The sequence below is a fragment of the Sturnira hondurensis genome, unplaced genomic scaffold (genome assembly GCF_014824575.4).
Source record: "Sturnira hondurensis isolate 20B ecotype Veracruz unplaced genomic scaffold, ASM1482457v3 Scaffold0001509, whole genome shotgun sequence".
Lineage (NCBI taxonomy): Eukaryota > Metazoa > Chordata > Mammalia > Chiroptera > Phyllostomidae > Sturnira > Sturnira hondurensis.
Genome location: NW_028074140.1, coordinates 3,734,608 through 3,806,696, shown reverse-complemented (window position 1 = coordinate 3,806,696; position 72,089 = coordinate 3,734,608).

Below are 72,089 nucleotides of genomic sequence, written 5' to 3'. Positions count from 1 at the left end.
TCAGGGTAACAATGACTTTCAGTTTTTTCCCTTTTTCTCTGTCTTCAAAGTATACTAGAAAGAGAGGGGGGATTAGAAAACAGCATAGACACCATGACCTCACTCCCTGTGGGTGAAGTAAGATGAAACTTTATTTTGTTTTTAAACCAACCTGAGCTTTCAGCCCTGTCACTATCTTCTCCCCAAGTTTAAAGTGTAATCCATCCTGATAATTTAAACATTTATAGCATTTAGAGTAAGCATGTTATTCTCTAAGGAAGCCCCACCCACCCCTTCTGAGTCTCAAGACCTGTGTAGGTCCAGGAGTGCTACGCCTTGCAAAATAACCCAGCTCTCGATCTGTTCCCACTGGTCCACCAGAGAGCCTGTCCGCTCACCTTGGGCAGTGATGTTATGTCAGTCAGTGTCCTAACAGGATGACAGTTCAAGAAAGGTTATTAATGGAGGAAGAAAGGTGTGGGCAGGTGGTGAGGAGACAACAGGGGGTGGCTCTTCACTCAGAGATAGTGACAGAGTGGTGGTGATCACCGTTGTCTGAAAGATAGAAGATTCCTGAAATTCTGCTCTATGACCCTTCCTAGGGGCCAATTGGAGGTGGGCAGGCCAGGGAGGGGGAGACAGTGTCTCTTACCTTCCTTTCCCTCCTCTCAGAGGCTCTCGTGGGCCAAGGCCAAGAGGAAGCTAGAGAGCTCAGGAGACCTGGGGGGATCCCGGCACAGAGAGCAGGGTCGAGAAAAGCTGGGAGAGACTCTGGGAAAGGCAAACTGAGATGCCACGCACGGGCACGTTCCCTTTTCTCCTTTTAATCCACAGCACCTGGCCTTGGCGCTCAGCTGTTTGATTAAGAGGTTGTTTTTGGCATCTCATTGGCTCTTTTTCCTTATCTGTGTAGTAGCAATGCACCTGCCCGCTTCCAGTTCCCACAGGAAAGGAATGCTTTATATCTATTTGAGGTGCCCTAAAAGAACCTGACTTCAGAAATGATTTTCAAGCATAATTTAAACCAAAGCAATACGATACCTCTAAAAGCCTTGATTGAGTCCTAAATAAATTCACCTTCTGCAATTGCCACATGTCCTCATCTTCATGAACCAACTCCGGCACCCAAGAGTTTGCATTTCTCTTTGATCAGTAAGGAATTTACTTCTCTAATAACATGCTTGTTATTCCTTCTCTAAGGAATCTTCAGTAAGGAATTTACTTCTCTAATAACATGTTTGTCAACATCAGGCTGGTCCCAGAATGACCATCAAACAGAAGCAATGTGAACAGGGGGCAGTATCCAATGGTAGAAAAATACAGATGTGCCTGACAGGACATTAACTGCTCAGCACATTGGTATGACCGACTGTCCAATGTGCAGCAGTCGGACAGTCGGTCATACCAATGTGCAGCAAGGCTTTGTAGTCCCTGGGATGCTACTGCCTGGGTGCAATGATTGCTGTGTTCCTGCCTACTCTTTGGCAAAGGTGTTTGTTTTTGTGGCATTTGATGCAGTACTCAGGCTCGGTGTTAATTATGGGATCACCTCAAGTCCTGTGATTTAAGGCCTGAGCTCTGAACACTTCTAGTAATTCAGTTCCCGTAAGTCTCTGTTATTGGCTCCTGAATGTACTTGCTTAAGCTAATTAAAAATAAGCTGAAGAAAATTTATTTCTTAAAAAAATTAAACCTGATATACATGCTGAATATTGTCATGTTTATTTCTCAATCAATTCTACCTTTTACTGCTCACTTTGCAGCTTGAGAATTCCCATTTAAAGCAAATGTTTGGATTCTTGAAGAGACAGAATTAGGCTTTTTGAAAAATGTTTGGTTATAAAACAACTTTGAGAAAGTACTAAAAGAAAAAACAAAAAAAAAGCCATCTAGTTGCAGACCCATGCACTCTGTCTTTTCACAGCTAGGTTTCCAGGTCTGATGGAAAAAAAATTCTCAGGGCGTGTTCACTTGCTAGTGCCGCTAATCTGGGCCAACGGTCTGCAAATGGTTTCTTAGGACGCAGGCTCTACTGACCAGTGAAATACATCATTGCTCCTGAAAATATTGTGAATGGCCTCAGGTTACTGTTGATGGGTCGAGAGTGTCCCTGTCACATAGAGGAGGTGGCAAAAACTCTGAAAAACTTCAGCATTATCTCCTATCAGAGAATTGCTGAAGTCAGGATGGCAAGGAGCTCTTACCTCCTGGCCATTCTGATTATTCAAAGCCCTCATCTGAAATACTGTTCTTACAGGGACTCTTGGGTGAGTCCCAGGTTCAGTGGAAAAGAGGACAGGGTCTACTGGGTGATGCCTGTGGGGTGAGGCTGAGCTACTGCATCATCCCTTCACCTGGTACTTTTGCCCTCTCCTTTCTAGGCGCTGAGATAAACCCACATTTCTTAAAGTGTGAGCGTGTGTTTCACAGGTCATACATGCGCTGATTTTATTATAATGATTGGATAGATATAATGTGTCTATGTATATATAGAAAAATGTAACTTGGAGGAATTCTCAGAATTTGGCTAAGTAAAAGGAAAAGTCATTTAATTTAATGTTTATTTAAACAAGAATACCTAAGTTCATCATAAAAGATAAAAGTGGTAACTATGACAAAAATACTGCAGTTAGAAAATAAATTACTCTGGGTTGGAAAGAATATGCTAGGCTATCAAGATACAGAGATAAATACAGGTTTGTGCTTACCCCTGAGGAATCTGATTTTTTTTTCTCATTTCATTTCTACTCATACATGCGTATCAGCTATGCTTTTGAGATGAATCATCTTAATCAACTACTAGTATTCTTTGGCTCGGAATCCCTAAATGTTGTGGATCCCTGGGAAAAGAAGCAAGGTAACTTCTGCACCTCCTCCAGCGAGCGGCTGGCTCCGGGGATTGGTTGTCAGTCTCCAGAGAAGAGAGTCACAGCAGTTACCGTCCTAGGGCGCACTCACCAGGCCTTGGTGTTGTTGTTAATTTACACTGGGAATTCTAACTATTAACTAGTTTGAAATACTGAGTCAACCCATCAGGTACTCTCTCACTAGGGAAAGTAAATTAAGATCAGGTGCCTGCTTGGTGATTAATGAATCAAAACAAAAGGAACTAATTGGTTTTTCAGAGTTTGGTTCCAAGAGATCTTCTAGAATTCAATCGGCTGTTTGATTGGAAATTCTCTCTCTCTTTATATATACATAATGTTTTCTCTTATACCAACTGAAGTTTATCATATGGTGTTACGTACTCAGATTAATCTAAAAATAATTTTGCCTTTTTGGAAGGAAATATAACTACACATAGATTTAAAAAAAATAGCATTTTGTAATGGTAATGTGGAATACATTTTACCTCAATTTCAGAAGATCCTCAAAGCCCTAACTATCTGGAATGTTGTTACAAGAGGAAAGGTAGGTTGCCTTCAGGTAGAGTTTGGTAGGGAGATGGGCTGAGATGCCATTAATGAGGGCAGCGGGTGGAGGTGACCGAGGAGCAGAAATAGTGCCAGGGTAGTCATAAAGGCCTCACTGCAAAGGCCTCTCTTGACCCTTCCCTGATCTCTAGAGGCCAGGAATTGGGTGGGAGATAAGGATGCAATGGCCGACACCCCGGGGAGCAAGAAGCCAAAGGGAATAAACAAACAGAGTGGCAGGAAATCCCAATGAAGAAAGTTGGGGCCAAGATGTCAGTTGCTGGGGCTGGATAAAGATATTTAAGCACAAAAATAAATACTTGCCCCTTCCACATCCTGACAGGCTATGTATTCTTAAACATACAGACAAGAGTAATATGCAGAACAAGTAAAGGATGCTTCTTAAGTGATGACTATATCAACTTCTTTTTTAAAATTCAAAATATAAACTATTTTCAAAAAATATGTATGCTTAGTCTGACTTTGAGGTATTCGGGAATGCTAGTTCAGAAGTAGTTGGGATAATTCTGACTACTCAGAACTCAACTAATTCGGCTCTGTGAGGATAAAATCTGCCCACTGGTTGCATGCCCAACTGACAGAGTGTATGAGCACTGTCAGAACTAATAAACATTTGGAGATAGACTGATTAGCAGAATAAATGAATCCTGTATATGTTAAAGGGAACCTGCACCAACAACCCGGGGGTGGAGTGCAAAGAGGAGACATGCTGTTCACAACCAGGGCGAGGAGGTCAATAATGTGTCCTATTTTCTACAGCTTTTAATTTTGTAGGGTTCGTGCTTTTGGAATATTTACATAATATTCTGATATCAGTCTCTAATCACCTGGTTATCCTTTATTAAATGAATTCATATTAGCCTATGTCTGGTATTGACTGTCCCTTTTGGCTATTTTTCTTCACGGCTGCATGGCTGGCTCTGTGAGGAGAGCTGTGGTACAAGAAGCTGGCACAGAGGAAATAATCGCTATACATTTGTTGGATAGATGGATGATGGCCCCCTTGCCTTCTTCCTCTTCTTTCCTAATTGGAGCTCTCTAAATAAGGTGACCATCAAGTTTGTCATTGAAACCAGTATTTTTTTTTTAAGCATGAAAGAAGTTGCTAAGGATGATTATACCAGGGCAAAGGAAAAATATGAGATTGTCCCACCCAAATTGAAATATATAGTCACTCTACCTTGAAAGGTCTCTTCCATATTCCCCACCCCACCCCCCTGGAAATTTTTAAGAATTTAAAAAAATAGGCAAATCAGATTTTACATAGTAGATGTCAGAAATCTGACAGATTTCATTATTGCTTTTATACTAGTCAACAAATTGCCCATGATTCTTGCCTCTCCCCCCAAATTTCGACAAATTGTATATGTAGTTATTTCTGCTTTGTTTTGTTTTTGTTGTTTGTAAAGCTTTGTTGTTTTTAGGACTAGCTTCCTAGATGATTCAGAATTTCTTGATCCTAAACAGTTTTGCTCCCTGGTTCTCATTCTCTAATTGTCCCGATTGGTTATTGTAGTCTCCATGTCGCAGGTTCTCGTCTGAGTTAATTACTTGCTTCTCTATTCTGCCCCAAACCCTTTGGAGCTCCTGATGGCAACTTCCAGCCTCTTCCTGAGAAACAGTGCAGATAAGCCAGCCTATGTTTGGGCTGAAACTCTTACCCCCTCGGAAATGACAGGGAAGTTTTTCTGCCGCTCCCTCCTGCCGTGAATCCACACTTGGTCTGGATGTGGACTTGCAGACCACCACTTACCAGGTAAAGTGGCTTTCTTTGTAATTGCCACCTGTCATGCAGAAGAGCTTGTAAAAAATTCCACCAGCTTGTACAGTGTGGATTATTGGGGATTACAGTATTTTATTAAAATAAGGATCACAAAGGAGATAAAGACTGCAGTCTACTTCTCAGCACTGTTCAAGAACTCTAGATAGTCTGGGCAATCCGTTGGATACACAGTGGGTTTTTATTCCAGTTATTCTCTATGCATGCAGGGTAGACATGAGAGAGACATTATAAATGTGGGTAAAGAGTGTGAGGGTGCCAGGCAGTCTGAGTTTACAGAACAGTTATTTATAGGAGTTGTCTGGGAAAGACAGCTTCCAGATCTCGGTATCCTTGTGCCCAGTGGGAAGCAGTCATTGGTGCTACTTGTGTGAGGAATTTCCTGAGTCAGTGGGAGGTTGAGTGGTGAGCACTGCTTAAAAGCAAACTGTAGAGCCCTGGCCAGTGTGGCTCAGTTGGTTGCAGCCTCAGCCCATGGACAGAAAGGTCATGGGTTCAATTCCTGGTTGGGCATATACCTAGGTTGAGGGTTCAATGCCCAGATGGGGCACTTGCAAGAGGGAAACCAGTTAATGTTTCTCACATCAGTTTCTCATATCAATGTTTCTCTCTCTGTCTCCCTTTCTGTCTCTCTTGAGGCAATGAGGAAAAAATGTCCTCTAGTAAGGTTAAAAAAACAAAACAAACAAACTGTAGCTGGTGTGTTACGCATATTCTGCTTCCATCACGCCACACAGGGAAGCAGTCAGCATGACTACAACTCATCAGTTTCAAATAAACACACAGCCAAACCTAGATGATTTCAATCTGGAAAACACATTCAGGACAAGGCCTTCCTATTGTTTTACTAGAAAGGAAACTCCATTGCTTTTTTTATTCCTTTTTAACAGAGGTAGTAATAAAAAATAAAATGGAAATGAAAGATGATAGATAGCCTGTTAGGTGACTTACTCCATCTCAGAAAACAAGCCAGATAAATATAAATATTAATCAATGCTCTGAGCTTAGTTCAGGTGCTAAGTTATGGAATGTAATACATCCCACAGCTTAATTATTACATTTATGGAGAGAGTGGCCCAACATACCCCAGGCAATTGCATCAATGAAATTGTCTGCTAGAGTGGATTCAGCACAGGGTTGGGTTACTTTTCTGCCAGGCGAACAGCTTTGGCTTTATACCCGAGTCATGCTATTTTGAGCAACTTGACCCGGATCTTTGTTTTCAATGCACAGTTGAAAACACCTGCATTCAGTTCCCAAGCTGAACTTGAGTTTCGTTCTAGAGATGTGCCTGCTCACACCCCCCAAAAATGTCAATTAAACTGAGCCATGTGATGCTACATAAAATCAAGCTTGCTACAAAAATAAATTGGCTGAAACAAATTCTTTCATCAGAAATGTCACTGCTGAACGAGAAATGAAAGAGATATATTTTTTTCCTCCTGGGCAAAAGTAGTGGATCACAACAAATTTTTTCCTGGTATTAAATTTTATATATAATTTTTCTACAGAGAAAGCATTTGTTTAAAGCATATAAAGGAAGTAGATAAAAAGTTCTCTCATCTAACAATGAATCTTTAGAAAATAATTTACTAAGACTTTGTAGGAAAAAGCAAAAAAAAAAAAAAAAACTGCAAGGGAAATCATGCCAGAGAATTTCTTTTCTTCCTTTGGGTTGTCATATTATTAACCTATTGTCACTAATCATATTATATTCTCCTACTTTGTGAAATTAGATTTTTCAGGCTGGCTTCTAAGGATGGAAAACTAAACACTCACAGGGCATGAAGAACTTGAGGAAAATAAAGAAAATTCAAAGAACTCTGTCTTCAGCCTCTTTTAAAAATATTCTTTCTACACATATCCAAAGTGCATCAAAACATTTACTTCCCCCAAACAGAATTCTGACTGTCATTGCCAGGTTCAAAGTATTAAATCAACTAAGGAAACAAGCAAAATGTTATTCGGTACTGTCTTTTTTATTTTCTGCCTACAAATGTTCAATGAAATTTATTCTGAGACACATAAGATTTTAATTTTCATCCCTCTGACTCTCCTTTGATATGTATTTTCACACTGTGATTTCAGGAGACATAGTTAAAAGAAGACAATATCAAATGAACTGTAAGTGGCAACTTTTTAAAAAGAACCGCAGTGGCAATCTTGGCTGCCTGAGCTGTGTCTGCGTGACTTGCAAACATACAGATGCAAAAAGAATCCACTATCCAGATGGTCACTCTGGAATAACTTGAAATTTTGGGATATTTCGACTATACTGTGCTAACTGGCCAGTGTTTCTGAGTATACGACTGTTCATACTTTGTAGGCAAAACAGATGGATAATTTAAGGGCACCATTTGTTTTTTGTTTTTATCCAGATGTTCTTCCCTCAAGTTGGCAAAGCCCCTCCGCAGCTTTAACAGTTGATATTTAATACAAACTGCAGATCACATAGTTATAGTTGGTGATTTTCTCTGGAAAACTCCTGATTTTTAAAAACTTTTTGGTTATTTACCCATTATTATTCTGAATATGTAATTCATCTGACACTGGATAGCTTATTATGTACTGTCAATATGTTAATAGAGAAAGTAAGGTATACTACATACATGCATACACATATGTGCATATATACATATATATAATATATGTGCTTTTTATTTAATATCTGAAACTTATTCTGTTAACTGGCTTATGCATTAATAATTATAGATGGCTCTGGCATATAAATAAACAAGTATCTAAATCTATATATACATAACCTAAACTTTCAATCTTACACAATTTTAGTTCAAGTGTTCTTTCTGGAAATATACAAAAAAAAAAGGCCCACATACCTCAGGCTTATTTGAAACATGCTATTTGTAAGAAGAGAGAATCTTTATATAATTTAATAATTCTAAAGATTTATTGCTTGTGAGATTTTTTTCTTCTTCCACAGAAATGACATGTATCATTTACAGTAGGAATTTTAAGCTAAGTGTGTGTAGTCTTTTTATTTCTTCAGAAGCTTGAGCTTAAATATTATCGTGGCAATAAATATCTTGGCGTTAAGGACCCTCCATAAAATATAAGAGCTTTTAACACGAAATAAATAAACACATTGTTCTCTGGGATTAGGTCAGCATCTTTGAAATCTACTGTGTTAGAATGTTAATTGACTTTGACATAAGCATGGATATAATGCGCACCATGCCACTCAACTTACCAGCAGCAAAACTGATTACCAATTCTAATCGTTGTCTGCATGGTTACAGCACACTGAGATGGAGACAGTGAATATTTTAGTTTGTGATATTATCATGGTTGTTTAAGGTACTGACTACGTGTTTTGAAACCAATAGAAGTAATTGGTATGCATGTAAGAACTAGCAGGCTGAGTGCATCATTTATTTATAGATTCTTTTGATGTAACTCTGTGGGGGAAAAAGTTAATAAAACATGGTTCAAAGATAAATTTACACTCACCACTATAATATGACATAAAGCACAAATTATTGTACCAAAAATGCTGTTTTCTAGTGAAATGCATTCTTTATCCTTTCTTCACTTATTCATTGATGCAAGAAGAAAAGGGCTGGGAAGAGACAGGAGGTACACAGGAATTATTAATTCCTTTAAACTTTCCTGAAGCAACTTATGATTAAAATCCATGTGCCAACAGAGAAAAATCAAGAAATACAACAGAGTCCTACACCTTCCCATTTTCTGCCTTAGTAGTTATGGTCTCCCAGGACTGGTTCACTGACACATCCGAATTAAAAACTGAGAAGGACTAGAAAACATATTTAGGAAGTAACACAGTAGCTTCAAGTGGAAGGTCAGACAGAGAGGAAGGCACTTCTGTACACACACACCCCCCCGCAGTGAGGAGACCGACATGCTTAGTCTTTGTTCAAACAGGATAGCACATTTTACACCAACATGAATTAAATGTCTAATTATGGTCAGAGAACTGCTGACTTCACACTCGATATGCTTTAGGCAGAATCAAAGCTTACAAATTTACTACAAATGTGTAGAAAAATACAAAACTGGGGACAATAAAAACAAAAAAGGTATTCAGAGTAGTGATGTAGGCTAGACATGGACCCACAAGAAGAAAAGAGGATGCTATGCCTGGGCAATTACCTATGGACGAGGACTAACCTGTCTCCTTGTGCAGCTCTGTTGAAGTGTTCCTAATCACAGGAAGCCATGCAGAGGAATGGCTAGGGGATTACCTTGAAAGACAGAAGAGCTGGGTTTTGGCTTTTGACGTTTATAAGTAATTATGTAATCTTAGGCAGGCATTTTAATGCTTCCGGGCCTTATTTACTTTATCTTGGAGTAGATGGTTTCCTACTTTTAATTCTTAGTTCCATGATGCTTTCTCTCAAGAATGTTTTTAAAGTAGAACATTCTAGGTCCAAGAAGTAGAAAAGATTGGCCTGATTCTAGGATTTAGGATGATTTCATATACTTCTCCCAGCAACCTTGTGACATATTGTGTTATCATTTTCCAGATGAGGAAGTCAAGACTCAGTTGTCACATACGACTATAATGAACAGAGCCGGGATTGAAACTCAGGTAGTTGAACTCCAGAGCTTGGGTGCCTAACCCCAAACCACACTGCAATGAATGTCTGTGCTTAGCCCAGACTTTTCTGCTGAATATGATGACCCCTGGATTTTGTGACCAAGGAACTAGCACAGCCAGGTGGCTAAGATCAGTTCGAGAAGAGTTCATTTTCATATATACACTGTTTCTATCTTAGACCACTTATTAATCAGAGAGTCATCATGAGAAATCCTGACTTTGGTTCAGCTGAGTGGGGAAGCTGCTGAGGTACTCTCCTAGGTATTTTTATATCAACCCAGTAACTGGGCTTCAGTGTTTAAAGCCTCTTATCAATAGTATTTAATTTAATCAAATCCATACTTACTGAACAGTATGTCATAAACTCAAGCTTATGTTGAATTCCTATTAATGTGCATTTTTAAAATTTTTTTTATTTAATTATTGTTCAAGTACAGTTTTCTGTCTTTTACTCCCATTCCAGCCCACCCCCCCCAAGTGCTCCCCACCTCCCTCCCATTTCCACCCCCCTTAGTTGTTGTCCATGTGTCCTTCATACTAGTTCCTGTAAATCCTTCCCCTTTTCCCCCTGCAATTCTCTCCCCTCTCCCCTCTGGTCACTGTCCCCCTGTTCTCTATTTCAGTGTCTTTGGTTTTATTTTGCTTGCTTGTTTGTTTTGTTGTTTAGTTTCCTGTTAAAGGTGAGATCATATGGTATTTGTCTTTCACCACCTGGCTTTTTTCACTCAGCATAATGCTTTCCAGTTCCATCCATGCTGTTGCAAAGGGTAGGAGCTCCTTCATTCTTTCTGCTGCATAGAATACCATTGTGTATATGTACCATAATTTTTTGATCCTTTCATTTACTGACGGGCACTTAGGTTTCTTCCAGCTCTTGGCTATTGTAAATTGTGCTGCTATGAACTTTGGGGTACATAGGTTCTTTTGGATTGGTGTTTTAGGGTTCTTAGGATATGATCTTAATAGTGGAATTGCTGGGTCAAAAGGCAGGTCCATTTTTAGTTTTCTGAGAAAATTCCATACTGTTTTCCACAGTGGTTGTGCCAGTCTGCAATCCCACCAACAATGGATTAGGGTCCCCTCTTCTTCACAACCTCTCCAACACTTGTTGTTTGTTGCTTTGTTTATGACAGCCATTTTGACTGGTGCAAAGTGGTATCTCATTGTGGTTTTAATTTGCATCTCTCTGATAGCTAGTGATATCGAGCATCTTTTCATGTGTCTCTGGATCTTCTGTATGTCCTCCTTGGAGAAATGTCTGTTCAAGTCCTTTGCCCACTTTTTAACTGGGTTGCTTACCTTCTTAGAGTAGAGTTGTGTAAGTTCTTTGTATATTTTGGAAATTAAACCTTTGTCTGAGGTATCATTGGCAAATGTTTTCCTGTACAGTTGGTTCTCTTTTTATTTTAATACTGTTTTCTTTAGCCATGCAGAAGCTTTTAATTTGGATGAGATCCCATTTGTTTATCCTTTCCTTTATGTCCCTTGCTCTATGGAATATGTCAGCAAAAAAGTTGCTGCATGAAATATCTGAGATTTTCTTGCCAATGTTCTCCTCTAGGACTTTAATGGTGTCATGGCTTATATTTAAGTCTTTTACCCACCTTGAATTTATTTTTGTGTATGGTGTAAGTCAGTGCTCGAGTTTCATTTTTTTGCATGTAGCTGTCCAGTTCTTCCAATACCATTTGTTAAAGAGGCTGTTTTTACTCCATTTTATGTTGTTGCCCCCTTTGTCGAGTATTAATTGGCCATAGAGATTTGGGTTTATTTCTGGGCTCTCTGTTCTGTTCTATTAGCCTGTGCCTGTTTTCATGCCAGTACCAGGCTGTTTTGATTACAGTGGCCATGTAATACAGTTTGGTATCAGGTATTGTGATCCCTCCTACTATGTTCTTCTTTCTAAAAATTTCAGCTGCTATTCGGGGTCATTTATGGTTCCATATAAATTTTCAAAGTGTTTGTTCTATGTCTGTGAAGTATGTCATTAGTACTTTAACAGGTATTGCATTGAATCTGTAAATTGCTTTGGGTAGTATGGACATTTTGATGATGTTAATTCTTCCATTCCATGAACATGGTAGATATTTTCATTTGTTTGTGTCTTCCTTGATTTCTTTTTTCAGTGTTGTGTACTTTTCTGCATACAGGTCTTTTACCTCCTTGGTTAGGTTTATTCCCAGATATTTTATTTTTGTTTTTGCTATATTGAATGGGATTTTTTTCTTGATTTCTGCTTCTGCTGTTTCATTGTTGGTATACAGAAATGCCTTTGATTTCTGAATATTGACTTTGTATCCTGCTGTTTTGCCAAATTCATTTATTAGGTTGAGCAGTTTTTTGGTAGACGCTATAGGATTTTCCATGTACACTATCATGTCATCTGCAAACAGTGCCAGTTTTGTTTCCTCCTTTCCGATTTGGATGACTTTAATTTCCTTTTCTTGTCTGATTGCTGTGGCTAAAACTTCCAATACTGTATTGAATACAAGTGGTGAAATTGGACAACCTTGTCTTGTTCCTGATCTTAGTGGAAAAGTTCTTAGTTTTTGCCCATTGAGTATGATGTTGGTTTTAGGTCTCACATATATGTCATTTATTTTATTGAGGAATGCTCCTTCTATTCCCATTTTGCTGAGTGTTTCTATCATAAATGGGTGTTGTAACTTATCAAAAGCTTTTTCCGCATCTATTGATACAATCATGTGATTTTTCTCTTTGCTTTTGTTTATGTGATGTATTACATTTACTGATTTGAGAATATTGAACCATCTTTGCATCCCTGGGATAAATCCCACTTGGTCATGGTGAATGATCTTTTTAATGTATTGTTGGATGTGGTTTGTCAACATTTTGTTGAGGATTTTAGCATCTATGTTCATCAGTGATATTGGCCTGAAGTTTTCTTTCTTTGTTGTATCTTTATCTGGTTTGGGGATTAGGATGATGCTGGCTTCATGAAAAGAGTTTGGGATTCTTCCATCATTTTGGATTTTTTGGAATAGCCTGTGAAGAACAGGAGTTAGCTCTTGTTTAAATGCTTTGTAGAATTCTCCTGTGAAACCATCTGGTCCAGGGCTTTTGTGTTTTGAGAGATTTTTGATTACTGCTTCAATTTCATTTGCTGTTATTGTCTATTCAGGCTTTCTGTTTCTTCTTCATTGAGTTTTGGAAGATTATATTTTTCTAGAAGTTTGTCCATTTTACCTAAGTTTTCAAATTTCTTGGCATACAGTTCTTCTTAGTAATTTCTTACAATCCCTTCCATTTCTGTGGTATCAGTTGTAATCTCTCCTCTTTCATTTCTGATTGTGTTTATTTGGGTCATCTCTCTTCTTTTCTTAATGAGCCTATTTAAAAGCTTGTCTATTTTGCTTATCTTTTCAAAAAACCAACTCTCGGATTCATTGATCCTTAGAATTGTGCTTTTAGTCTCTATGTCATTTAATTCTGCTCTGATCTTGGTTATTTTCTTTCCTTCTACTTGCTCTGGGCTGTCTTTGTTGTTGTTCTTCGAGTTCTTGCAGGCATTGGGTTAGGTTGTTTGTTTGAAATGTTTCTATCTTTTTCAGGTAGGCCTGTATTGCTATGAACTTCCCTTTCAGGATTGCCTTTCCTGTGTCCCATAAATTTTGAGTTGTTGTGAGTTCATTTTCATTTGTTTCCAGAAACTTTTTGATTTCTTCCCTAATTTCATTCTTGATCAATTCCTTGTTTAATAGCATGCTATTCAATCTCCATGATTTTGAGTGTTTGGGGTGTTTTCTCTTGTAGTTAGTTCTCAGTTTTAGTCCCTCGTGATAGAAGAAAATGCTCAGGATGATTTTAATTTTCTTAAATTTGTTGAGGCCTGTTTCGTGTCCTATAATGTGATCTATCTTTGAAAATGTTCCATGTGCATTTGAAAAGAATGTATATTTAGCTTCTTTGGGATGAAGGGTTCTATATATACCAGTTAAGTCCATTTCACCTAGGACGTTGTTCAATTCCAAAATATCTTTGTTGATATTTTGTTTGGGAGATCTGTCCATTTTTGACAATGGGGTGTTAAAATCCCCTACTATAAGTGTGTTACTGTCAATATCTTTCTTGAAGTCCTCCAGGATTTTCTTTATATATTTGGGTGCTCCTATGTTGGGTGCATTTATATTTACAATGTTTATGTCTTCTTGGTGGATTCTTCCCTTGAGTATTATGAAGTGACCTTATGGGTCTCTTTTTATGGCCCTTTTTTTGAAGACTATTTTCTCTGATATGAATATTGCTACCCCGGCTTTTTTTTCCTGGCCATTTGCTTGGAAAATTTGTTTCCACCCTTTAACTTTTAGTCTGTGATGGTCTTTTGACCTGAGGTGGGTCTCTTGTAGGCAGCATATGTGTGGGTCATGCTTTCTTATCCATTCAGCTATTCTATGTCTTTTAATTGGTGCATTTAGTCACCACTGTGTGTGTTGTGTAGTATTTACAATAGTATATAACAACTATTATTTAAAATAATATTAGAGCAACAATCATATGACAGAATCTGTGATATACCAAGATTAGGGATTATCGGACCTTCAATAGTGTGCTAACTGGGCAAGGGGAAGTAAAGGACAGTAAATTAGCAATACACTATGATTGAGGGGACAGGGGAAACCTGTCAAGTGATACAATATATCCAGTCAAGGTAAAGAAAACTATACAGAAAGAGGAGGAATACTAAAATACTATTAAATTAAAAGATGTAAGAATATTGAAAATAATGAAAAAAATACAAATATGTAGTAACTTGTAGTTTTTCTGTTATAGCAAAGTGAATTTTGTCTCTCTGTCTCTACTGTTGGGATGCCCCCTCTTTGAGTCCAACTCTGGTCTTTTCACCCTTCCAAGTCTTTTGTCTCTCTTCGGGGGCAGGGGGGCAAAAAGAAAGGAAAAAGGCAGCAGATGGGAGGAAAAAGTGGTAGGTTTGGAAAGAAAGGAAGAAGAAACAAAACAAGAAGGAAGAAGAGAGAGGGTAAAAGTACTGAAAGATAAAAAAATAATAAAGTTAAAAAATATATATTTAAAAGAAAACAAAAAAAAATCCTCTTGTTGGTTTCTAGCTGGTCAAAACTTTTCTTCTGGTCACACTAGCTGCAGCAGTCTGAGGGGCGACTGGTGTGGCCTTTCTCCCTTCTTAGTGAACCCAGCTGGTCTCATGAGCACTCTCTCAAGATCTGGACCAGCATCTCTCTCCAGCGCCCCACTGAGAGCAGACTTTCCCCAGGATTCACTGTCGTGGGCTGGGGTGTGGGCGCCTTCGTGCCCAGCCAGGCTTCCCTGGTTCCACAGGCTTGGGCACAAACCTTTCCCAGTGCTATGGGGGAACACAAGGGCGACTCTCAATTCTTCCAAGCCAGTGACCACAAACTCCACAGGTGATCAAAGCCCTCTGGTTTCCTTCCTCATGCCCATTCCTCTCTCTGACACTTTAAGCAAACAGATCTCTTCTGGCGTTTTTTCGAACTGTGCCCAGCCGGGTAGGGAGGGAGCTGATGACTGGCTCTCTCCCAAGGACCTTGCTGCCAGCCCTCGGCTCCCAGAGACCGAGGTGAACCAGCTCGTGCCCTGGTGTGGCTTCTGCGCTGTTCCCTCAGACCTTATTGACCTGCAGCTGTCTCCTCACCATCTGGTCATTCAGTGTCTGCTCCAATTTCTGGAGTCCTACCTTCCTATATGCTGGGTCCCTGTTGGCTATCCACTGCACTCCTCCGCAGATCAGCCAAGTTTTTCTCCCATGCGTGGGGGGAAGCGAAACCCTTTGTCCTGCTCTGCCACCATCTTCCCCCAGACTTAATGTGCATTTAAAAAATGAGATTTTGAGGTTTCAGAATAGCCAAATATTGCAAAAATATTTCTTTCTTGTCATTACAGAGGTCAGTATATCATATATATCCCATAGGTCTATGACTATAGTAAAGATAAACAGGTAACATTTCTTCATCCTTTATCAAATGCTGAATATTAAAGATGTATAAGTGAGCTTGGGCTGCTATAACAAAATACCATAGATCGAGTGGCTCAAACAACAGATTTATTTCTCATAGTTCTGGAGGCTGGGATGTCAAAGATCCAGGTGCTGACAGATTCAGCTCCTGGGGAGAGCTCCCCTTCCTGGCTTGCAGAGGTCTCCTTCCTGCTATGTGCTCACAGGACACAGGAAGGAGGAAAGGCAGAACTCCAGTCTCTCTTCCTTTTCCTATAAGGACACATTCTATGAGTCATAGTGCTCCACCCTCATGACCTCATCTACACCTAATTAGCTCCAAAGGCCCACCTTCTAATACTATCATAGTGGAGGTCAGGGCTTCCACAGACAAAATTTTTGGAAGGTGGAGGGGGATGCATAAACATTCAGTCCATAACAAAGATGCAATGAAAAATTTGCATCTTTCCATCCTTTGGCTGGGAATGAGACTAGTCTGGATAGAAAGAGAAGCACTTTTTTTTTTGCCTTTTCTATTGACTTTTATCAGTTCGTAATATTTGGTCATGGATCTCCCACACTTTGTGTGGTTCTCAGTATGGTAATCCAGATTAACGTTGTCTCGGTCTAGCTCAAATTTCCCACTCTTGTGATTCTCAGATTCTCAGTCTCAACTAGAACAAGTCTCAGGAAATTTTATAAACATGGGTTTACATTTCTTAATTGGTGGTTAGTTTATCACAGGTGAGGCACAAAATTTAACATTTTAGAAAGGATAATTTTTCTCAACTAAAAATAATTAAGCACGAATGAAACAGACTTTTTATGGTAAAAACAGAGGTTCTGAATAAGTATATTTACTAAATGCATAAATTAAAAGGGAAAATACTTCAGTTAGCTAAAAGATTTCAATAGTCTCCTTCCACATTTGTGAAAGTAAGTGAAAAATAAAATACATCGTCAAAAGTTAGAGAATTTCTATTTTTCCTGTTTGTGATATTACTTCTCTTTATCCTATTTTTGCCATTTTGGAGGATCACAGTTTATAAGCTTTTCAAACTCTTTTATAAAGATGCAATTTATACTTCTATTACTTATGAGGCCTGTCCGGAAAGTATACAGCCATGCAGTATATAAAACAGAGACATTTGTTGAACAAGATAAAAGATGCAAGAAACATCATACATAGGACAATGATGCCTCAGTCCCTGTCAAATACGCACCTTGAGATCTCACACAGTTCTCCCAATTGCCATCAGCTGCCTCATCATATTTTCCTGAATCTCATTGACAGTCTGAAAATCTCTTCCCTTTCAAAGTTGATTTTAGTTTTGGAGAAAACCAGAATTCATAGGGTGCCAAATCTGGGTGGTAGGAGGGCTGAGTCACATGGATGATTTGATGTTTCACCAAAAAACTCACATGATGCGTGAATGGGTGCATTGTTGTGACAAAGCTGTCAATCATCAGTTGCCAATTGATGTAGGCATTCTGAATCATCTGAATAATTTCTGCAGAGGAATGTTCAAATTTAACACAAAATTTGATGCAGATTTGTTGCCCTACTCACTCATTTTGAATGCAACAGTCACACAGTACACATGCTCACTGAACAGCATCTATCACCTCCACTGACTAGTACAGTGAAGTCATCCTGGTTCACACATGTGCATTCCAGTCTATTCTCTTTGGCTGCCATGTTACATTGATGTCATGCAAACTGTTCTGATTATATTAATAATCACTGGAATTTTTCTGGACAGATCTTGTCATATATCATGATACAGACAAGAACTAAGAAGTAGGTGAACCAGGAGGCTGGGAATAGCCAGCAAACGTCAGTTTTTCACCGATATTTCTCCTTTATGTTTATGTGCTTCCTCTCTACCAGTCTAGGTTTTTTGTAATATAAAGTCAGGTGGTTAATTTTTTCAGAACAAGGTAGTTGGATCAGGTAGGATAATATGAATAGGAAAAATAAATAAATTTCAGAGAAGCCACTTCTATAGGCAGAACATTCCTTGGTTGTTTTAAACTGTGGTAAACTGCAAAATCATTCAAGACACTCATCACAACTGCTAATAAGTATCAAATGTTTATCACGTGTCAGGCACTTTAAGCACTAGCACATATTATTTCATTTGAAACACAAAGGAAACCTCCTGTATCTGTTTTTCACATGAGGGTCCAGACCTATTTATTAAAACAGTTGAGTGGAGTATGACTAACATTAAAAGAAAGAAAAGAATAGATTAGAAAAAAAATCCCATATAATAATAACAAAATATTGCTTTCTTAAAAATATTTATTTCAATATATGTGTGACTGTTTGTGTGTTTATTTAGTCATAATATAAAATGTATTTTCTACTGATAGACATAGCTAAGAACTTATTTATTTATTTTTATATCACTTAAAATTTACAATTAAACATTATATAACTTGATAAGTGATCATCCCAATAAATCTCACATCTTTTAAAACTCTGCCCCATAAGGTAATGTTACTATATTTTAATTGGAGAGGAAAAGTAAAAAGATCTAGCTTTATCACTATAATTTCTGAAGTTTGCTAATAAATGTGCTTCTCTAGAGTTTTTAATGACACCTAGGATAACGTTATCGCCGCACGGTGCTTCCTGTCTCTCTGATGTTTGCACTTACTTAGCATTGAAGCAGTCCTAACACAGGGTGATTAAATCTCCTCAGATCAGGCCATCTGTGCCATTGAGTAAGTGAGATACTTCAAATAAGTGAATGATGAATTCTGTTCCAGACTGTCCCATAAAATTATAATAAAAATAATAATGAAGTGCTCTCTAATAAAAAGAAAGTCGTTACAAATACTGTGCTATTGATTTCAAAGGGCAGTAATTTTAGAAGAGCTCTTTCATCTGTGTTATAAATCTTGGCAACCGGTGGAGAAAATGTCAGGATTTTAAAAGCAAACAAATAGAAAAAAATTGCCTCACTGCTCATCTTTCCTGCTGTTTTGAGTAAAACTAAGGTAGCACAAATATTTAAACAGATGGCTCAATGATATGCTTTTTTCTTTACTAATCATAGTTATTAAAGCACTCACTTTATTTTGATTGTGTTTTAAATGGGCAGAGAAAATCCGAGTCTGATAATGACCTTTGTACATCATGCTGCAAATTGATTTTGATGACCTTTCACTCTCCAATAATTAGGCTGGCTGCATGCACATTCATCTCTCTTTCCCCTCCAAGTGCGTGGTGCTGTTTTTTCCTGCCTGTCCCTCAAAATCCTATTCTCCTCCCCATCTCTGAGCTTTATCTCCTTCATTGCTGGGTTGGGTTTCTATCTCCTCCCTGACAGCCACAGATTCTTGAATAAAGAATAAATACGGGCATTTAGAAGCTGACAAAAAAGAAGAATAGTTATTTAACTGATGTTTTGAATGATCTAATATCTGAATTGTCATGTAATTATGACCATGACAATGATGTCATTGTCATAGTCATTCGGCAATTGTGTACATTGTGCTGAAGACTTATTACCACATTGAGTTATATCTCCGTAGTTTAACGAGTTTTATAAGGGTGTTTCTTCGTGGCTAATATGAACAGATGGTAGAAGTGGAAAAGAAATAAACTATGCCTCATTTTCCTTTACATTTTCTTTGTTATTATGCTCTGAAATTAAGAACACAGACTACTATGCATTTATATGCCCGTATTTTTAAATCATAATATTTAAAATACATTTGTCAGATATCTCCAAATTTCATACTTCCATTTTTCTTTACACTTATTATTTTAATGTTTATTATACTAACATATATAGCATATAATTTATCATTTTAACTATTTTTAAGTGTACAATTCAGTTGCATTAAGTACATTCACAATATTGTACATCATCAGTCTTTATTTCCAAAATTTTTTCATCCCCTCAAACCTTTAGAAGTAATATTTAAGCAACCATTTTTTAGTCTATTAGAGAACTTCTCTTCCTTACGTGAGGTTCACTAAATCACACTTAACATATCATTTATACATGAACCCCTAAACCTGTGGTAAATTATAAATATGTTTTCTTCAGGACTACAGAATTCCAGAAACTAGTTTATTGAGGAATAGTAGTATAAGAAGCTTTATAGGTGATACTAGCTAACAATATGGAATATTTATTCTGAATGGTGCATTAAGCTAATTACTATACATGTTAAGGAGAAAAATTCAATAAAAAACATTGCTTAAAATATTTCTTAAGGCAGAGTTGATGTTATTATTCCCTTGACATTTCCTTCAAAAGTAAAACAGTTGACTTTTTTATGTACAGGAGCACTAACACGTCCTAAGTAGGACCATGGGCAAACTGGACTCAGTCTACAGAGGTTGCAGGTCCCAGTGTGACTGTTCCTTTCCTGACTGCTACAGTTGAGCCAGGGAAGCAAAATCAGACCATAGTTTTTAAATGGAAGAAAGTTGATACAGGAAATGGGGTACAAGTGATGGAAATATTGAAAAGCTAACAGGAGATGGCCAAGCAACCCAAGTATTAGCAATACAGGAGCCGTTACTAGGCCAAAGGACCAAATAGGCCATGCAATGTTATGGGAGCCCTGGGCTTGGAGTCACCTCCTGGCAGCTGGGGCCATGAAGCATGTCTAGCTATGGTTGGAGAGAGAGGAAGATAAATATTCTGATTTTTTTCTTTTTCATATACTTTAACCTTCCTACAATTACTCCACTGGCCAAACCTAATCGGAAGCCATATAACAAAATAGACTGGGAGACGACTTGGAGAGAAGAGCAACTGCACTCCCCTCCCCCGGTCCCTGTGGTGTGACAGAGACCAGAGCAGAGGAAGGGTGAGGAGGGATTTAAAGGCAACTTGGCTGAAGGTGGCCCTGACGTTCCAAATCAGGAAATGCTGGACCCTCTTCTAACAAAGGCGAGTAGAGGAAAATGTGGAAAGATTTATGGAGGGCATGATGAGCCATGAAATGACAAGCTTTGAAGAAACTTTCCAAGGAAGGGCTCAGCTCTCTCACACCTTTGTAATCCTCGGTTCCTTTCTTTTCCTCATTCCTCACACCCAGGGAGAAGCCAGTCTTATCTGCGCACTCCAAAATATCTTTTCCATGCAATGACTTTCACCACCTCCAGGGGAACCACCATTATTTCTCACTTGAATTTTTGCAGTAACATCCTAACTGGTTTCACTCTTTTAATTTTTCCTGCTCCTTTAAAAAAATGAGGTAAATTTCACCCACACTAAGTCATACAGATTTTAAGAGTTCTGATAACTGTATCTGCCTATGTAAACAACATCCCGATTGACACGTAGAGCTTCTCCCCAGAAAGCCCCCGCATGCCCATCCAAGCCAGTCACACCCCACCTCTCCTGGGCAACCGCCATTCTGCTTTGGAACACCATAGCTTTCTTTCACCTGTTATTAAACTTCATTTAAATAGATTCATACAGTGTGTGTTCTTTTCTATCTAACTTCTCGTATCCATCATAATGATTTTGAGATTCCTCTATATTTTTGTATATCATTTGCTCGTTCTTTTATTAACTTCTGATGAGTATTCCACTCCATGAATATACTGCAATATGTTTACCAGTTCTCTGGTTGATAGACATCTGGACTATTTCCAGGTTTTTTTGTTATTTTAAGTAAAGCTGTTATAAACTTTCCAGCACATTCTTTTTGTGGACATATGTTGTCATTTCTCTTGGGTAAATTCCCAGGAGTAGAATTGATTGATCGTATAGTAAATGTGTGTTAACTATAAGAAAATGCTAGACTGTATTCTGAATTTGTTATAGCATTTTCCCCTCCTACCACCAACACTTGAGGATTCAAGCTGCTCCTCAATTTTGAAGACACTGGCATTGCCAGTATTTTTAATTTGGCTATTCTAGCATTTTGTTGTAGTTGTAATTTGCATTCCTTGACAATAAATGATTCTGAGATTTTCATGTGCTTTTTGGCCATATAAAGACTTTCCTCTCTGAAGGATCTGTCCAAGTTTTTGTCCATTTCTTATTTATCTGAGGCTTATACTTTTATTTGCCTAGAGCTGTTTTAGGTTTTAGTTTTGATGAGGTCAAATTTTATGAATTTTTTTGTATGGTTAGTATTTATTACATCCTTTCTAAGACATCATTGCCTGCCCAAGGCCCTAAGGATATTCTGTTATGTTATTCTCTAGAAGCTTTATGGTTTTAGCTTTTGTATCCAGGTCTATGATACATTTTGACTTAATTTTTGTGTATCATATAAAACAGGGGTGGGGGGTATCAGGATTTATTTTTCTTTCACACATTTATGTGGCTGTTCCAACAATATTTGTTGAAAAGAATTTTTTCACATTTAATTGCCTCAGTCCTTTGTTGGATAACAAATAGGCTATGTATAAACACATACATTTTGGGTTCTCTACTCTGTTTCATTGAGCTATTTCTCTACCCTTATTTGTCTATCACTTTCTTCATAGTGAAATGTAGCTTTGTAATGTCTTGCAAAAAAATGCTCTGTGTCTTCCTATGTCCCCCAAGTATCTTTAAAGAATGTTTTAGGGTGTTTTTTGCATTTTCCTATAAATTCTGGAATCCACTGGTCAATATCTACATAAAAACTTATTAGATTTTGATTAACCTTGTATCATACATCAATTTTGGAGAGAATTGATATTTTTACATTGCTGAGCCTTCTAATCCATTAACATAGCGTGTCTTTCCACTTATTTGAGAATTCTTCAATTCTTTGCTCAATCCTTGAGCAAAGCTTGATAGTTTTTGCACACATTTTAAGTTTACAGGATCTTGCACACATTTGAAGTTCATTTCTATACTTTTAAATATATATTTTTTGACACTATAGTAAACAGCAGTTGTGGCAGTCGGCTTCCAAGAAAGTTTCCAAGAATTTTCACTTCGTCTGTTTGCCTTTGCGTGGGCATTCCCCACTGAATACAGCTGACTGTGCAACCCAGAGGACCCTGTGAGGATGACTACATGGGGCATCCATGGCTGAGCCATCAAAGAAACTATGGTTTCCGCCTTGATCTCTTTTGGATAATTACGTGCTTTGGGGGAAGTAACTGCCGTATCAGAAGGAACACAAGAAGTCCTTTGGAGAGGCATATTTGGTAAGGAACTGAGGCTGCTTGCCAATAAATATCCAGCATCAACTCGCCCTACCGCGTGAGTGAGGCTTCTTAGAAGTGAATTTTCTGTTCCAGTCCAGGACGGCCTTCAGAACACTGCCGCTCTCGCCGCCGTTGTGACGGCAGCCCCTGGAGAGACCTGGAGCTACCGAGCACCCAGCTGAGCTGTTCCCAGGTTCCTGATCCACAGGAACTGTGTGAGATGATAAATGTTTATTGTAGTTTTAAGCCATTATGTTTATGGTAATTTGTTATGCAGCAGTACAGTATAATACAATATGGCTTTTTAAAGTTTTATTTTCAAGTTTTTCTTACTCCTATATAGAAATAAAATTGATTTTTATATATTGACCAAGTGTCCTGTGACCTTGCAAAATTCCCTTATTAGTGCAAGTAGTTTGTTTTATAGATTCATTAGAATTGCTTTTATGGGAACAATCAAGCCATTGGCAAATAAAGACGGTTTGGTTTTTTCTTCCCAGCCTGCATGCCTTTCATCTACTTTTCTCCCTACTGCAAAGGGCAGGACATGAAACGCAACACCAACTAGAAGTAGTCATAGCACATGTACTTGCCTTGTTCCTGATTCTGAGGGAAATGTTTGGTTTTTCACTGAACACAAGTGTGATGTTAGCTATAAGTGTGATGTTAGCTATAGTTTTTTTTTAAAGATTTTATTCAGTTATCTTTAGAGGGGAAGGGAAGGAGAAAGGGAGAGAAATATCAGTGTATGGGTGCTTCTCATGCATCCCCTGCTGGGAACTGGCCGGCAACCCAAGCATGTGCCCTGACTGGGAATCGAACCGCGATCATGTGGTTCACAGGCCTGCGCTCAATCCACTGAGCTACACCAGCCAGGGCTATAGTTTCTTTTTTAAAAGAAGATTTTATCTATTTTTAGACAGAGGGGAAAGGAGGGAGAAAGAGAGGGAGAGAAACCAATGTGTGGTTGCCTCTTGCACACCTGCTACTGGCAACCTGGCCGGCAACCTGACCTGTAACCCAGGCATGTGCCCTGACTGGGAATCCAGCTGACAACCCTTTGGTTTGCAGGCTGGCACTCAATCCACTGAGAAACACCAGCCAGGGCTTAACTATATTTTCTTATAGATGACTTTTATTAGATGGAGGAAATTATCTTCTATCTATAGTTTGCCTAGATTTTCTGTCATAAATGTGTGACCACACTGCTATAGCCTTTTAACAAAATCATCCAAAGATTGAAAAGAAAGTCTCTTATATTTATCCACATAGTTACCCTTTCCAAAATTCTTTACCCTTTTCTTTATCTTGTATGTATTATTTCTCCTCATCCAGAAGAACAAATAGGCAGAGCTACCAGTAACAGATTCTTTCAACTTTTATTTATCTGAAAATGGCTATTTCACATCACTTTTTAAACAAATTTTTTTCTTCAGAGTACTTTATGATGTCAACACATTTAATTTATTCATATTTCCTTATATAGAAGATGAGCTTTATGAGGTCAGAAGCCTTGTCTTGTTTACTTCTGTATTCATTTCACCTGGTCCTGTGCTTGTCACATAGTATTGGCCCATTTCTTTGACACAAAAGAGAGAAGAAAGAGAAGAGGGAAGGAAGGAAGAAAGGAAGAAAGGAAGGATGAAGAAAGGATGGAAGGAAGGAGAGAAAATTAATTGGTATTGCTATTTATAGCCTTTATGAAAATGTTTGGGTTTGACAGTGTTTCTGGAAACATCCATTGTATTCATCTGGTGTTTGAGTGATACAAATTAATTTGCCTATAATAGCAATAGTGTGTGGATATGAGTCTATAGGTAGGTAGATTATGGAATATATCTTCTATTTCATATTCCATACAGAATATGTTAATTGAAATTTTATAAGTATAAAGGAAGTAGATAAACTTCACTTTAAATAAATTCTACTGATATATACACAAGTATGCTTAAAATGAGATGTAAAAGTTACTGCCACTTTTTAGAATGTGCATACAGTGATTCTGTACTTAATGACAAGAAAGTATCTGCAGGGCCTGGGTGGGAAAAACTGGCGGGAGAAGGCAAGGATAAAGACAACAGGCTTAACACAAGAGGGGTGTGGATATGCACCCAACAATCATTGACAAAGAAAGTTTTGATTAGGAAATATTTTGGAAACATGCACAATTCCAAATAACTACTTTAGGCTAACAGTGATTTCTTAACTTGCAGAGGGAAAATAAGTTCTAAATAATGCCATTTATAATGTTCATAATGTTGAATATGAATCAATCAATAATCCTTAGCTAGGAAAGATCAGGTTTAAGCTTAACAGTGGTTAAATAATATTTTCTGGGAAGAAATGCCACGTAATTCAAGTTATAGGCTATAGTATTCCATTAAGAATATTCCAGGATAAGACTGGAGACATAGATCCAGTTTTGTGGGTCATTTAAAATGTTTCTGGGCAGCCCTGATGTGTGTGGCTCTGTGAGCTGGGGATCATTCTGCAAACCAAAGAGCTTCTGGTTCGGTTCCCAGACAGGGCACATGACTGGGTTACAAGCCAGGTCCTCAGCTGGGGTGTGCAAGAGGAAACCAACTGATGTGTTTCTAGCATATTGATGTTTCTCTACCTCTTTCTTTCCCTCCCTTCCCCCTCTCTCTAAAAATAAATAAATAAAATGTGCCTGGGCTAAACACTGTAACATAAACTGCACATATCCAGGTCAACCAGGTAAGCTGACGGGTTTATTCATCTCTAATTTTGATGTTAGACAGTTTGATAGAGCATTTTATGAGGTCATAAGAGGGTGTGGGGCAGTTTCTGATAGGTGAGTGGTGTCAGAGAGCAGGTTTTTGAGACAGACGAGGTTCAAACGTAGGGGGACCTTTCTCCCTTGTTGGCCATGATGGAACTGGGTGAAGCCTGTGGTCCCTTCTGTTCTCAGTAGTATCCTGAGATATACAATAAATTATAGAGTTACCCAACTTAAATGTCAATTCTATTACTTAGTGTGAGAATGTAGGTGAGTTTTTAAGTTTTCAAGGCTCAGCTCCTCCTTATTGTTTAAAATGGCAATAATGGCCCTGGCTGGTGTAGCTCAGTGGATTGAGCGTGGGCCTGCGAAGCAGAGGATCTTGGTTCGATTCCCAGTCAGGGCACATGCCTGGGTTGCAGGCCAGTTCCCAGCAGGGAACACATGAGAAGCAACCATACATTGATATTTCTCTCCCTTTCTCCTTCCCTTCCCTTCTAAAGATAAATAAATAAATAAAATATTTAAAAAAATAAATAAAAGGGCAATAATGATATCTAATTCTTTAGCATGTTAAGAGGTTTAAATGAGATAGCTCAAGAGAGAACCAACTTGTTCACTGGCTGGTTAGTTCACAACTAACTGTTATTTCCTTATTGTCTTCATCCTCAGTGAGGTAATAAAACCCTGAGTACTATAACCCCAGCATGTTCTCCTTTTGCTTCATCATCTCCAACTTAAATTTCATCTGTCTAAAACTTCTCAAATTTTTCCAACTCTTAGCCTTGGGCATGCTATTTCTTAGCTTGAAATACCATTCTCTTCTTTTCTTTCTCATTATCTTTAAACTCTCTGGACTTTTTTAGGGGTCACCTTTCCTGGACATTTATAGCCAGAAGTAACATTTTCTATGCATAAGCACTTCTTAAAACTTCATTTTATGGCTTTCACTCTTTCAAATTATTTAAATATGTATTAAGTGATAACATATTTTATATTATTTATATCTACCCCCAGTTTTTATTGATTAGGGTGTACATTATTATACTAACTAGAAATACCATAACTTCCTTTAAAAAATCTATTGCTGAATGATATGCAAGTGGGTCCCAGTTTTCAATTATAGAGTTTTCTATAATTACCCATCACTATCTTTTAAATTTATGTTATAAACTATGTGTATATACTTATATATTTTTTCTTCATTGTTTTAATTTGAATTTCTTTTAAGGCAAAGGAAAGTTGAGGCTTTTTCTGATGCTGGCTAGTTACTTGTTTGTTTTTTCTTCTTATAAAGTACACCCTTTTGTCCATTTACTCTTTTGGGGGCTATTTTTGTATCAGATTGTTCTCTTTTATAAAAATCAATTTGTAAGTTTTTTCTAAAATTAAAGACATTAGTTTTTGTCATGTGTTTCTTGTTTGTTTAGAGTTTGCTGACAGGTTCTTCTTTGAAGTGGTGTCTAAATTATTAAATTTATGGTTTCTAAGTTTTGTGTCTGCTCAGAAAGATCACCCCCATCCCAAAGTTATAAATAAACTCAACCATGTTTTCATCCAATACTTTTGTGGCTTCATTGTTTACTTTAAATCTTTGATCCATCTGGAGTTTATTTTTGTGTAAGTTGTGACGAAGATGCGGCTTTATTTCTTCCAAATGACTACATCATTGTTATTACAGATTTATTAAAAAAAACATCATCTTCAGCCACACTGGTTTGGGGATGCTCTCTCTATGCTAATTTCCATCTGTATTTGGGTCTATTCTGAACTAATTTTCAACCACTGATGTTTCTGTGTTCCCAAGCCATTATCAAAGTAGTGAGCACATGTTTTATTATCTGGTGTGACTCTTTTCTCTTCTTCTTCAGAACATTTCTAGCTAGTTTTATGTGTTTACTTTCCAGGCTAGTATAGTAACATGGTTTCATTTTGTAGATTTTAAGGTGTTTTTTTTAAGTCACTACCTTAACAATATTGAGTCATTTCTAAGATAGAAATTGAGTCATTTCTAAAATGCAAGTCATTTCTTGCATTTTATTGAAGGCTTTTATTATGTTTTTCAACAGACTGAAATATTTCCAACTTGTAATGTCCTACAGATTATTTACAAAGTTGTTTCAGAAACACCTTTCTGTTTGAAACTATTATTGAGATATTTTCTTCCATTATATTTTGAAGCTGGTTATTATTTATATCTATGAATTTAGTTACTTATAATGTAAATATCATGTCTTCATTTGTAAGTTTTCTAGCTTTTTAAATTTTTTTCAGATAATATGCAATCATATTATCTACAAGTAATAATATTTTACCTTTTCTTTTCAAATATTGATAGTAGATTTCAGATTAGAATAATTAATACAATTAATTAAGTTCTACTCATCCAGGTTCAAATTCAAACATTGTCAAGGTAATTAAACAGTCTAATCCTTAGTTCCCTCATCTGTAAAATGCAGAGAATAGTAGAACTTACCCCATAGGGCCATGCAAAGATCAAATTGGTAACATGGCCAGAACAATCAGCAAAATACCTAGAATACAGGATACTTTCAGAAATGTTCATCTTTGTTTTATTTTCTTCAAAGTTAATTAGCCTAGTATTTTATTATCATTAAATAATATTAATAACTATTTAAAATTACTTTTATTGATGATGTGTAGAATGGCCTGATGGTCTATTTGTAGTATATAAATTGTAGTATAGTAAACATATAGTCTAGATTTACCTGGGTTACAATATCATACAATTTTATAATTTTAAATGAACACAGTAAGTATTGTGAAACTAAATGGAACTTAATTTTATGCTTTTGGTGAGATGTGAGTAAATTAACAAATACAAAAGAGTGATGATAGTGTGAAGTCTTGTTTAATGCATTTACATTCTCTCTATTTCCTGATGGAAAAGGTAAGTCCATGCTCAGCTGACTCATTGGCATAGTCAATTTGGGCAATTGATAAAACCTTCTGTGGTGCATTGCCCAAGGTAGGCATTCAATCAATATCCTTTAAGTAAAGACATAAATAAATAAACTGTACCATGAAGAAATGAAATAACTCATAAAGTATATATTTTTCCAGGTTCCACACCTTCCAAGCATATGCAATCGAAACATTGTGTTATCGCATCCTCAGTCAACAAGAGACAGTATTATATTTCACCTCTCCCTAATGTATAACATTCTTTAATAGGAGAAAAGTATTTAATCAGGAACCACAACATTCAAAACATTGTCTAGAGGCTTAAAATGCTAAATGCTCTTCCATCAAGGAAGATGTTTACCCGCTAATGTACTTGTGTTAAATCTTACTCTAACAGCTAATTTTTGCTTTTCACTCACAGTGGAAATGGTAGATATCTTGCTTTTACTGTGAACCCTGATTTATATGCTTCAGCTAAATGTAGAGATTTCATTTACAAATGCTAGTCCGTGATTTATATCGCTGTTTTCCTCTTGGACAAGTCAATGCAAAATAACTTTTTCCGAGCAAGATAGTATTAACCTTTTCCAATTGCAAAGCCGCTCTTCTGGTAGTATCAATACTACTTTATCATACTGTCAGTTACTTTATTGCATCTGATAAACAAATACATACAGCCCCACATGTCAAAAAACTAAAATGACTATTTTGAGGATTAGCTCTCTGATAACCACCTACAACAGATGAGAGAGCCTCTATGATATTTCAAAGAATTGGCCTTCTTCCAGTTGCTACCAGTATTGGGATTTGAGTTAATTGCTGATGCATCTCGAACAACACAGCAGGTGCTGGTATAAAGAACATTCCCTGTATTTTCTTTGTTATTTATAGTCAGAGCGCTTCTGCACTAAACCCTTGAGCAGGCCTTTTAGAGCCCACTGTATAACAATTTCATTCACTTTCATGTCAACAAGCTTGGGCTTGATAAATTAGAACTGAAAAATGCTGGCTAAAGCACCGCAGCCCTATATGATTCATCTTCCTGCAAGTTTCTGGCAGCTGCCCAAGAAGGACCTGCGATCTTCCTGGTGTCCTTATCATTTTCCCATCTGGAAAGGGCTGAACCTTGCTTACGCTGGGGAGTTGAAGGCCTGTGCAGGCTGCATTCGAAGGCCATTAAGAATCATAACTCTAAAAATCATCACTTTCTTTCAGGCAAGGTTAACAGTAGTCTATAGGATGGACAGGAAGGTCAATATTTTGCTTTTATTTAAAAACTATGAGGCACACTGCAGGATTTCTTTAATGATATAGGAATGCATGCTAATCAGAACCATTATAGCTTTAGACTCTGTGATCTTCCTTAAAAATATCCAAATGTATTTTTGAAGACTCCATCCTAAGTTAAGGATTAGTTGTCAACTTACTATTAAACAAAGTAATTCTTCTTTTATACAACTAGATTTCTCTTAAGAGGTCTTAGGTTGGGTGGTTATTCCTGTAATTATATTAGCAATTAACTATCAGATTGAAAAAGTCATTAAGGAAAAATATTAAACATGTTTTTGAAAAAAAGAGGCTAAATGACAGCAGAATCAGTTTAAAGTCTGATATTTAGTTTTAGCAAAGTTTGAAATTTATAAATAGTTTAAAATCAAAACTATATGTAGATTAAAAGGAGATTAATTTCAAACCTGATACTGATGGAGCATTTATCACCCAAGAAATTATTAAAGTTTGAATATAAGCATGTGAATTCTGAATAACTATAATTTTTAGAAAATTGAAACTCCCTTATTACCTACATATTGAAACTAACAATTTAAATCTTTTAACAGCTAACTTATAATGTGTGTTGGTGATTGCTATTTTTTATCTGTGAGGCAGAAAAACATGTAGAGATGAACAGAATCCTTGACCAGCCACCATTGCTAGGTTTATTGAATAAGATCTGAGCACAGCGGGCAAATGCCCACTCTTTAATAAAGGAGAGACAATATGGAAAGCGATCAGGTGGACTCCCCATTCCCTGACCCCAAACAGGTCATTTGGTTAGGAAACATCACCACCTGCAGAGGCTATCCGGTGGCTAGAGAAGTTCAGAAACTTTGACCTTGAACCCTGCCTGGCCATTGAAACCTTTGGGGGCTGGGGAGGAAGAAAGAATTTTAAAATTGTGTTGTTGAAGTTAAAACTTGAATTCTGCTTAGGAAAATGCTTATATATGGCAGAAACTCTGATAGGCTTTTGTTGGTATGAAGATAAAGCTGAGATCTAATGCTGGAATGGAAACTGAAAGTTAAATGCCTGTAAATAATCACACACGTTCTTTTCACTGTGGGCAGATTTGAGCCAGTGGGGATAATTATATACTCTGGGTGACAGGTCTGAGAATAGCCTATCAGTCTCTCTGTGAAAATCAAGACTGAAGAATATAGTCAAAGATCATTCCACTGCATGGGAGACAGCCTGAAACCTGCAAATTTGTATTCAGTCATTACTAATAATAAAGTAATATGCATTCTTTGGGCACATACCTTGTGCTGACATTATTTAAGTGGATGAATGGATGTTAAAGAGTCCTTCAGGTTAGGGACTGTAAGAGCAGGAATTCTTTCACTGATTTTCCTCTTACTTCCCTTCCTGCCTCCCTCCCTCCCTCCCTCCGTTTCTTCTTTTTTTCCTTCTTTCCTTTTCCTCTTCTCTCCCTTTTCCTCTTCCTTCTTTCTTTCTTGGTATGTTTTAAGTCCCCTCTCTCTTGTCAAACCATTGCTCAAGTTTCATTAACCCCCCAAAATCTCATCTTTGTGATTTGGGACTTTAAGGGAAGGATAATATTTCCAACATAAAGATAGAAGAGAATTGTTGTACATGATAGCAACAGATGACCAGGAAGAATAGGGTAAGATGCCAACTTGCCAGGGTGACCAATAGCTACAGAGCAAAATTTTGAAACATACTAGCCTTCATCAATGGAGGCTGAGAAATGTCTGGGAGGGGTGCCTGATGGCCAACACTGCCCTTAGACCTGACAAGTAGAATCCCTTCGATGTCTGGGGCAGACCAACAGCGCTATGAGACCAGGGTGCCCTGACCCCAGACCACAATAGCATGAGCCCTGCTGTTTTTCTCTTTCAAGGTTTTCTCCAACCATTTACACCCGCACCTCACCTTTAATGGTTAAGCAGTTGCCGTAGTTGCTTCAGGATCCTCACTGAGGGGACATCCCAGAGCCCTGATGTCAAGGTCTAGATCTCAAACAATGGAGCAGAAAGCAGATGCTCCCATTGGCCAGCCTAAACTTTCTTTGTGGGATCCTGTAAAATTGAGCCTGGAGAAGAGTGCTGACATGCTGACGTGTTCCTATTGATGTGAGACAGAGGATGATTCCAGGCTCTGGGGACTTGAATCACATGCGAAAGCCTATGTATTCCTTGTCCGAGTTCCCACCACCATGTCTGTGGAACCCAAGGATGGGGAGGGGGTGTTATGGCTGTGATTTACTCTGTGGACATCCCTACCAGAAGCATCCAGGTCAGTCCCTCCACCTTGTCATCAAACAGTCCTGGGGAGCAGGTTTATCATCCCTGCAGGGGGACAAGTGCTGGGAAAGCCATCGGGGGCCCTTCAATTGACACCCACTTTTCTTCTGACTAATGTGGTTCTGTCTTTCTCCCTGGTCAGTCTTAAGCTGTGCCAAATGATGGACAGGCATTGCTCATGAGAATGAAATTATTTCTATTTTTTACTCCACCTACAGGCCTTTTGCCTATTGTACCTCTTCATTCTGGAAATTGAGGGAGCAGTCAACATTGAAAGAAACTGTGATATAGAAATGCTGAGATATAGCCCACAGAGACAGCATTAGAAGATGTATTACCCTATGTTTATACACTGAAAAATTTTGTAGTATACATTTCATGTGAGCAGAAAACAAGGTGTTGCTCACATTTCCTGCATACTCTGGGTGCACAGGTATGTGTGGTCATGTCCGGGAAGCTTAGTCACCACCTTTGGATTGGTCATTGGAAGCTAGTGTCCACAGGCTGCAGGGTGAATGGGGCAGTATCTAGAAAATTAATGGAACCAACCATAAGTAAATAGCATTTGGGATTTACAGAGACAAGGACTTGTTTTAATATAAACAAGTTCTGAAGACCGCGGCATTGTCCGTAATAACAGAGGTAGTATTGCTACCTCTTTTCTCCTAGCAAGAGAAAGGAAGTTAGACGGGGTGCTGCATTTGGCAATAAGGGACACCAGAGGTGGCTTGTGGGGCCTACCTCCTCTCGGACACAATCTGGCCTAGCTCATCTTGTGAGGCTGATGTGGCTGAGGATTCTTTTAGCTTGGATCAAGTGGACCACAAACTTTGAATTAAATTTTTTCTCATTTCTTCAGGCCCATTTCCTGTTAGAGCCCTTGAGGCTACCAAGTGGGGAGGAGGAGGAGGAGGAGGAGTGAGGAAAGAGGAGGGGGAGGGAAGGGAGGAAAAGATCATACTAAGGGAAAGAATGGTTCTTCCTAAGTCAGGTGTCAAACAACTGGCAGCATCGAAGGGCCTCAGCAGGCTCTGTAAACGAGCACAGCTCTGGACTGTCTAAGACACGTGGAGCGGCGGAGGCTCTGGTGTGAGCACGTTCTGTCAGTGTGGCGGAGCCAATTCAGCTGTAGGTAGGTTGTTCTTGTCATGAAAGTAGCTGGGCCCACTTTTGCCAGAACGTTCCATTTTTTAAGAGATGCCCCAAATTACTTTTATGCAAAATCTTCCTAGTTTAAATGTTTGCGATTCATGAAAATGATAAATTTTCATTGCAAACCACAGAAGATGTATGGTTTACCAGTAGCAAATTCGCCCACTCATCCCTATGACCTGGGAAGCAGAATAGGTTAATAAGCCAATGACATGTAACCCTTCCAAGAATATACATTTTTTTCCAAAGAAGATATTCAAATAGCCAACAGGAACATGGAAAGGTCACCAGGCAAATGTAAATCAAAAGCATAATGAGATAGCACCTCACACCTGTGCGTCTGGCTATTACCAAAAGGACAAGAGATATAGCTGGAAAGGATGTGAGAAAAGGGAATGCTCATAGGCTGTCCAAGGGCATGTGAATTGGTGCAGCCACTATGGAAAACAGTATATATCTGAAGGGAAAAAAACACCATCTGAAAGAGATATCTGCACCCTGATGTTCTTTACAGAATTACTTATAATAGCAAAGATCAAACAATCTAAATGTCCCTGGATGGATGAACATTATTAAGCCACAAGAAAGATGCAAATTCTCTCATTTTTGACAAGGTGGATCAAACTTGAGGGTATTATGCTAAGTGACATAAGTCAGACAGATAAAGACAAATATATGTGGAATCTAAAATAACTGAACTCATAGAAACAGCATGTCAGTGGTTGCCAGGGTGGGGCTAGCATGGGGGAAATTGGTGAAGGTACCCAAAAGGCACAAACTTCCAGTTATAGGATAAATAAATCCTAGGAATGTAGCGTACAGTGTGGTGATTGTAGTTAACAATACTACATTGTATATTTGAAAGTTGCTAAGAGTATATCTTGAAAGTTCTCACCACAGACAAATTCTAATTAAGTGAGGTGGTAGATATGTTAACTCATCTTATTGGAGTAATCTTTTCATAACATACACATATATCAAATCATCACATTGCAAGCCTTAAATTTTCACAATATGTCAATTATATCACAATATAGCTGAAAAAAGAAAAGATAGATGGATCAAATTTATTGCAAAGACATTGTTTTGGGCCCTTGGGATGAGGAAGATTGGAGAGAAATCTTCCAAGACAACTAGCCACATGAAGAAAGAAACAGCTGAAGAATCACACCTCTCCAAGAATTCACTCAGTGGGGCCAGGCCAGCCCCAGAAAGTGATGAGGGAAAGATTCCATTGCCTGCACTAAGTCAGCCAGCTTGATCACACATGTTAATAGTTGACTTATATGCATATGGTTTTTTTTTTTGCATCAAAGTTAATTATGAAATAAGCTCAACAGAGACCCTTGGGAAATTATAGACACCACTCACATGGCATTACTGTATGTGCTCTGCTCTTTTGCATGTATTAACTCAATTTCCACCACAACTCTAAAGGGTCGGTGCCATTTTTATACTCCTTTTTCAAATGAGCAACCAAGGAAGAGAGAAATTAATCACTTGCCCCTAGTTGTACAGCCAACAAACATGAAAGCCAGAAGACCCAGGCAGGTTTTGTGCAATGTCTGACACCTCAGCCAGGCGACTGAGCTATTAGAGTGCATGAACTTTTTCACTATAGACTAATTTAAGTTGTGAAGTAAAACCAACTGCTGATCAGCAGTGAAGAGTATTGAGTGAGGTTGGTTAATGAGAAGAAAAATAAGATCGCCAAGTTCTCTCTCTCTTTCTCTGTGACTTAGATTATTTTTAGCCAGGGGCAGAGACACTGTGTAGGAGCTCAGACTTCAAGGACAAGTGTAATTCTTGCTGTGGGAAATAATACAGTCTTTCCTGTGCTAGAGGAACAGTTCTGGGAAACTGTTAGTCACTGTGGAGGCATTAAACAGGCAGAGAAAATTAAGTTCTTCCTTTTTATAGACAAAGAAGAATAAACTGGTAGACTAGAGCTGAGAAAAAGTTTAGGACAATACCAAAGGATGGGGTCAATGTTAGATAAGGAGATTTTTATGGCTGGGTTTGACATTTTTTGTTTAAAACTCTTTTCTTCCATAGTACACTGTAAGAGACTAAGCAAAATATACTTAGCTAGTTAACCATTTGTTGGACAACCATGCTTGCCAATCTTTGCACTGGCTTTGGAATCACATTGCTTGTTCTCATATCAGTTGTCCATTTCACTAAGGAAGAAATGAGATGCAATTTAAGTGACTTCCTTAGGACTATATGGCTAACAAGGAGCTAAATTAGAAATTACATCACCTTCTTTTTACAAAATCTGTACTCTTTTCACCAAATTAATATGATCTATTTATCACTTATTTATGTGAAATGTGTTGAGTAGGTCATGCACTCCAAAGCTATTCTCTAGATTCTTCTCTTTATGCCTCTAACTCCTGGGCCCATGTATTTGTGTTATAGTCCTAAATTTTCTAGTAATGGGACTATTCCTATCAAAATAAACAGGGGTTTTTTTGTGGGGGAATCAATTCTTTGGTTCATATGGAATTGGGTTCAACCACACCAGACCCTCTATTGAATTTTGCAATGGAAAATGAAAACAGATTTTAAAAGATTATTTTCAGATCGCAATGGCCCCCCTCTTTATAGAGAATGGCAACTGACAACGCAATAGTTCACGGAACATGGTGGCACCCTATGTCTTTTCTTGGGGCAAGGGCCACCATTCCATGCAACAGGTCATAATAATTTTCTTACAAATAATAGAATGCACATTTTGAAAGTGTACACAAAATACTCTACCCATGCAAGTAACTTTCTGGATCAAGAGCCTCAAGAGCCTTTTTTTTTGTAGTCTGACAATGAGATGTAGTATAAGTAGAGTATCTTTATCTTTTGGTTCTAAAGTACTGTTTAATGCAATGCCTTTTTTAAAATGATTCTTCCAAGTGTCTCATTGTGTATCTTATAGCTTGGGCTTGTCTGTGAAGAGCTGATCCAGCCCCCTAGTGATGTTCCCTGGTTGTACATAGTTGAAAACCTATTATGGCTGCTCTACAGCCAAACGTTTCAGGTGCTGGTCCGTGCTAGAAATACAAGAGACAGAGAGAGAGAGAGAGAGAGAGCTGAGGGTGTCTTAATGCTACCAGCTGTTCTTCATTTGATGCAGTTCTACCAGCATTTAAGAAAATTAAAACACCCCCCCAAAAGAAGAAAACACCAAGCCCCAAATTGAAAAATATATATCTCCTTATAGCCCTGCCTCATCTGTCAACGTCCCATATATTTCTTCTTAGTAAACCAACATATCAGAACAGCCTTGTAGAGGCAAGTTTAGTTCCTAGGGGCAAATTATATGTCTTTAGCTGTAAAGGGAAAGAATTCTGCCCTGTAATTACTATTGTGTGTCAGTGTTGTTATGAGGGAACATGTACCATCTTGCTGCACACAAAGCGCTTGGAAGATTAAGGCCCTCAGCCACCGGGGACTTGACAGAAGACAGAACAATCAGAGTTTACAGACTGTAAACAAAACAGAGATGTCAGTGTTTGTTATCTGTGCATCAGTGAGATTTACAGTCCTTAAAACATGCAAGCGAAGCATTTGTGAAGCAGATAAAGAAGACTACAAAACATCCAGAGATTGCTAATATTAACATATAAAAGAAATATCACACCGAAACATGTTAGCACTAATGATTTAAAATGCTACTTGCACTTTCAGTGCCTGTCTTGTGAGTACATATTTTTTCACAACCAGGAACAATGACTAGAATTTTTAAAGTCCATGTTGAATATGGGGTGTCAGGGGTCACGGAAACAGCAATGTGAATTTAATACCTTGCATACATTTAAGGATCCAAATTGGAAATACTTGATATCTGTAATGAGGATAATGTAATATGAGGCTTGGGAAAAGCATGTTTCCATACAAAGAGTGAGCACTAAAGGAAGTGAAATGGCGGTAGGAAAAAGCTACAGCACAGACAAAAATAAAATAAAATAAAATAGAAGGGTGTCACCTAAAAACACTGACTTCTATATTATTTTTCAGTTGCCTAATTGACATCATTTAATTTTTTTGTAGGCCAAAATGTAAATATTTTGATTTTAAACTAAAGAAGATGCTGGTAGTGTTGTTATGATCAGTAAATAAATTCAACTATTTTTCTTCTACAGAATACCTCACTGAAAATGTTAATACTATTTTTAAAGGATGCAATCAACTCGCAGTTGCTCTTGTGCTGATTCTATGCACTTGCCTAACCGGAGGCTCTGGGAGAAGACCCTTTGGGGAGGCGTAACTTATAGACTGTGACAGAAAAAAAAACAAACAAACTTTGTTCTTCTTTCTCGTGATTTGCTCTTTTTTTGGTCATGCATTAGAGGACTCTGGTATTGTCCAAAGGACAGGAGAATGAACGAACAGGGCACTACTGTCCCTGTCAGCGTGTAGAGATGACAGTAGAAGCAACAATCAATATGAGCCTGACTTATCACAGATGTGGTTTCAGGTCTGAATTTCTAAGAAGTGCAGATAGTCTTCTACTTTGGAGAATATTATTTCCTCACTTCTTAAGAGACACTGTATTATTGTCCAGATTCACGTTGTCTAGGTCAGAACTCTTCCCTTTTACTGTGAACACTACCCTATAGCCAGACAGTGCTTGAGGGAGTCCTTGGCAGGCATTGTTTTCTGGGAGAAACTCATCTATTAGGAGCCAGGCATAATGCCAGAGACTTGACATGTCGTAGCAGTCAGGGTCCTGGAAACAAACAGATGGCCTGCTCAAACAGGGATAATCGGGGAGAACTTCATAAAGGGACTATTTACTAAGGTGGCTATGGGTTTATTTTAGGGAAACTAGCAAGGGAGGTTGCCGTGCATCAGGGGTAGCACATGTGGGGAGGTTTTCCCACCCCTAGACTTAAAGCACCATAAAAGGGGGCACCTAGCAGAGCCCAGAAAGAGAGGGGCTACATAAGCAGAACTCCAGTAAATTGGTGCATTGCACCCCACAGCCACCAAGCAGAGAAAGAACTAGGGACATACCCTGACCTCACTGTCCTGTCTATCGAATTTCTTTTGGTGTCTTCTATCCACCAAGCCAAGCCAGAGGCAAAGGGCAAGGTTGTTCACTGATTTAGTCGGTAAATGTCAGTACCTAGGGGACCGACGGGTATGGAAAATGGGAGTCGGTTGAGGGGCCTGAGACGGAGAACAGGCAGCACGCAGAACATCTCACTCACCCCTTACCACATCCTAACAAAGTAATACGTTATTAATTCCAGCAATTTATGGTTACAGAAACGTAGTTCAGAAGGTCAAGGAACTTTCACAAGAACACACAGTCGACAGCATCAAGATTGAAACCTAGAACTTCTCAGTCCAAAGCTCTTAAAAAAATAACTATGAAAACTGTGGAGTTTTTCGTAGGAAAGTGAGAAAGGCTTGAGGGCAGGAATCGAAATTAGAAGCACGCAGAACAGGAGAAAAGCAGATAGGGAAGGAAAGTAACCTGGCACGTCTTAAGCGCAGGTTACATCCCAGGCATTGAGTTAACTTTTCGAAAACGTGCAGGATCCCATCACACCTTTCATCAGCCGTGTGAACTAGGTACTGTAACCCCATTTCCCAGAAGAGGAAGCAGAGCCTTTGGAAGACCTGATAAGTTATCAGAGTCAGCCAACCAGCAAGTGGTAGAATGTGAACCTGTGAAGATTCTGGGCTCAGGTAATAGAGAACGTCGGGGGAGAGAGGACCAAGATGGAAGAAGTCTGAGTATCTGCCACAATTGCCCAGAACTCTCAGATGTCCTAAAAGTGTTTTCTTGTTACAAGAAAATCACTTTTTTATTAGTGTCTTTTCTGCTCATTTTGCTATTCGTGCATTATAATGTCAGTAGTGGTGACGGTGGGAGAAAAGGAAATGAAACTCAATTCAGGCCATTTTATTATTTTAGGGACACCTATGTAAATTGAGAGGCATCCTCACAACTGAATTCACCCACCATATTTCCTTTTAAATCTACTCCTTGTTTTATATGTTATCTCGATGAATGGCACAACCTACTTTTCATTATCCACAAAAATCTGGGCCCCTTTCCAGATGACTGTTATTAATATTTACTAGATTCCTCTTTGAGTGATTCTTTAAAATTACTCCACATCCTTCTGAAAGCATTGCATCCATTTCTGGAATATTTATGCCACTCTTTTGAAGTACAGATGTGTCTGTTCTCAGGCACCACGTCTTTGCACTTGTTTCTCAGTCCCCTCTGCCCGATACAAGTGCCTTGATAAATGCCTCTAGAAGACCAAGTGGAATTGGGCTTCTGTAACTTTTCTGCATAAACGAAAGCATTTGACTTGCTATGAACACATGAATACATTGTGAAATGGGTGCCTCGGAGTTTCCAGACTTACTTTCTCCCCGAGCAAAGACCAGGTAAGGCTGTGATTGCCTGACTTCCTTTTGCAATTTCTTCCATAGCTCACCTGACGTAAAAGATTTACTTATTCCAGCTGTTATAAAATAATAGCTTTTTAAATGTATATATCCAACGGCCAGCGACATTTTAAAATAAAATTTTCAAGTTTCTGGATTTGTCTATCTATCTCTATGTCTATCTATCTATTCATTTTCAAAAGAAATTATTAAAATTGATTTAGGGGAAAATCTGTTTAATTTGCTTAAAGTTTAAGTACTTGTATAAAAAATGTAACAGAAACTTTTCAGGATCATACAGTCTAAAAAGTTATTGGGTACTAAAAGTGACTTCAGTTTGTTGGATTCATTTAAAAAAACATGTCTTTAGATTTATTAAAATTTAATATAATATAATGTAGCCCTGCCATTCTTCAAATGTCAGATTGACTTGGAACCATTCATTCCTTTAATGTGCTGTTTCATGGGGTTTGCAGATACTGAGTTAGGTGCATTTTGATTCTCTTTATTTCTATTTTCAAGAACTCTTCTAGAAGATATAGGTCACAACCTCCTCAAGTTTAATCTACATGCAGATGGTATTTTTCAACCAACAAGGCTGTATTTTAAACTCTCAAATGCTTTGGACGCCTAGTCAAATGTTTTGGCATTTGTCCCCATCATTAGCAATGATTTCAAACCAGAATGGGTTGGCAAAGAATTCTTGAATCAAAGTTAGCAAAATAGAATTTCTTTAAGATCACTGAACATAAAGCAAAATCTTTTTAGCTTTCAAAGAAGATGTGCACAGCTTGCTCTGAAGAAGGAAGCCTGCAGGCTACACTTTGCAGGTTCGGAATGCTACTTACGAGGTCTCTTCTGCCACAGAGGCAGATGCATGCTGAATCAATCTCAGTTCCTCTCTCTATCCCCGCCGCTCCCCACCCCATTATCTTTCAGCAAGCCATCTTGCTGAGAGAAGAACCCAGACACTCTGCACTGCCTGGGTGCTGTAGCATTTGCGGTGAGTGGATTGCTTTCTGTGTGTGGCAGCCTTTCTTATTGAACTGACATTCCACCCCGTGTGCTGCTTCCAATGTCATCTGTTATACCAGCATTTGTAGCAGTTGCTGCTTCTTCTGGATGAAAAGTCTCAGTGTTTGCCTTTAAAATGTCATTCCTTCACCTGTCTCAATATTCAGACTCACTCATGGTTCGTTTCCAGCTGCCTTCAAATGTATTCAGAACAAATGATGCACAAAGGACAGTTTAAACACAGCAAAGCAGTTGTGGGCAAGGCATCTCCAGTTCAATGGGCTGTTCTTCCTTAACAACCAGCATTACATTGTCATTTAAATACATTTCTGGCACAGAAGACTGTGGCTGTGGGTCTGCTTTGGCAACTGGAGAATGTTAAGCAGTTGCCAGGCAAAGAGGGAAAAATAGAATAAATGGAGAAGGTGCAGAATGATCAGTTAATGTGAGTTGCCCTTCCTTTGTTTCTCAGACTCATTGCCCCCTCAACAAGCTGGTCTTCACCATGGCAAACGCTAGTAATTTCTCCCTCCCCCGCCCACAGTAGCTTCACCATTTCTCTCCATGGAAACTTGCACTTGGATCACATTGTCTTCCTTAAGATTCTCACATTCAATGTTTTATCATTTCAAAAATTAAACTATGACAAAGCCAATGAAAGAGGGTTTTTTTTTTGGTGACATGTGCATTAGCATCCACATATGAGGTATTACTATGCAGCAAACATTCCAGAACTTCACCCAGAATCTAGCTCTTAACAGTGGTCTGTTCTGCAGGCATAGTAACAACATAGCTCAATTTGTGATTCTTAAAGTATCCAATTCACTTATTAAAATGACAGCACTGCCTCACTGCCATTAGAACCAGACTCGGAATTACTTTTCTGGTGCCTAGTTGATAAGTAAAGCAGATGCATTTCCACGGTGTGGTTTGCCTCCTTTGTGATCTATTTGCCTCCTAGTTAGCGAGGGCTGAAGGCGCTGTCTGTGGCGAAGAGCAGGGTGAAGCCATTTGACCCATCTGGGCGTTAAACCCGTTACTTCAACTTCATTAGATATAACTCACCACAATATAGTCATTAGAAAGCAAAGTTTCCATCCTTGGAAGTCCAGTTTTAACTTTTGAAATCAAGAGAGATGAAAAATAATTATTTTCAAGTCTAAATCACACCCTAAAAATTGCCTTGCCTTCTTCATTTACATAATATAGTACAGCTCTTATTATAAACCTAAGGGCACTAAATGTTAAATTAGTTAACTCTTATAAAGCTCTAAGAAATATCTATTATTCCAGTATTACAGATGGGGAAACTAAGGCACTTTAGCGATTAAGGAGATTTCCCAGTCGTACATAGTAAGTAGTAGAACTAGGATTTAAGCTGAGGCTATAGCTGAAGAGACTATGTTCTTGACGACTATACCACCCTACTCCCCTGTCCCATTGACCTTGAACTACACCCATCAGCAACAAGTCTTGGATCAATACATGCTTTCTCTAACTTTTCTGTAAGAGAAGTTACTGTCATTACTGTAAGCATCCATGGTCCAATTCAAATGCCAGCTCTCTCAAACTCCTTTGCCTGAGGCCCTCACCTAAACAATAAGTATATTTTATTATTATTATGTATAAAGTAAAATGATTATCTGTTTTTTTCTTTATGTCGCTGATATGCCTTGGGCATGGACAGCAGTTTCTGTCTCTCTAGTTATCCATAGTTATCTCCTCATGTGTAGACATCAGCAACTTCTCTCAAGGGGGTAGATAATGAAGGAAACTAGCAATCCCTTTTTCTTTTTTATTTAATATTTTATTTATTTATCTTTAGAAGGGAAGGGAAGGAGAAAGAGAGAAAGAAATATCAATGTATGATTGCCTCTTGTGCATCCCTTGCTGGGAACTGGCCCGCAGCTCAGGCATGTGCCCTGACTGGGAATCGAACCGCGTGCGATCCTCTGATTCACAGGCCTGCACTCAATCCACTGAGCTCCACCAGCCAGGCCAATTCCTTCTTCTTAAAGAGAAGAATAAATTTATAGGTGAGGATGTAATCAGCAGTTACCCTATATTGGTCAATGATGAGCTTTCAAACTTTTCTTTTTCTCATTTTCCATATACATTCCATTAAGAAGACTTATCAGGAAAACCTTAAAATATATACTAAACCTTATCATTTTTTTTACAACTGACTCCTGAGTCCATCCCATGTCTGAGTTTATATTTTTGCTGTATAATAACTTTCTAATTTGTCTTCTGGCTTTCACCCTTGACCTCTATTTTCTAACTGCAGCCAAAAAGATGACTTGAAACTATAAATCAAATCACATCATTCTTGTTTTCAACTCTCCATTGGCTTCCATCACATTTAAGATAAAACCCAAAGCCACTGCCAACGCCCTACATGATTTGACACTGGATGTTCCTTCAAACTCATTTTCTGCCACCCCAACTCTTACTCTACTCTCACCACTGGAAATACACTGGCTCCTGTGGTGATGTGTATGTGTGCCGAACACATCTGATTCCAGGGTCTTTGAACTTGTCCTCCAGGCAACCTGCTTGGAATGACTGTGTGCCACATACACATTGACAATGTCCATTTCTGTTTAACTTGTCACCATGCCAGAAAATACCTTTTCTAAAAATATACTTCACAGTTATATTCTATTCCTTTACATATTTCATGTTTTTTCACAGTATTTTTATTTATTTGGTTATTATATGTTTCCTACTAGAACATAAATTCTCTGAGATCAAGGACTGTTTTGTTCATTATTTTATCCCTAGCAAATAAATATTGTAGATAGTATGTAGTCCATAAATATTTATTGAATGAATGAAGTTCAGTTTGGTTCTAGATCTAAAATATGAGTTTTAGAAAGCTTCTTTTTAAAAGTATATTTTCTTGATTATGCTAATATAGTTGTCCCAATTTTTCCTCCTTTCCCCCTCTGCCCAGTACCCCTCTTCCCTTCAGCAATCCCCCCCTTAGTTCATGTCCATGGGTCATGCATATAAATTCTCCATTTCCTAGCTGTTCTTAACCTCTCTGTATTTTGTACCTACTATTTATGCTTCTTAATCCCTATATCTTTTCCTCCATTCTTTGCCTTCTCCCTACCCACTGATAAACCTCCAGTGATCTCCATTTCTGTGATTCTGTTCCTGTTCTAGTTGTTTGCTTAGTTTGTTTTTGTTTTTTAGGTTCAGTTGTCAATAGTTGTGAGTTTGTTGACATTTTAATATTCATATTTTTGATCATCTTCTTTTTTTAGATAAGTCCCTTTAACATTTCATATAATAAGGGCTTGGTGATTATGGACTCCTTAAAGTTGACCTTATCTGAGAAGCACTTCATCTGCCCTTCCATTCTAAATGAAAGCTTTGCTGCGTAAAGTAATGTAGGTTTTGGGTTCTTGTCTTTCATGAGTTCAAATACTTCTTGTCAGTCCCTTCTTGCCTGCAAGTTTCTTTTGAGAAATCAGCTGAGAGTCTTATAGAAACTTATTTGTAGGTAACTGTATCCTTCTTTCTTGCTGCTTTTAAGATTCTCTCTATATCTTTAAGCTTTGGTATTTTAATTATGATGTGTCTTCATATGGTCCTCTTTGGGTCCAACTTGTTTGGACCTCTCTGTGCTTCCTGGACTTGTATGTCTATTTCCTTTGCCAAATTGGGGAAGCTTTTCTTCACTGTTTTTCAAGTAAGTTTTCAATTTCCAGCACTTCCTCATCTCCTGGCATCCCTATAACTCAGATGTTGGCCCTTTTGGAGATGTCCAGAGTCTTCTGACACTCTCCTGTTTTTTTTAATTCTTGTTTCTTCATTCCGTTCTGGTTGAATGTTTATATTCTTTCTTTTGTTCCAAACTGTTTATCTGAATCCTGTCTTTCTTCCCTTCACTGTTGGTTCCCTGTGGATTTTTCTTTATTTCACTCAGTGTAGCCTTCATTTCTTCCTTAATGCTTTTGCTGTACTAAATGAGTTCTCTGAGCATCCTTGTCACTAGGGTTTTGAACTCTGCATCTGATAGGTTGGCTATCTCCATTTTGTTCAGCTCTTTATTTTGGATTTTGTTCTGTTCTTTCATTTTGGCCATATTTCTTTGTTTCCTCAATTTGTTAGCCTCTTAGTGTTTGTTTTTATGTATTAGGTGGAGCTGCTTTAGCCCCTTGTCTTAGTGCACCTGTTAAGTTGTATGGGGTGTTGCCTTAGGTATTCTCCAGGGCAGGGCAATTCACTTTATTGTTTTGTGGCTCTGTATGTGGGAGAAGGGTCAGAGAAGGGACAATGCCTGGCTGCTGGAGGCTTGCCTGGTACTTGCCCCTTTTCCAGTCAATTCACCCACTTCCCGTATGTGACTGGCACCCTTCCTGTTGTTGTCCTGGTGGTGGTTCCCAGAGTGAGAGGGTTTGTATATGTTCTAGGACTATGTGGGCCCTTTAAACAGAACCTCCTGAGAGACTAGCAGTTTCTTCTTCCACCCCAACCCCCACTGGTCTTTATAGGCAGGAGTTATGAGGCTTTATTTCCCTGGTGCTGGAACCCTGGACTGTGGGGTCTGACCTGGGACTGGGATCACTTGCTCCTAAGGTATCCCTCCCAATTTTTATCCACCAAATGTGAATGTGGGACTGCCTGTTCTGCCGGCTGCCATTACTGCTGCTCCACCACTGCCCCCTGGGTGCTGCCATACCACATACTCTCTGCTCCAGCTCCCTGTCTCCAGCCCTTTCTATCTATTTGGATTTGGATGAATATGGTTTCTTTAAATTCTTGGTTGTTGGACTTCTATACAGTCTGATTTTCTGGCATTTCTGGGTGTTTTTTGTTTGAGGTTAGTTATGATCCTTCTTGTGGTTATGCAAGGAGGAGGTGACCCATGTCTACCTATGCCTCCATCTTGACCGGAAGTCAACAGTTTCCTTTTAGAGAGCTTCTCTGTTTAGTGCCATGAAATTTGAGTTGCTCAATTTCAATAACTACTATTAATAACCTGTTACAATAATTCATGAAAATATTCATTTTTTTGTCTTTGAAGAATGTTACTGATATAAAAATAAAACAAAAAACATTTGAATCAAATATGGATTTAGGGAAATAGCAATAGAGGGGCAGCAATGGAGAAAGAACTTGAAAGATGGGGTCCCTCTTTTTTCAACAATTTAAAATATGACTACTTAGTGTTTACCCATTTGGCATACCAAGATCCTTTGAAATCTTGTTAGTATGACTAACATAAATGATAGAATTAGAGGCTTAGATCTTTTGAAGCCTTATTTGGAAGTCAGTAGGTTTGAGGTAATACTTTCAACTTTAGGCTCTGATAAGGTTTGCCAAATTGCAATCCTTTTGGAAAATGCTGTATGAGCCTGGGCATCTGAGAGAGATTTACAGTAGAAGTTGAATGCTATGGATCAGAGGAGTTCATTACAGTCTTTGGGGGTTGTACTTGAGATGTGCTGGAGGTTACAGGCCCTCTGGGTCTTTCACTTTGAATACTTGGTTGCATTTAAATTCCATGTATAATGATTTGTATAGAAGTAATGTCTGCTGATAAAGCCTAAACTCACATAACTCAAAGTTTTACTCTGGAAGACTCAATTGCATGCATACTCAGTGATTTCCTAAAGGAATCTATTTGGTATGCTTATCATATCTTATACTCCCAGTGTTATCTGTTATAAAACCATAGCTCGTAAATAGGCTGGCAGCAGCCCACTGTTCTGACCCTGGCAATGGCATTGACAATAGTTCAGTAAATGGCTGAAAAATCACAAGATAACTTTTGCACGCAGATTGCTAATGGGTTATAATCTTCCACTACCGGAGAAACAGAATGACATAATTTTGGAGCGATGAAAGACTTTACACTACTCAAACTCCTTCATTTTGTAGTTATAAGAAACTAGTCTCCAAGCAGTGCAGCGGCTATCCAGGTTCATCAACAATTAGGTGGCAGTCGAGATGACAATGGAACATGGTGTTCTGATGGATAGCTAGCCAAATCTTTTTTGGAGGGGGACTTTATTGCAAGATATAAAATTGTGATAGGCAGAATTTTTGCCGCTGTGACCATACCCCCCTGGTATTATACCCATAAGTACATGCTCTCACATGGCAAAAGGGTCTTTCCAAATGTAATTAAGGTTACTAGTCATCTGAGATTAACACAGGGACCTTACCCTGGATTATCCAGTTGTGCCCAGTTTAATCACATGAGCCCTCAACAGGAGAACTCAGGGAGATGAGAAGCCCAAGAAAGATCACATGTCCACTGATGGTTTGAAGACAGGGGATCATGAGTCAGAGAACAGGAGCAGCCACTAAAAGCCTCAGTCCCACAGCCACACAGAACTAAAGTTGGCCAAATATCTGAATGGGCCTAGAAGTGGATTTTTCTTCAGAGACTCCAGAAAGGAATGCGATTCCAAGATCACTTTGATGTTAGAACCCAGGTAAGTCATACAAAATGAAATAATAAATGGGTGTTATTGTAAGCCACAAAGGTTTTGGTAAATTTTTTTACAGCAGCAATAGAAAATTAATGCAATCAATTTGTCAAAATGCTTCTTCCACCCTTTCTCAATTCCTATATCCTCATTTTCTTCTCTAAATAGGGAAAGGACATAGGCAAATGTCAACTTGCAGGATAACATCCACCCACACAGCAACAGGGCTTCCTCCATCCTGGCAAAAGCCCCAGAACTTTCCAGATATCTCTAGTGGAATGGGTCTTGCATGACCTTACAGTAATTGCCTCTGTCTCTCATTCTTTTGGCTCCACTCGCTTGCCCATTGCCGTTGCTTTGCCAATGCCCCAGCACATGCGACCTGTATCTCAGTTAAATGAAGATGCTGCAAAGTTGCTCCCAAAGCTTCAGACCTCAGGAAGCCAAAGCTGTGCCGGCTCTGCAGAGGCAGACAGAACGGACCCCTTTGTCTCTCTGCTCCCCCTCACAGCTGCTGTGCTCCAAGAAACTCTCCCTGTGTTTGGGGGGGCGCGGCTCACAAAGTCCTTTTACTTCCTGTGAGGAACCTCCTGACCCTTCATTGCCTACGCTGTGTGCCATCTCTTCCTTCAGGGAGAGTGAAAACCAGTCCTTGGGAGGTGATACAGGAATCCTGCCACCTTCTTTCCTTCTTTTCTTCCCTTGGCTCCTTGTCAGGTAAAACGTGTATTCTCTTCCACCTCCACCCCCACCCCCACGTGAATGGAGAAAAGCTGGTGTGCCGGCACATGTGTATGTGTGCGTGTGTGTAATTATTGACCAGCACACATATTCCTTCTAAACCTATACATTATTTGCACTCGGTTGAAATCAATCAGAGGTTTATAATCTCTCTCAGCGTATTTTGGTAATAGACACTATCATGGGCTGAATAGTTTCCTCAAACAGCTATGTCCACCTCCTAACCCCCAGGAACCTGTGACTCTTACCTTATTTGAAAAAAAAAAATGTGGTTAATATAAGGATTTTGAGAGGTGGAGCTTATTCTGGATTATCCAGGGAGTCCCTAAACCCAGTGGTCAGTGCCCTTGTGAGAGTGAGGCAGAGGGAGAGTTGACAGGTGCACAGGGGAGAAGACGTCAGAAGGAGAGGAGGCAGCCTGACTGCGGAGACAGATGTTGGAGGTTCCCCAAACCAAGGAACGCCTGGAGCCAACAGGAGCTGGCAGGTGCAGGAAACAGCATTGTTCCAAGAGCCCTCGAAGGGAGTGTGGCCCTGCCGAGTCCTTGATTCAGACTTCTGGCCTCCAGAGCTACAAGAAGATAAATGTCCGTTGTTCTGAGCCAAGGCTCTGGTGGTTTGTTATGGGAGCTGCAGGGAACTAAGGCAGGAAATAAACCCTTAGATTCTGAAATTGTGGAAAATGCACAAAAGTTTGCCCATTTGAGATGCCTGCTTATGCACAGAGGCGTTCTACTGTATATTAATTAGTGTTCACTAATACTTTGTTAGATGAACTTACCAGACTATTTGGCCAAAGTATTTGTCAATGAACTAGTTCTCCTTAAAACCTGTGACACTGTACTGTTCGTCATTAACCACTTTGTATTTATTGAAAACTTACCCTGAGTAAATCAAAACAGTGAGCCAGGAACTGTTGGGGAGGGGAACACAGTAAATCAAATCAAATAATAATAATAATAATACCTAACACTTTCACAGCACTGTGTGTCAGGCACCGTTCTAAGTACCTGGCATACAGTTCATTTACATCTTACAATATCTCACAGCCCTTTGCAGTTGGAGCTTCTACCATCCCCCTGTACAGAGAATACTGAGGCACTGACGAGGGTCGCGTGACTTGCCCAAGGTCCCAGGCTCAGTTACTGCCATTGCTGAGAGGCAAAGTCGGTACTCACCGACTGCCACCCACCTTGGGTGACAGAGAGAATCCTACTTCAGAGGCCAACTAAAACTGAGAGAGAAACCCAGATTCTTAGCAGACCTGGTGACAACAGCTTGTCGTAAGTACGCATTTTTCTCTCTAGGGCTTGATTCGGTTTAGAAAGATTGGTGAGAGCAGGGAAATGCAGCCACATGTAGCTTCTGGATTTTTTTTTCTTCCTTCTAAGTTACATATGCCCAGGTCCCAGAGGCCTCTGCCTTACCCTGTGCTCCGCTCTGACAATCGAGGCTCTGTGTTTACAAATGGCTTGTGAGAGTCACACCCAGAACGAGATCCAGTTCAGGGGCAGGATCCCTGGGCTGGGAGGTGCAGGGAGGAGGGCACCGTAAGAACCATTTACTTTACCTCCCTGGGACCCCTCATTTGGAACAGCTTTGGATTTCTGGCCTGGTGGCACCATCGGGGCAGACGTCTGAAGCCCTTGTGCTCTGTGCAGAGTATCGAGCCGACCGTGTCTTCAGGAGGATTCTCCTCTCCACGAGTTGATGGACATGGGGCTGTGAACTTCGATATAGAAAGAGTCAGGCTTTCGAGGGCCGAAACTGCCCGAGAGAGCGGGGCTTGCTTCACTGACAGGAGGGGGGGCGGGGGGAGGAGCTGCCTCGGGGTCAAGAGAGGTCAGAGGTTGTGTGAGAAGGCGTGGCCCAAACAGATAACTGAAACCACGCAGTAATCTCAATTTTTGTTGTTAGAAAAGAAGGGGAGGGAGCAGAGGAATTGAACTTTCAGTGAAGTCTGATAATTAAACTCAGGAGTACTGACAGGGTAGCTGAACACAACAGATAAATAACTACTTTCCGGTAATTATAAGCCAGAATGGAAACATTAGACAAGCTGCTTGCACTTGGTATTTTCAAGTCTGACATTTCCATTCTAGGGCATATTTGGATCTGTGCTAAGAGATGTTCTTTTTCTCCATTCACTTTCCCTTTCCCACTCCCCCCGCTGGGTGGAAAGGAGATGTGATTTTGAGGCATCGTTTTCCGGCGTGTTCCATAGGTACCCTTTACGTCTGTCACCCAGCAGGGCCCCAAGGCCACTGTTGTGGGGCACAGTTGCTGTGAGGGTGTCTGCTTTTCCAAACACCGTTAAATATTATTAAAAAGAACCCAGGTGTCCCCTCCTAGGAAATATGGTGCAAATTATATATTCTATTTATAGGTGCCCCTCATCGGTCCCACACTGTGAAAGCTTCTGATAAATCATCTCATACTACAGACACCTCACTTCACAAAGAGGAAAGCGAGGCCAAGAGTCCTTTTCTGAGATGCACTGTCTTCCATGGGAATAAAACAGACACTTAAGCTGCAGGAACAAAAGCATTCTTCTCTTTTCTGGACAGAAAGGACAGCGAGATACCCAATTCTCCTCCTCTTGTTGAGAATAAAGTTAGAATATTTTTAACACCTGATTTACATAATAGTATAAAGAGTTCACCCTGTCCTGTGTGGTGCGTACATGGGTGGGTGCCTTGGTCCTCAGGCAGAAGTGAAAATGAATGCTTTTTCTGTGTCTGTCCCATAGTGAAACCACCCCATGAAGGACTGAGAGATGTCCCTTAGGACCTAGAGCCTCACTGATCTGAAGTGACCTGACTCAAACTCCAGATGGTTTAGATTTTACTGTGTGGACCCCCAGCCCCATGCTTTCCTTATTGTTCTTAATTCACAAAAAGCAGTATTGTGATTTATTAATTTCTGTGGGAGAATCAGCTCGCAGTGCCTGTCCTGTGGCCAGGCAGGGAGGTATTTCCCAGCTTTGTTTGAGAAGCCTGTCCACCGGCTTGGCACTTGAACAGGCTGAAACGGAATGTCTTTTGTTGTAAACACCTAATTTGTTCATTTTGAACTGTCTGAGTAACTAGATCAAAGACCAGTGTCAAATGCCCAAAGCAGTGTTTGTCAGCAGTGGACTTTTTTATTCTCCTTGTTCTAAAGCCACTGAAAGGGGGAAAAAAGACTCTTACTGTATTTCCACAAAAGCTTCGAAAAAGCTCGTTGGCAGCCTCTTGCAACAGAATGAATGCATGCTACCGAGTACAGACCATTTGTCTCCTGATTACAACAGCCCCCAGGGGGACTGGTGTTGGCTTTGAATTCCACCTCGCTCTCTCTGAGAGCTGCCTGGCTGTGACAGTTCCGCCCCCAATCCTCACAGCACCGAGCACTGGGGAGTCAGCGCTCTCCACTGTGGGTTTTAGTCTGCTCTCTAAATTAAAACAGGGCTTTCTCAGTGTGTAGTGTGTTGCAATGTGTAGACTCGTTTGCAGTGTGTAGACTCGAGAAAAAAATGTATTTTTAAACTATTCTCATTCGGAATTCAGTGGTGGCCATAAGGAAAGCACTTAACATGCATGTGACTTTCACATGCGTGACAATGAGGGCTAAAGCGTAGAGGAAGTAAACAGAGGAGAAGGGCCTGAAAAAAGGCTTGCGGGTCCTAACATGACAAATGGCAGTAGTGGGTCCATAGCTAGAAATGGCATGTCTAGCTACGCTTCAGCCAACTTGGTCTTTTTGCTTGTTGATTTATAAGGACTCCCGTTATTTGTTTTCCCTTGTAAGACTATTGTTCAGCAATCAGGTAGAATATGTCTTTATTGTCCTGAAGTACAGCCTCCTTATTAGGTAGTCTTGAGAGTCACTGGGGTGTACTCGCCTCAATTACACCTGTTTCCACTGATATTCCCTAAGTTCTGCTTATGCCACCATCAGGGAGGCAGAGCTTAGGCTGAAAGTTCCTTTGACACTTAGCAGAAGTTGTAGTCATTAACATCATTTTCTTGTTTAGTTTTGTTTTATGCTTTCCTTTCCTTTCAAGGAAAAATGTTTGCAAAAGCTTCCTCTACTTCAGATGATGTAAATTTGCTTTACATTTGCCCTTGTCTTCTTTCATATTCCTACACACTTTATTTTTCCTCCTCACAATTCTTTTTCTTACATAAAAAAATGAAGAAGACGATGAGGAAGAAACAGTAGTCACAGTGAGCTGTCCTGTGGCGGTTTCCTTCCTGTTGTGTGTCACTGCTGGGAAACACTGGAACAAAGGCAGCCAGGGAGCTCCTGGATGGGGTCAGCATTCAGCCCTGCTGGTGGGGCTGTAGCCAGCCTGTCTCAGATGAAAATGCATGCTTTCCAGCATTGGTTGGAGATTTTTGTATTTACCTTTTTTTAAAATATATATTTTATTGATTATGCCATTACCGTTGTCCCATTCCCCCCTTCACTCCCCTCCACCCTACACACCCTTCCCCCCACCATACAGAATCTAAAGAATTTGTGACACATGTATTTATCTTTGGAATGCATGCTTAGCCCATGAAGTCGAGTGACATGTCATTGCCATGTCCTCACGGGGTCTACCACTTTCCTGAGAAGACTGGAAGAAGTGAAATGTAGCCTGTCCATGCTCAGTCAGTACAAAGTAGTCCAACACATGCTTTTAAAACCAAAATAGAGTCTTAGCTGATGCCAGTGTCAGTTTTATCAGGGATTTAGTTTCTGTGCTATTCTGGCCAGATACCCATGTGGGAAGTCATGCTGCTCCTGCTGATGCGTTACTAGTGACAGTACTTGGGGGGTGGGGGCAAGTAGCAAGAATGGGCTGAACGGAAAAGGCGCCGGGCACTGGAGAAGGCCTGGGGGTGGTTGAGTCGTCATTTAGGTTACACCCCAACTCCCTGTGTAACGCCGGTCCCAGTCCAGAGCTAGATCACTGCCACCACGGGAGACACAATTCTCGTGTGCTCCTTCCCACCCGTAGTTCACCACTCTTATGGTTTTTATCCCATAGACTAATTTTTCACGTTTGCTTTTAAACTGCCAAAAATAGAGCATGATACAGTACATCAGAAAAACAAATACAGGTAGTAGTGCTTTGAGATTTGAAGTCATGTATAATCTATACAACACTCAGATTCATCTGATACTATAAAATGTAATCTCTGTGTATTAAATATTTGTTGATAATTGTTCTAGAAATTTTCCCCTGAACTATTTAGTGTTAATGATACTTCATGAAAAATAGAGCTTCACTGGTTGTTATAAGTATTTCGTTTATAAACCAGCTCTGAAATTAAGGTTTGAAACAGCACAAAAGCTCCCAGTGTCTTCAGATGACAGTTTCATAGTACAATAGCAGCCCTTTTAACCTCACTGGATTAGCCAACGTTCTCATTCTCTCCACAAAACACAGGGACGGAGCCCACTGTACCCCGCAAGCAACTGGCTAGTGCGCTGTTCTCAGTGAGACCGTTCACTTGCATCCTCTTGTTGAATAGGTGCTGACCAAGCACTTACTGTGCTTCTACTACACCAGTTTTACTTCATATTATCACCATGTAATTTAATAAATATTGCACCAACTGACCAAATATTGTGAAGGAAAGAACCTTGAGTTTCTATGGAAAGAAATTTAATGCTGAAGAATGAGTTGATAAATTTGATTTGTTCAAATAACAACAAAAATATTAACATCAAATTAGATGGACTAGACAACTGTAAAAAAAAAAGAGGGAACAAGGTCTTTTCAAATTTTTAGCCAACTAAAGAAACTAAACTGGAGGTCAAAGCCGATGCATCTCGAAAGTTCTAATTTTTTAAATAAGCACTTACATGGCCCTTTCAGTGAGCTAGGCATTGTTCTAGGTATTTTAGAAATATTAACCCACTTAATTATCATAACTGCTCTGTGGTGGGTAATATTATCCCAGTGACATAAGAGGAAACTAAAGCACAGAGAGGCTATGCAACTTCCCATAAGTCACACAGCTAGTGAGTAGCAGAGGTGAGATTCAGAACCCAGGCAACCTAGGTCTAGATTCTGTTCTCTTTCCCCCTGTGCTACCCCACCTCCCTTTGCCCACGGTGGTCTGTGCAACTCTCCGAAGGACACTTCACCTGCAGGAGGAAGAAACAAAATGCTGCAGTCCCTCGTCAAAAGATTATGGAAGGAAAGCTTGAATGTAAATCATGTTGTAGTTCAGCAAAAATGCTTATATGACCTTGGTTTCTCTCTTTTTGAATACTGACTTTAACCTATTGCTATATGCCCATTCAATTCCACTGGATGAGGGGTCTTCTACTTTGCAAACAATGGCTTAATATATTCATTTTCCACCAAGTTTTAAAAGAGCACAGCTGCTTAATACATTTTTTAGTAAGGCCAAGATTATCTGTAAAATGAAAAAGAGTTGAATTAGATGATTTATCAGATCCTCTTTAAAATTAATGTTTTGTGGTCACATATATCTAGTCTCTTCGTGGCTTCATGAGCTTTACTTTGTTTTATGAACACAGATGTGTGTACTTTTAACCTCACCCATCCATTTCATAACTGAAAAGCAGAAAATGAAGATACTTAAATAAGCCCAAACCATCTCCACTTCTGGCAGAACAACTGTTGACAGGTCATTTTCTTGTGAAGAAACAAAACCCCTCTCTCCTCTTTTTTTGTTCTTGCTATTATTTTCTTAATTAAGGAGTAATTTACAGTACTATTTCAGTGAAATACTCAGATCTTAAGAATACAGTGCTATGAATTTAAATAAATATCTACAGCCACATGACCAGCATTTCAATCAAGTTAGAGATAATTTCCATCACCCCAGAAAAATTCTCATGTGGCTCTTTCCAGCCAGACTTTCTGCAGTCTGAAGGTAACTGCTCTTCTGATTTCTGTCCTCATAGATTAGTTTTCTTGCGAACACATTTGCTTTGCAATTGTCAAACAATATAGTGTAATAAAGCATGCCATAAAGTAAGTAGTACTGTTTTCGGAACTGAAGTGTTAGGTTTAATCTGTATAATATTTGCATTCATCTAACAATATACATTGTTAGATGTATAGTAGTCGAGCAATGCCTTGGCCATGGCATCATCTGCTGAAATACTGTTTAAAATCACCTCTGAGAGGGGACATGAGTCGAGAGAGCTGGCATTCCCAAGTCTTGTCATCACTAAGTTTGTGTGTATTTTTGCAAATTATGGACTCATACGCTTTCTCTTTCCTCACGTGCAAATTGAGAGGATTGGGTTAATGGTCTCTAACAAAGACACCTAATGCTGAATTGTTTTCTCAGAGCACTATATTTAAAACACATTATAAATGCAAAATAAAGGTATTACATTTAAAAACTGTCCTTTGGATTATGTGAAATCTATGTTGATGTTGTAGAATGAGGTATCTATTAAATAACAAATTACTTTCAAAGTCATTAGTTTAGTCAGTCTACATGTATTTATAACGTTTTTTTTTATTCCATCACATGCCTCTTGAAAAGAATGATCATCCCTATTGTTTATTGTTGTGTAAGAAAATTCCACAGAGCTTGATGGCTTTGAACGATATATTTGAAATATTTCTCACAGTTTTGTGGGTTGATTAAATTCAGTGGGTGTTCTCTCTGGGCATTTTTTCATGTAGTTGCCACCTAACGGCAGCTGGATCTGGAGTCCTCTGAAGGATTCCTCATTCATACATCTTGTATTGGGGCTGGCATGAATGAAACAGCTTGAAGTGGTTGGGTATCTCTCTCCGTGTAGCTTCTCTACATGGTTCATTTAGTCTTCCTCACAGCATGGTGGTCTCAGGATACTTAGACTTTTTGGCTTGGTAGCTGGTTTCTTCTCAGAGTGAATGATGTTATTGGCAGAGGCAAAAACCTCTAGGCTTGTGCATTTTTAGCTTCAAATGTTAAGACACATCACTTATCACTTTTACCACATGCTGTTGGTAATTAAGTCACTTCACCTACCCAGATTCAAGAGGAGGAAAATTAGACACCACTCCTCAATGGGAGTGGGAGGGGAAAAATTGCAGCCATCTTTAATCTACTGCAATTAGGTTTATATTTTTCCTAAAAATATAAGCCCTCTCTTTTATGTACTTAACAAACTTTAATGTATAATTCACTATTTAATAAGTAAGTCATTTGTCAGTCAAAAGATCAGATATCTCATAACTTTTAGAGATCACCCTACCTGTTTGAAATTTGGACTTTTTATTTATAAAACATGTCATTTCTCCCCTTCAGGAGAATTATATAGATCACTGAGATAACATATGTGAAAGTGTAAAACTGTGAAAAATAATATAAATTTAAAGCATTATCTTGGTTAGCACTAAAACGACAATGACTCAATTTATTCTGTAAAACAGTAAAACAAAATAAACGTCTTCTCAGAGGTAGTTGAATTCCCCAAGACAAGTCCAGATACTCCATCATTTCCTTTTATCATGAAGACAAGTTTTACAGAGATTCCCTTCCTGATCTCTGACTTACTGTTGAACTTATTGTATTTTTTTTTAAATAGCATGAACACTAATGTCTACCTGAAACTGTATTACATATTCATCCATCTATTTATTTAGGTATTTTTGTCTTCTCTGGAACAAAAGTCCCTGTGAGCAGTGACCGGTTTCCCCAATACTCCTAAGTAATTGGCATATTTAGTGTCAGACATTTAACAACATCGTTGAGTAAATGAATGAGTGAATAAATGACTAGTGTTACTACCATTATCCAATCTAGCATCTTCTGTTGAAATTCCTCTGCCTTTCTAGCTCTAACATCTCTATTTGATTTCAACAGTATATCATAGGAGTCCTCTTGGAGCTAATCACTCCTGGAAGTAACACCTTTTCTCAACATGGCCTCTCACTGCAGTGATGGAATACTGGCAATCCTTTCTGAGGTATTCTCGGCAATGTGTCCCATTCTTTTCATTTTTATTACTGTTGTCTCAGGCCAGGGGTTCATCATGATCTTTTACCTAAACTATTATAAAAAGGTCCTCGTCAGTCTCCTTCTTCATCATTTTCCACAGGCATGAGCATCTTAAAACTTTGGGTTTGTAATGTTATTCTATCCCCTCTGCACACCCTGTGTGCTTCCCACGATGCCTATAGGATGAACTGCGGGCTCAAAGATGTCCTGGTCTGGATGTGTCCTGTCTGTCACTTCTGTCCACCTTTCCCAGCAGCGGGACTTCCGCCATTCCAACAGCGTAAGTGTTCTACACTACTGTGTTTTAATCCTTCGTGGGCACTCAAGCAACATGAGGATGGTGCTAAAATACAGGTTCCGATTCAGAAGTTCATGGACGGAGTTTCAGATTCTGCATTTCCAGAAAGCTCCCAGGTGGTCAAAGCTCTGTGGGACTAGCAAGGCTCCGTTACAGAGGGTCCAGGCTGCGAACTCCCACATGGCTGTGCTGGGTTCTGTTCTCTTGCCCAGAATGTTTCTCCTTATCTCACTCTCTGGCAAATCTGTGTATTCTGAAAACCTACATCAAATTTCATTTCTTAAAGCCTTTCTTTCTACCTTCCTCAGGAGGGCTTAATCGAATCTTTATCTGTTTTCTTATAGCATTTTTTTTTTAATCCTTGCTTAGTTGTATATGTTTCTTTCCCTAAGTTGTGAGTTTTTTGTAGGTGGTCAGAGTGCCATTGAAATTTATGTGGGGGTACAAACTCATACCCAAAATAATTATTATATGATGTATAACATATACAGAGTGTACAAAAACATATGATATATAGAGTGCATTAAAAATCCTATGGAAATACAAAGGCATGGAAAATAATTGTTGTATGTCCAATTATGTGCTAGTTCACTACAAAATATTTTATGTAGTGGTTGCATGATATGTATTTGTTAAAGTGGTTTTAAAGAATGATTTTAAGTCCAAAAATTTACTGCAGAAAATGCCAGTTTGATGATAAGACATTTTTTTACTCTCTGTTGGAGAATTTGTTAGACCATAAATTACCTTCTTGAAAAATATATAATATTTACTATCTAATTTAATGATCCAAAAATCTGTACTGAATCAGAAGTAGAAATGTGAAAGTAATTACACTGAGAAGTCAATTTAATGAATGCCCAATATGTGAAAGCATTATTTCTGTAATCTTTTTTATTGCCCAATTTATCATTTTTATTATTCTTTTACTTATGCTATATGGTTCTAGAATGAATTATAATCTCTATGCCCCCCATTTTTTCAAATATGATCTCTTACAAAGCCAAGAAAAGCTTTTATTTAAGAAGAGATTTTATACTTGTTCAAGCGAGTCTCTTTGATTCTTACATGCTTTAAATAATTTCCCTAGAGTCCTCCCTTAATTGTATCATACATGTGTTTAAATAAGCATTTGCTTTCTGGCAGTCTGAAATCTTTTAACTTGATCTCCCAGGGTGGCCCGAAGACTCAAATTGTGCTGTTTGCAGTTATTTAATGGCTATGGTCTTCTAAGCACAGAGTCCTGAGTTAGGAAGGCAAAGTCTAGAGCGCATGGCATAAATAATTGTATCACACAAATAGCGGGAGAGCATACAACCTGGCTGACACATAATTACACGACTTTGCCTCCCCCACACCTACCCTAGACGCAAAACAAGAAGTAACGTATATGACTTGTCATCCTGACAATGATGGAGGTTTTCCTTTTAGAGTACAGCGAGAAACATCTTAGTAAGAATGAAATCACTGGCTTGAAAAAAATTGATTCAGCTGCAGCTTCAGACTCTTAAGAATTTTCTGCGTGACTTTGGCCTACATTTTAGTACATGACATAATTGTTATAAAAGCCTCTAAGGGAAACTTCTCAAAACACCCCCAAAGCATTTTGGATAATCTAATAAATCATATACAACACACAGAATAATGATACTTCCCAGCTCTCAGTTGATTGTGTTAGACAATTTGAAGAATCAAACAAATATAAATTTACAAAGATACCAAACACGTTTCTATTTTGAATATAAAACAATTAATTTGAAAAGAAGTACTAACAGTACTCCAAACATTTCCCAAGGTGTTTTTATATCTATCAAGAGTAATCGGTGACGTTGAAGAAAAATGGGAGACTTTCAAATGCCAAGCTCCAGAAAAGAGTAAGAGATTATAAAATGAATCAATTCTTGGAATTATTTGAGTTTGTTTTCAGCTTGGTTTATCCTAAACTAAACTTTATTTCTTCAACAAACTACTATGATAGTAAAAATAATACCTGCCACAAAATGTTATTTTAGAATTTGGGGGTGGATGTGGGGAATAGAGCAGAGTTGTTTGTTGTATTTTTAATGTGGGGGCGGGTCTCTTAGAAGCTTTAGTTTCCAAATTGATTTTGATTCAAGAACTGGTGCCCTGGCCAGGTGGCTGGCTCAGCTGGGGGGAACGTAGTCCTATATACCAAAAAGGTTGCAGGTTCATTCCCAGTCAGGACATGTACCCAAGTTCTGTGTTCGATTCCTGATCAGGTTGCATATAGGAGGCAACTGGCAGCTGTTTCTCACATGGATATATGTGTGTATGTGTGTGTGTGTGTGTGTGTGTGTGTCTCCCCCTCTTCTCTTTCTCTCCCACCACCCTTCCTCTTCCCCTAAAAGCAATAAACAAACTCTTGGATGAGGATTAACAATGAAAAAGAACTGGTAATTGTGTGGGCTGATGACTGCCTTTGTCACTGATGTAAACTCCTGATATATCAGTTTGGCTGGAACAGATCTTAAAATTATCAGTCAAACAAACTATTTGCTAAGTGTAACAGCTTCATTGTGTCATGCCGGTAATTGCAAATCAGAGAGTGGACAGGCTTGTGTTTCCATAGGCAGAATGGAAATCTTCTTTCATGAATTTGGATAATGTGGACCAGAGTCATTTCAATCCTGTCTGTGAGAAGGTGCCTCAGTGTAACTGCAGCATACTTCTTTAGCAGCCATAGAGATGGCTGTTATCTATGCTGTGTGAGTAGCTGGCTAGCTAGCTTTGGTGTTTTCCACAGTAATGTATAATAATGCCCTTTTCTGAACAACCATTCTGAAATTATCCACAGTTGTCCTTTGTCAGGAACCAACAGAGAATTGTGGGCTAATTAGCATAAACACATCTAGGCTTCATCTCTTGAGACTAAAAGCTCTGTGCATCTGAGGGACAGTGACAGCAAAAATTATTAGCATTACACATGGAAATCATTGGAGATTTTGGTTCTCATGTATATATATTTATTTGAATAATATATTGGGGGTCAAGTACCCTAAAGCAAACAATGTGCATTCCCTCTACCCCAGGCAAGGGTAGTAGAGAGAAGGGCCTCAAGACTGCAACCAAAATGCCTTGCAGCACATTTGGTCCTGTCCAGAACATCCATGGAGATATTTGGTTCATGACAGAAGGCCCTTGATAGTTGGTCCTGTTTATAATTATTGAACCAATACAATTTGGAGGCATTTTTATGTATTAATCCTGAAAACCAAGGTATAAATAAACATTAGGGCTATTTGAGCCCAGGATGTTTTCTAAGTGAGGACTTAAAAAAAAACATATACAAGGGGAGACCCCCCCGCAAAAGAAATTATTTTCTGGAGGGCAGGCCCCTTGTAGTACAGGCTTCCCCTGCTAGGTGAGTATACTAGGAACCCATCGGTATCAGTATACCAGTTGGTGTTATTGTGAGAGGCTGTATCTGGCTTCAGTGATTTATTTTTGAAGACTCTTTTAACACGTTTGCCCATTTCATGATGGGTGATGTATGAGCCCATCTGCCCACACCCTGCTGAGTGTTCAGCAGTTTTTGACCAAAACCATCATAACCCCTGGGCCCCACCCTCCCTATACACCTGCACTTGCACCAAGGGGCTCTTTTTTGTTTCCCCAGGTGAAAAAAGTTCTCAAAGGGAAATGTTTTGCTGATGTGGAAGAGGTGAAACAAAACACAGCAGAAGTACTGAAAGGCATCAAAATGGATGAGTTCAAAAGCTGTTTTGAGCTGTGGAAAAAAACATCTTGATAGGTGTATTGCATCAAGTGGAGAGCACTTTGAAGGTGACTGAAGTTTAAACATATAAGAATAAATACAGAATTTTTGATAAATCAATTCTGGGTTTTTTAAAGTCTCCTCTCATATATGTATTTTTACTGATTAATTTTAGAGAGAGAAAGGAAGAGAGAGAAGAGAAGCATCTATTTGTTGTTCCACTTATTTATGCATTCATTGGTTGATTTTTACATGTGCCCTGACCAGGGATTGAACCTGTAACCTTGGAGTGTGGGGATGATGCTCTAACCAACTGAGACACCTGGCCAGAGCCTTAACTGTGGACATTTTTGACAGGCAAGACCCATTTGGCATGGACCACATATGCACAAGGACATTTTTTTAAATGATTTTATTTATTTATTTATTTATTTTTTAAAGGCATGGACAAAGAGGGAGAAAAAGAACAAGTGGATTATTGATGTGAGAGAGAGAGAAACATCAATTGGCTGCCTCTCTCCTGGGGCCCAGCTGGGGACTAAACCCACAGCCCAGACATGTGCGCTGACCGGGAATCAAACCGGTGGAAACCGTTCGCGCTGCAATATGACCCCCGACCCCCAACCACTGAGCCACATTGGTCGGGGCTTCCCATGGACGTTTTTGATGGGACCAGATTTCAAAAACCGTTTGGCGTGGACCAAAGGTCTCTGTGGACATTTTGGACAGGACCAAATGTCTACTGATCACTAACATGGTGTGGAAAATTAGAGTTTCATCTGGGATTGTGTATAGTGACCCCTAGGTATGATTAATGATGAAAAAGGATGGAGAGAGAAATGCCTTCCCTGGGTGAGGGGTTTGGTTTGGTTTGTTTGCTTGTTTGTTTTATTCATTTACTAAAATAAGCACAGTGTTGAAGAAAAAGAGTTGTTTTCATCTTCCAAGATGAAAAGTTTTGAAAGGAAACACTGCAGCTTAAGTTAAGAAACTATAGAAAGGGGAGCAAGCAAAAGTGGCCACAGGGCTGTTCCGAAGGCATCAAGGGACGGTTCTGACCCAGAGTGTCCTACGGAAGGGTCACGCCACACACAGTAGCCATGAGGTACAACTAGTGAAGGACAAGCATGTTCTTGTTGCTTCTAGTCACTTAGGGACTGAAGAGATCAGGGCATCATGAGACAGTTACATAGCATTTTTGTGCTGCATGGTTAATGCTGCTTTCTGCTAAATTTCATTCTATAGCACAGTGTTGTGCCCTTTTCAGTAGGGACTCCTGACTTATCCAATAGAAATCATTTCCCAGTTGCTGAGTGGGGTTTCATGTGAAATGAAAAATCAAAGCCTTTTAAAAAAGTAACCTTGTCCTTTGGGCCAGGGTCATTTTGACACTAGAATTAAACTTCACTAATATTAATTAAAATTCAAAGTAACTGTGCCATGTAATCCACTCATCACCTCTCTACTTCTTCTGCCTGCAGAAACAGCCAGACAATATTTTTGCTACAGGACAAACTCAAATGTAGGGCTCACAGTACGGTAATTCAACTACATTACAGAAGAGATTTCATGACTATAACAAAACACTTTGTTTTTGAGATTGTCTCATGAATAGATTCTCTTGACATAAAATTTTGCTAGATTGGTACTCCCTCCTCCCCTCGCCTCCCCTCGCCTCCCCTCGCCTCCCCTCGCCTCCCCTCCCCTCCCCTCTCCTTTCTTTGGGTGATTTTTAAAAAATGATTTTCACTGATACAGGATGTAAGTGATTAGATGCCTCACATTAATACCTCTAGCCCTAGCTTGTATTGTAGTTCCAAGGCTGGTACTTTGCATATAGGGGCAGCTTAATACCACTGATGGCCTCCAAATAAGAGCAGGAACCCTGGATTGTGGGTTATCCTGAAAACTCCACCATCAATAGCCAATGTAATGATGGAACACAAATGACAGTAGATTCTAAGTTAGACTCTTATTTTGGAGGGTGATGTTGGAAGGGAGGACAAGCTCATTTCTTTTGATGCCTATTCTCTTTTTGAAGTAATAACTGGAAGACACTGATTAAAGTTATACATTTCAAAAAACAAAAACAACACAGAAAACCCCAGAATATGAGTCAGTACTAGGAATATTCCTTGTCAGTCACAGGATGCTAAGCTTTATCCATTTCAAGTGCGTATAACTCCTCGGGGCATTTTGTTTTTGAGGGGATGCAGCCTCAGTCCAAAAAAGGAACTTGAAACATGAATCCTGCCAGTGTACATTTTACGAGGGATTTAAAGTCACCACCACCTTCCACGGGGTTCATTCACACTCAGTTGGGACAAATAATGGCTTAGCAGGAATTGGTTTACAATCCTGGCAGAATCCTGCCGAGCTAATAAATCCAGAAATATCACTTGGATGGAAACGTATGATAATCATATGATTATCTTTAAAAAAATCCATTCCATGGTCTCATGTATAAAAATAAAAAATGCACAGGGCTCAGACACCCCTTTATTGTCCCGGACTAAATCGGATTTAACGCCTGGTTGTGTGTCATCCAGCTCAGACTCATTTGTACAAGGCTGTGGAGTGCCGAGCTGGTTCAGATGAATGAATAGCTTTCTCATTACTTCACCCCATTCTGCTGTCTCTTTTCCTGTCCTTTGTATTATAATGGAGGACAGCTGTGGCAGTGAAGTGAATATTAACTAACCTCAGTGCCTCAGCAGATTGTGACTTTAATCCCTGCAAATACCACTAAAATCAAAATTTAATTACACTCAGAGTAGCTCTGTTAATGCCTGAAAAATATTTAACAATTAGTGGTTGGCTTAATTAAGCAAACTGCCTTTCACAAGCAACCTGAAAAGTCCTCCCAAGCCCTTCCCCCATCCTTTTTTTTTTTTATCCCTTAGACTAATTAGTCTGATGTAAGCTCAGGGCACTTCATTTACTGTTACTGAGTCTGCTGCCTAGCAGATCTAAGCCCTGAGTTTAATAGTCTTTAATAGAAGGGGAAGTTGTAAAAAGAAAGAAATCAGGTTCATTGCACACAGCTACTTAACACAAAATAATCCTTCTACTAATAAATGTCCTGTGTATGTGTGTATGTATATATAGTGCCTCATTCACATATATATTATGTGTGTATGTATATATAGATTGATAGATACACATATAACAAAATCGCCTATTATTAAAATCACTCTATTTTATTATTAATTATGGGATATTAAAGAAGTCAAGTAACAAATTAAGATAGAATAAATTCTAACAAAATTTATCTTCTGTCCATATAGATTAGAAAACTATATTTAAATTTGGAAGGGACAATGTTTACTCTCATTTGTAAACTAAACAAACAAAATCAAAATAAGTGAAGGATGAAAAAGATGTTAACATATAAATTCTGTTTTCTGATTGATACATGATACTACCTGACCTTCTCAGTTCCACGTCCATTTTCTCATCCAGGTATCACATGTTTACTGATGATTTCATTCTGGGGAGATAAAAATATGTCACTACCACAAAAGGGTGGCTTGTGCTACCTATATGTTAAGCTTCTATTTGTACTTGAATTCTTAGGAAAGAACTTGCCCCTAAATAATTGAGAGAATAAGATCTAGTAATACTTCTAAAGGAGATCAGTTATTCAGCAAGCTTTAAAAATAAAAATAAACAGAGATTTAAAATAACAGCAACAACAAAATTGCCTGGAGAAGCAGAACAATTCCCTGAGTTATCAAGGAACTTAGAGACCAGGGAGTTCAACCTCATGTTTTCCAGGAGAGAAAACTGAAATTCAGGATTTACGTGATCGTTCAGAGCCTCACAAAGATCTGTCACAGAGTTACTGCAGAGCCCTCCTGGGCCCCACTCCAAACCTGTTCTCCTTTATCTGACATTCGGCACAATTATAGTGAGACACAACACAATTCCCCAAATCACAGCAGACTAGGAGACACCAATTAGGTGCTGATGGAGGGTCTGGAGGCTTGAAGTTCATATATAAAATACGAGAACACAAGATAAAATTCGGAACCTGCTAAGTAGAAATTTAAGTGATCTAGAAAAAAAAGGTCTCTGGCTAACCCCAGTCCCAGATACAAATAAGCACTGGGCACCCTTTTCGTTGACAACGCAGATCTGCCCCACCTCAGCCCCCCTCCTTTTGTCGTGAGTGTGTGCCTGCGTGCCTGGGGTCCCCATTTTCTGGGCTGGTAAGACAATACCAAAAAAGGTTAAGATAATGTGCTAACTTTGTTATCTTCTTCTTGAGAACATTCAAAGGAAAATATTTTTCTCTGTTCCTAGTAAGATCTCACTGAGAATTTTAGAGTATAATATATGTCAATTTTTTCAATCTAGCAAACCCCAAATCCTGTAATCTCCTTTTTATCACACATGTTGACCCATACGGGGTTCTTCCTTTATACCTTTCTACTGTTCTCTATTTAAGACTAGTGCTTGAGTATTTGGGCAGTGCCTAATTCAATAATTAGGGGGAAAACAGAAGAGAAGGAGTATTGTTCATGCGTATGTGAGTGAACAGATGTGTTTGGTACACCCACACTCAGCTCCGCCAGCAGTCTCCACACCCACACAACTGTGTATGTTTCCATGTAATTGGCAGGGTATGTTTCAAGTCCCATGGTTGGCTGAGAGTACATACGGGTTGTGATGGAGATCCTGGCGTTTTGACTGAAGAATTGCATAGCATCTGGCAGGTGTATAAATCCTCCAGTGGCAGCAGTTTCACTCTTAACAGTAAAGGAAATGGCACATTATAATTCAAAATTGATATGTTTTAAAAATGTGTATTAACATGATAATGGGAGTTGATGCAAAATCTTGTTACAGGTTCTGCAGGAATAACTGGTTTTAATGGTATATGCAGCTGTGCTTTAAATTCCTTTGTCTATTGGTCACATACATGTATCTTTATTTGTGTTTGAATACATGCTGCATAACTATTAACCAAATGTTTGTTCACCATCAAATTCTGTTTCTCCAGTGTGTTTTCTCATTCAAAGAACATAATCATTCCCCTTAATGATACAAATAATCCACTTCTAATAGGCTATTATACCTCTTTTCCACTCTTGAAAAGCGTTATTACTTTTAGTTTTTTAGTTAAATGCTATACCATTTCAACATAGTATAATATACTTAATTGATCTTTAAGTTTCTCTGTAAAAGAGCAGCAAGTATAAAAAGACAAACAAAAAAAAATTGCCAGTCAATTCACCTTCAACTGTCAAAACTTTTCAGGTGAAAAATGAGTGCTCTTACTTGAAAGTGCTTTTCTCTTCCAAGCAAGCATATTCGTGGGTACAGTAGTATCTTTTGACTTTGCAGTCATTTGAAAATAAAATAGCTTGGGCATGCTTGTTCTTAGTTTGCAAAATGTCAGCTGTATCTATGAAATGGTCACTTAGGTTCATCATCCTGACTAATAAGGAAGGAACTGTTCTCTTGGAAAGCACATGAAACCTTTCATCTCAAAGTCTCACTACTTGTTTGTAAGAATTGATCTAGTCATGGGCTGGTGACATAGGCATATAACACCCCCTCTTCCCTACATCATGCAATGCCCCCTGCCACGTGTGCCTGCACATGTGTCTCCACGTGTGCCTGCACCTCCCCACACAAAAAAGAAGAGAAAATTTCATATTTGGTATTTCTTGTGGTTTAAATTTCAAGATCATTTATGTTTAACTACATTGGTTATTTCTTAAATAATCACAGCACAATGAAAAATCTTAAGCTGGTAAAAGCTCATCACCTCAAGTAAATAAAACCTCAAATTCTGACTCTTACAACGATATACAGTATAATACTTTTGAAAGAACACAGAGAGCCCAACCTCCCTACTTCAGACACATGGATTTCCCTACTCAGACTAAGTGATTTCAGCCTCTCGTTAAACATCTCTAGAGCTGGAGATGTCTACAATTAAATAGCAATTTATCATCCTGATATTCAGATAGCTATTTCTTATGTCCATGTGAAACTGCTTCCATCTCCTTCCCACAGATTTTCCATGGTGGTCAGGAAGAACTGTTTAGAATACTCCCTATACAATAGTGACTGTGTTACTACTTCTCTCTTGTAAGCTGAAAATCTAGGGTTCATTCACTTAATTCTTTCTTTTAGAACTTAAATTCTTTCCAAATTTCATATGTCTCTGGCTGTTCTAGCCTTAAGGGATCAGCCTTTCCTATTATGGCCAAATAACATTCTGAAAACTCTCATTCCATAAAATACAGAGAGTCCAATCTTTTGCTAAGTCTTTTCTCCATTGAGTCTCTGAGTCTTGCTGAGTTAAGATTCTGTTAACTGAGTCTGAGTAATCACTTATTTATAAAAGCTTCTTAGCTTTAGGCCACTGTCTTTCTAGAATGTAATAGGTCAAAAACTTTCTATGATGTAATGTTCATTTTTTAAAGAATAAATATTCCAGTCCAGAAAAATTCCATTTATTTTCAACTATGTAGATCAAACTGTTAAGAGTGTATCTACAAGCTTCTTTATAATAAGCATGTATTTGAATGACCAGTTCAAATGTCATTTGACTTTAGAATGACTACTTGCTCCATAAATCTTTTCCTGTTTAATAATGATAGTATTGTGTTTCCTTGCTCTGATTTGGATTTTTTAATTGAAATTAAAGTTGCCTCTGTTAATACAGATTTTATATCAGTTTCTGAATTCCTGTTGGAATATTCCCATTTCTATTTTCATTTCTTCATTTCAGATATTTACAAAGAACTGTACCACAGTACACATCCAATCCCTGGGAAGTGCGAGGGAACATTATCAGGTAGTATGCAAATAACATAACATTCAAATTCCCTGGCAAGGTTGACAGTAATACACAGAATGACATGTCAAAATAACTAATTTAAGGGTGTATTTTGGTTCCAAAACTTATTTCTTAGAACATCACTTACAGGATTTGTATGAAGTATGCTATGTAAATAATCTTATTAATATTTATATATTTGCAAAAATGATTGGCTGTTAGCAGCAGTGGGGGCAGGAAAACATTTACAATGTGACAACAACTAAAAGTGAGATGGATTCGATCAGAACCACTTCCCCCCAATGTGCTCCTGTCCTGGTTCCCAGAAATGTCCACCCTACCCTTCACCTTCAGTGTCAGGCCTTACTGTTCTTGCTTTCTATTTGGCATCTGCAATTTCTTCTAACTAGTAATGTTTCTAAGTTGATTGTTAAGCTCTTAATCTTACAGGAGAATTGCAAGGCTTTTGCTCTGTCTTTTTGATTTTTTTTTTACCAATTTTCAAGGATTCGGGAATAAGAAATATAAAGTTTCCTGAAATATGCTGGGAAAGAATTTCCACATGGGAAAAACAAACTTAAGTTATTCTCCTACTTCTTTAAAAGCTGCACTGTTGTGGTAGTTGTGGACACTCTGTTCATTTTTTGTTATTGAAAATATAAAAATTGGAGTGTGCAAAGCACTTCTGTGCATAAATCACAAGTTCAACAGTTAACAATATGTGACCAATCTTATCTAACTGGTATGCCTACTCACTCCTCCTATTTTCAACCCTTGAATTATTTTGAAGTAAACCCCAGACATCATATCATTTTATCTCTATATACTCTGTATAAAATTGTAAAAGAATAAGACTTAAAAGACATGGTATTACTGGCTTACAGATTGACTTATAGATTAATGTATGGAACTGAGAGTCAAGAAAAAAGCCCCACATACATACATCTTTTGTCAAATAAACTTGAAAAAGAATGGGGAAAGAGAATAGACTTTTCAACAAATGGCACCAGACAACTGACTATCCACATGCAAAGGAGTAAAGTTGAACCCTTACCTCATACCCTATAGGAAAAGTTTACTTAGAATGGATCAAAGACTGATATATAAGAAGGAAAACTATAAGGTCATTTGGTATTTGTTTTCCTCTGACTGGCTTATGTAAAGCAAAATAAATCAGTTAGAGGAAGACAAATACCATAAGATCTCACATTTATGTGGAATCTAATGAACAAGATAAACATAGAACAAAATAGGACCACTCCATGGAACAGACTGATAGATCTCAGTGGGGACTGGAAAAGATGAGCCAAAGAACATACATGCATATATGCATAGCCCGTGAACATAGACAGCATTGTGGTGAATGTGGAAGCTTTCTGGGGGAGTGGTGAGGGATGGGTGGAGGAAGCAAAGGGGGGAAATAGAGGACATCTATAATAATGTCAACAATAAAAAAAGCCTAGATTATGCGATAATTTCTTAGATGTGATACCTAAAGTACAAGCCATCAAAGAGACAATCTATAACTTGAACTTTATTACAATTAAAACTTTTTTCTTTTTTTATTAAATTTATTGGGGTGACATTGGTGAATAAAATAATATAGGATTCAGAAATACAATTCTGCAATACATCATCTATATATGTATTTACTACACCAAGTCAATGTCCTTTGAAAAATTTTGTTTTTTCTAAGGACATCATTAAGAAAATGAAAAGACATCCTGGCTGGCATAGCTCAGTGGATTGAGCATGGGCCTGTGAAGCGACTCCACTCAAAGAAGACAAGCAACCCAATTAAAAAATGGGCAAAGGACTTGAACAGACACTTCTCCAAGGAGGATATACAGAGGATCCAGAGACACATGAAAAGATGCTCAATACCGCTAGCTATCAGAGAGATGCAAATTAAAACCACAATGAGATACCACTTTACCCCAGTCAGAATGGCCATCATAAACAAAGAAACAAACAACAAGTGCTGGAGAGGTTGTGGGGAAAAGGGGACCCTAGTTCACTGTTGGTGGGATTGCAGACTGGTACAACCACTATGGAAAACAGTATAGAATTTTCTAAGAAAACTAAAAATGAATGTGCCTTTTGACCCAGCAATTCCACTATTAGGAGTATATCCTAAGAACCCTGAAACATCAATCCAGAAGAACCTATGCACACCAATATTCATAGCAGCACAATTTACAATAGCCAAGAGTTGGAAGCAACCTAGATGCCCATTGGTAAATGACTGGATCAAAAAGCTATGGTACATTTACACAATGGAATTCTAGGCTGTGGAAAGGAAGAAGGAGCTCCTACCCTTTGCAACATCATGGATGGAACTGGAAAGCATTATACTGAGCGAAATAAGCCAGGCAGTGAAAGACAAATACCATATGATATCACAAGCAAGCAAAATATGACCAATGACACTCAAATATGGAACAGGCTGACAGTGATGAGAGGGAAGAGGGGAGGGAATTTGAAGGGAAAAGGGGAAGGGTTTACAGGAACAAGTATAGGATACATGGACAATAACTAAGGTGGGGGGCAGAAATGGGAGGGAGGTGGGGAGCACTGGGGGGGTAGGGCTGGGAATATAAGACAGAAAACTGTACTTGAACAAGAATTAAATAAAAAAAAATTTTTAAAAATGAAAAGACAACTCACAAAATGGAAAGAAAATACTTTCAAATCATGTGTCTGAAAAGGGTCTAGTACCCAAAATATATAAAGAATTTCAATTCAACAAAAAAGACAATGCAATTAAAAATAGACAAATGTTTTGAATGACCTTTATCCAAAAAAGATATACAAATAACCCATAAGCCCAAGAAAAGATGTTCAAAATCATTAGACACTAGATAAACACAAATCAAAACTATAGTAAGGTAACTCTTCACACCCAGAGTGATATTATTGTGTGTCTTTTTTTTTATAAAAAAAGACACACAATAATAAGTGTTGGTAAGGATGTGGAGAAGTGGAAACACTCTCACATTGCTGATGGGAAGGTAAAGTAGTGCAGCTGCTTTGAAATACATTTTGGCCATTCTTTAAAAATGTAAACAGAGTGCTACTGTAAGATCCAGCAATTCCACTCTTAAGATATATAGCCGAGGGAATTGAAAACATATGTTCACCTAAACACTTGTACAGGAACATTATTCATGGAAGCCAAAAGGTGGACATAACCAAATGTTCATCAACTAATAGGTAAATAAACAAAATACAATATGAAGTATTATATGGAGTATTATTGGCAGATGTTGGAATATATTGACTATTATTCATTTATAATAATGAATGCAGTATTAATGCACTTTCTAATAGGGGCAAATCTTCCAAACATTTTGCTAAGTGAAATATGGCATAATAAAGGCTGCATGTTGTGTGATTCCATGTTTATGGAATATCCAGAATAGGCACATCCACAGAAATAGAAAGGAGATCAGTGATCACCAGTGGCTGGGAGGAAGGAGGGGTTGGAGCTGGGGGTTATTTGAAGGCAGGAGGAGGGGATAATGATTTCATATCCATTTTTCATTTAGTCTGTATGTCTCCAGGAACAGAAGACAGTGAAAGCACCAGCTTCTAATATCTCTTAGTGCTTCCAACATTAGTCCATGATTTCCAGTGGTTTGAGCACCAGGGCACGCCTCTCAGTGACTGGCAGACACATCAGCTGGGCTTCCTCTCAATCACCCTACTCCCCACCTCCCAAACATCAGTTTTGTCCTCACGTGCTGGCTACACCAGACTGAGCGTCCTGGTGAGCCGCCCTCTCTCAGAGAGAGGTCTACCTCTGAGCTGTGGGCACTTGCCTCCGTGATCTGAGCAGTGGCCGGGGAAGCCACTCTCAGAGTTTCAAGTCCCAATCCCACGAGGCTTCTACTTCGGTCTTCTACTTTCTGGTGTCACCACTGCTCCCATGTGCTGACTTCTACATTGTTGATGTCTTCAGATCAGCTTTCCCTCTTCGCTCTCTCAGGCTTTCAACACCTAAGCCACTCATTTTCTCTGTGGAAGTCTTCTGTTTATAATACCTAGGGTGGTGCCTGCCTTTCTGCTTGGTCTCTGACCTATATAACTACAGTGTCTATTTCAATAAGTGTTAGTAGTAAATTTGATATACTTACATTGAGTAATATATCTGCTTTTCCTTTGCACCTTTCCCTTTGCTCAGCATTTTGGGTAATATTATGAAAAAATGCCATGCTTCTTGTTCCTTATTTTTAATGTAATTAAAACATTTAAATCATAGAAACCCTTTTCTTTTCTTTCCTCTTTGAATTTTAGTGATTCCAGGTAGCATTATTTTAGCACTATACTCAGGCTGAGAATGAAAATAGAAAATGTTTGTTATTCAAACACGTTTTCCTAAATATCAAGTAAATTTTGTATCTTACTGAGTCAGATAATTTAGAAAATAGCCATTCCTTTCTTAGATCATGGTTTAAAAAGTTCTCTGTGGCTAGTACCTGTAAGGTAGACC